General features: G+C 42.4%; 1 protein-coding gene across 1 annotated transcript; it reads left to right on the top strand.

The window, feature by feature from the left end:
- Positions 1-22,964: 22,964 nt before the first annotated feature.
- On the top strand, positions 22,965-52,445 carry EGLN3 (egl-9 family hypoxia inducible factor 3). The gene is made up of 5 exons (XM_061394931.1): positions 22,965-23,642; positions 45,468-45,587; positions 47,458-47,594; positions 49,739-49,812; positions 50,750-52,445. Exons 1-5 carry the CDS (start codon positions 23,286-23,288, stop codon positions 50,779-50,781), a joined length of 720 nt encoding a protein of 239 aa, XP_061250915.1. The 5' UTR covers positions 22,965-23,285; the 3' UTR covers positions 50,782-52,445.
- Positions 52,446-72,089: the final 19,644 nt, after the last annotated feature.

Here is a 72,089-nt window from a genome sequence, read left to right as displayed (position 1 = left end):
AAACTGTGTAGTAATGAAAATGTTGATATTTAAAGCTGCTAAGTGCTAGAATAATTTGTTACACAGAGATAGATAATAGAGCTGGTGGCTCAAAAGGTAAAAGAATCTGCCTGCAATGCAGGAGACCCAGGTTTGATCCCTGGGTCGGGAAGATCGTCTGGAGAAGGGGATGGCAACCCATTCCAATATTCTTGCCTGGAGAATCCCATGGACAGAGGCAGGCTAGAGTCCATGGGGTCACAAAGGATCGGACATGACTGAGTGACTAACACTTTCAAAGACCTGGTGTCATTTGAAAAGGAAGGAAAATTAGGGGCCAATTACTGAGAAGTTAAAGCTAGTAAAGTTGACAATGTGACTATGAAACTGTAACTTTGAAAGTTTGAAGTTATTCATTTACTCACAGATGCACCAAGTAAAGAAAAACTAAAGAAATAAAAATACCAGTAAGTGTTGGTCCAGAGACTAAGATGAATTCTTACCCTTAACGATTCAGAGGACTGTGCTTGGTCTTCCAGAGAATGACTACTGTTTTGGCACAATGTATAGGACTATCTTTTCATGAATTGGGGATAATAGATCTGAAGAAAACATTGTTATATAGACCAAAAATGACTAGTTTCAACCAATTTCCTGATAATTGTGATGACAAAGAAAAGGTACCTTATTTTTATGAGTGTTAGAGAGCCGTGCTGTCTAGTCCTGTATCCACTAGCCACTTGTGATTACTTAAATATAAATTAAGAGTAATTAAGATTAAATACAATTTAAAATATAGTTCCCCACTCTCACTAGCCACATTTCTGGCGCTCAGTAGCCTCAGAGCCAGTGGCCATAGTACTGGGTGGTGCTGGTAAGAACATTTCCAATGTTGCCAAAGCTTCCACTGGGCTGTTGTAAAGTGTTTTCTTAAGTCCTGACACCAATCCTTCTGAAGTTTGTTTCACTGTTGTTCTCTTCATGTGTGGTTAACTAGTATAAAATGTCAAGTGTTCCTGGATATCCCCAAGGGGTCAACCTAAAGGTCTTCTGGACACATTGCAAAGAACCAAAACCCAATGGGGAGAATCCATGTTCCAAAAGTGTTAGAAGGCTAGTACCAAAAAATCAACTACAAAGACCCTGTCTTAAGGTGAACCATGAGAACCACCACTTCTGATGTGGACTCCCAGACATAGCTCCCTTCATCACCCTGGGCTGCAGCTTCCCTATTATCAAATGAGAGCAGAGGGCCAAGCAGTCTTTTTAAGCTCCATCAGGCTCTAGACTCGATGACTCTGTGTATTACTCTGATGAAAAAACTATTGCTTGTCTGAATCATTGACTCATAAATGCAGGATACATGTCCCATGACTGGTTTAAAACCACCCCCCGCAGGGTTTCCTTCAGTATGGGTCTCCTTCCTTCTCCCTAGATGACATCAGTAAGGGGCTAGAGGAAGAGAGGAGGACTGTACCTGGGGACTTCTGCCATCTTCCCCTGAAGACCAGGCCATTCCTGACCCCCAGTTCCCTGGTAGCTCAGTGGATAAAGAATCTGCCTACAATGCAGGAGACCTGAGTTGGATCCCCGGGTTGGGAAGATACCCTGGTAAGGGCATGGCAACCCACTCCAATAGTTCTTGCTTGGAGAAGCCCCATGGACAGAGGAGCCTGACAGGCTACATACAGTTCATGGAGTTGAAAAGAGTCGGACACGACAGAGTGACTAAGCACACACAGTCCTTGTACATCCGTCATGGGTTGTGTGGAACTGTGGGAGTTTCTTCCACACCACACAGCCACTGCAGTGAGTCCAGTTTGGTGGTCTTTCAGAAAGATCTCAACCTAACAGTATTTTGCCACCATTTTCACAACCCTGTGGTTATTTCATGTTATTGTGGGGCTAAGATGCTTGATAACTTCCTGACCTACTATTTTCTGGAGAACACTGGATTCTCCCAAATTTATCTGCTTAACTCCTAGTTCTTTCTATACCCATTGGCTCTTGGATCTGTATGTCTGCCCCTGGGTAGGGTTGGAGGGGACCTCCCACATTCACAGCTGACCTCTTACCCTTTACATCACTTTAACATCTGACCTCCTGACTTCACCACTTCTTTCCTTCCTTTACCTTTTTGTCTAACCCAAAGTGCCTGTCCATCCTATCCTGCCTCTCTACACTGGCTTTTAGCAAACTTTTCCCTCTAATACTTTCAAAAGAGTTCTGAGAAACTTGAACATTTTTAGCTTGATATCTAAATTTCTTTTATTGTAAGTTTGATAATAGCAAAAGATGTAATCTCTGGTGTATTTTACTTACATACTCTAAAATGTACTTTTATGTCAAAACCTTAGAACATTAGATTTTGCTCATTTACTATCTGGAAGACATTCATGGAGAACCTAACTGGCAAAATCAGTTTTTGTTGTCTAGCCAATAAGCCAGATCATCCATACTTTCTGTCAGAACAAGTCTTGATTTTATTTCTCAATTTAAGTCAGTGTTTCAGTATACATCCTCATGGCAACCATATCACTTCTGAATTCTAATACATAGATGCAAATAGATGAGGCAGTGAGCTGTCTGTAACTCTACAGTCTGGATGAAATAAGACTCAGTGACCCTCAGGATTTTACTGTGAATTCACCTGACGCTACTCTCAAAGAACTCTCCTTTGGGGCATGCATTCTCCAACTGTCCAGTCATTTGGTGACCTAGACAGTTTTGCATCCTGAGGCAATAAACTATTTTAGGATTCTAGATGGTGAAAGGTATGATTTTCTTTTGTAAAGGAGGAGAACAATTTGAAAAGGCAGGTTAATCTGCCAATTCTAAAGGCAGGTTCATTTTAGGAAAGAAGTCACTTGGAAGTTGACAGTTCCCAAAACTGTTCCCTTAAAATTCTTCCCTTAGTCTCCATGACTCCCCACTCCAGGGGTGCACCCAGGCCAATGTAAAGACCACAGCTTACCAGTAAAGCTCTGTGCTCAGACCCCCAGCTTTGCTCTTACATGGGTGTTGAAAAAGGAAAGTTTTAGAATTTAGGTAAGATCATTTTTCCTCTTAATAAAACCTGGAATTATCTTGCTGTGCACTTAAGAAGTTTGGTTTGACAGTCTAAGCTGAGTAAGGACTTTGTTCTAGTTGAATATTCAGCCTTTCCCAGAAGTACTCAAACCCATTGATTTCAATGAGTGAGGGGTTGTAGGACAACATCACTTATGAGAAATGAAAATTACTTTGGTTTGATATTTCAAGGGTATTATCTTTCCTTTATTTTTCATTTGGAACACAGATCAAACTGACTCTGCCTTGGTACAGAGTAGGATCAAAGGAATGTGACATACAGGAGCAGATTTTGAGTTCCTAGGAGGCAAAAAGAGAGCTGAAAAATCATGCCTCATGTGACCCAGATGTCTCAGAGGCTCTGCCTGTGGAGTGAGGTTGACTTGTCCTCATCTCTCCATTCCCACCAGGTTCATGTCCCAAGGTGTGCCCAAGAGTTCACTGAGTTCCTTTCTCATGGTTATTGCTGACTCTCTGTGCCTGCTGAGTCAGCAGAACTGAAAGTTCTGCTGTCTGTTTTGCAGCATGTGAATTCAGATGCATAACTCACTCTTTGATTTTCAAAACAAATTAGAGTGAGAGAAGGCAAAACACAAGAGACAAGGAAGGAGCTGTTGACATCACAGGAGAATGACCCAATAAAGGGTCCCGTGGTGTTCTAGGTGCAAGGACCTCCAGTCAGCCCCTCTCAAGGTGGGGGTGGTGGCCCCACCTCTCTCCATCTTGCAAGTGCCCTCTCTCCTCACCTTTCTCTGTGAACTTCTCCCTACTCCTTTTAGGGAGAACTCGTGGTACTCTCCCTGCCTCACATAGAGCACTTTAGCATGAGGATACAGCCATGTTCTTCGAATCTCACCGTACCCTAGTGCCCAAAGGGGTCCATCTTTCTCTAAATTCTATTCCCTTTCTAAACAGAGGAAATGGATCATTGGCTGTTAGAAACCTCCAGAAAAGATCCCAGCACTGGTGGTAGGAGTGGGTACCAGTGAGAGTTAGACTAGGGAAGCCTCTACTGTCCCTTCCACGTCAAACTTCTTTGATTCTACCATTCAGATGTAAAGAGATTTTTCAAAATGAACACTACTACTATTGGTTCTAAATATGAAGATAACATGTATGCATTGTGAAAAACAAGACGAAGTGAGATAATACAAAAGTATAGAAATTCAAATAATTCACCCATCACCCAAAGAAAAGCATTGCCATTTATATTTTGACAATCATCATTTGAATTTTCAGATTCACACAGAATTTATTTATTTTCATACTTATGTTACAAACATGGGATTGACACTTTGTGCCAGAAACTAACACAATATTGTAAATCAACTATACTTCAATTTTTTAAAAAGTGAGATTAGAAAAAAATCTTCCTTTTTTTTCTCTTTCATGTATTTATACAAGTTTAAAATGAGTTCATGGCATCTTCTAAATTTTTGGCCAAGAGTAAAAAAAAATGCATTTAAACTTCAGAACGTGCCTACATAAACAGAAAACTGACTCAAACAATAATTGGGGCAGATGCCTGAGAACCAAAGGGCTTGGAAAGTCAGGAACATCTGAAAGACTCTTCAGCCAATTTATGAACTTGGTGCAGTGGTACCTCCTGGCTGACACATTTACACCAGAGATGTGGTTCCATCTAACTGGCACTTGTCCCTTCTGTTACAATTATAAACCTGCATCATCATTTTTAATAGCTACATAGAATCCTATAACTTAACCAACATCCTGTTTTTGGACATTGAGATTGTTTCCAGTTTGTAGACAATGCTGCAATTAACTATTCTAGCATAGACATCTTGTAACAAATATTTTAAATGTTTCTCATCCCTGAAAATTTTTGAGAGTAACAATTTTACTACACATTTTACACTTATGGAAGTCTGTTTTCCTGCACATTCTTAAGTTTTTTAAGATGTACTGTGTTTTGGAAGAAGGCAATGGCACCCCACTCCAGTACTCTTGCCTGGAAAATCCCATGGATGGAGGAGCCTGGTGGGCTGCAGTCCATGGGGTCGCGACTGAGCAACTTCACTTTCACTTTCCACTTTCATGCATTGGAGAAGGAAATGGCAACCCACTCCAGTGTTCTTGCCTGGAGAATCCCAGGGATGGCAGAGCCTGGTGGGCTGCTGTCTATGGGGTCGCACAGAGTCGGACACGACTGAAGTGACTTAGCAGCAGCAGCAGCATATGTCTACAAGGAAACAGCTGGCCTGTGATCCAAATGACTGTAGTAAAGCTGATATGATATTTAACAATAAAGTTTTCTCAAATCATATTATCTTCAAAAATTCTACCTAGAAAACAAATTTGCAAGTGTCCTGAAATGAGTCCTACAAGATTTCCTCTGTTTGGAAAGGAGAATTCTCTTTGTTAATGCATTTGAGTTGATTAATCTGAGTTCGTGGAATGACCTAGAGGCTGTAACAGCTCTAACGTAACAGCTAGTTATAAATAGCTTTCTTGTTAAAGTATCAGAAATCAGTTCACACTCTGAAGCTAAAATGGGAAATGTGTTATGGGAATACGGAGGTGTCTTGTCAATGGTGTCCTGGGGTTCTTGACACAAAGACCTAGAAAGCTGGGCAACCGCTCTCACTAGGGATGCTCCCTGCTTCTTCTTGAGCATCAGCTCTTTCTTTCCCTGCGTGCTGGTCTCTTGGTCCTCTGCTGTGGGAGAGGCTTGCCCCTACCCTTTTCACCAGCTCTCTGGAGAAGGAAAGTCAATGACTCTTTTGCTGTCTTTCTCCCAATTGTTAGAAAAGGAGATTCTGACTGGCCCAGCATGGGTCAGATGACTGTCATGACCCAACTGACTATGGCCAGAAATCAGGAACACACTCTCAAAATGGGAGCTCAAGGGGCCTCTGTGAGCTGGGAACATGCTCAGAAGAGTTCCTTGTGAGAGTGAAGCTTGAGAGAGGCGAGACTGAGAGACAGAAAGCTGACAGCCATGAGATTCTAGATGCTGATTAGACACGTGGGAATAGATGAGACCAGGCAAGGAGGGAAGGAATTCTGAAGAATGTGACTTGAAGCCTGAGTCAAGGAAGAGGAGCCGTTTCTCTCAAACTGACCCTGACGTGTCAGGGAGAACTCCAGGAATGTGTCAAGAACTGGCAAAGGCAGTTTCTGGCTGCCTTTCCTTTTTGGAATTTATCAGATTTGCTGCTTGTTTCTCTCAAGGGATTTTCTAGATCTTTTGTCTGTTCCCCTTCCCATCTGTGGGCTCTGTGAATTTTTCACCTTGATTGATGATGACTCAGTTACACTTCCTCGTCTGGGGCTCCTCCACACAGGGATGGATCTAGGTATAGATGGAACCTTGAGGTCCACAGAATAGTGGGGACCATCTTTACAAAATCATAAATTTCGTTGGAAGTATGAAGTTATAAATACAAAATAAGTTACAAGAACAAATATTTATTTAGAATGAGAAAAGAATGGACAATTACAATATTTTTAGGTTAACTACCACAGATATCACAAAATCTAGAAGGTCATATAATTTAAAAAATTCTTTTAAATGCCTCTAGAGTACGTTTCCTCTAAATTTTTGATATGATAGGTTTTGATCACTACTGAATATTCATTGGAAGGATTGATGTTGAAGTTGAAACTCCAGTACTTTGGCCACCTGATGCAAAGAACTAACTCACTGGAAAAGATCCTGATGCTGGGAAAGATTGAAGGCAGGAGGAAAAGGGGACGACAGAGGATGAGAAGGTTGGATGGCATCACTGACTCAATGGACATGACTTTGAGTACACTCTGGGAGTTGGTGATGGACAGGGAGGCCTGGCGTGCTGCAGTCTGTGGGATCACAAAGAGTCAGACACGACTGAGTGACTGAACTGAATGTGACAATGTTTTTGTAATAATCATTTTCCATAGAATAAATAGAAAGGTAATTCACTCTTTCCTCTGCTGCTGCTGCTAAGTCGCTTCAGTCATGTCTGACTTTGTGCGACCCCATAGACGGCAGCCAACCAGGCTCCCCCATCCCTAAGATTCTCCAGACAAGAACACTGGAGTGGGTTGCCATTTCCTTCTCCAATGCTTGAAAGTGAAAAGTGAAAGTCAAGTCGCTCAGTCGTGTCCGACTCTTCGTGACCCCATGGACTGCAGCCCACCAGACTCCTCCACTCATGGGATTTTCCAGGCAAGAGTACTGGAGTGGGGTGCCATTGCCTTCTCTACTAGTATAGTTTAAACTTTCAAAAATTGATAGTTCAGAAAGTTTTTTTCCAGCATCACAAACATTACTGATAATGCCATGTAAGTGTTTAAGGTTGATGTTGAACCTAGAGAAACCATCAGATTTCTTTTCTATATGAGCTGTAAATACAGTTCAGCCAGACTAGCTCCTGGCCCTCAGAGTTTCTAACCTGCTTCTCCATTAAACACAGGCATCCGGTGCTGGGCTCTGTAAGATGCCTTCGTCCTGTAGGACAGCTGCTGGCTCAGCTCTTTAGGGTCAGGACCCCTCACATTGGAGATGGGGACATGGGAGATGGTTGGGGAAGGAGAGTGGTCATTTTTGTTGTTGTTGTTTGTGTTGTGCAGCTTGCAGGGTCTTAGTTCCACAACCAGGGATCGAACCTGGACCCCCAGAAATAGACGCACTGAGTCCTAAACCACTGGACCACCAGGGAATTCCCAGGAGGGTGATCTTGACTAGCAATTCACTGGGGTGGGAGAGAGAGAGGTGAAGGTGTGTCTTAAAGTAGGTAAGTCCAAAGAGGAGGTGACAGGAAGTTGAGGGAGTTCCTGCTAATGACTTCAGATTTACCATGAGACAGAGTTGGCTACGAGGAGGAGGAAGAGAATTTGGAATTCCATTTTAATTGGGTATTCTGTATTTTGTCTTACAGTCCTAGGTGGGGCCTTAAGAGAAAAGTGAAGTTCTGAAACAGTCATTGAGAAGATGAGAAAGCTGACCAAAGATTAATACAAGGAAGGTCCAATTGAGATTAGAAATCAGAAAATTCCTGCCAGTGGTGTTGGGGTGTTTCTAATGGGGCTCAGATGTTCAGGTACATTGGTATGCACACAGCCTGTGATTACAGAAACAAGGTTTAAAATATATGGTAAAAGATGGGATTCAGCTAGGTTTCTCTCTCTCTTTTTTAATGCTCACTATTTGTGCTTTCAATAAAACCAAGGCAGCAGAAATTTTAAAAAGAAAGATGTACTGATTATAGATTGGCATCCAAATCACAGAATGTGTTAACATAAGAATATTTTATTCTATGCTTCCCAAACATGCCATAATATATTCACCCGAAGCAATAAATCCAAAGCTGCACAAGCAAATTATAAACAAATGATAGAAGCTGAAGTTTCCTCTCAAAACAGGCTAAAGAACAGATAATTTAGAAAGAACAGATTTTATTGGAACGTCAATAGTTTTCATGACACAGATACTTAAACTACTCGTTTTCAACATACCCATATAAAGAAAATTATAAAAGGATTTTTGTGTGTGTGTGTTTTTTTAAAGTATAATTTGACAGATGGAGTCTTTTTATGGGATCAGTAGAAGTGATAAAATTGAATAAATTACCAAGACTTTATCTCCATTTCTGTAATTCTCCCTAAAGATTTAGAGATGGCAGATTGAATCAACTGGGAAATAAATTTGCATGTTTATAACATGTCTAAAACAGAAATTAAAGACAAAAACTTCTAACTTGTTTTCAACAGTGGTTTGTCTTAAGGAAACCTGCTTGCATGAGATATCACACATTCCTTAACCAAGTATCAAGGCTCATTGAAAGGACCTGTGCCACCAAAGTTCCAAATCCCTGGGTTCAGTGAACTGTCTATTATTAAAATCAGTGTCAAAGGACAGATAATAATAATTGTGAGCTAAAAAAATTGGAGCAACTCAAAAAATGTACTAGATTCTAGGTAATTTTATACATGAGGCAATTGTCTTATGACCAGGCTAAACTAGATTTTATAAAGTAAGTTACTAGTAAATCATATAATTTAGGATGCTTTATGCCAGTGTGCCTAATTGTACTGCAGGGTCTTGGAAGCAGGACCACTCCCATCTCCAACTAAATCCATGTAATAAAAAAGGATTTGGGGGGTTATTTTCCTAGTGGGTGTTCTCCCTCTGTGTAGGATCCCAATTCCAAATTTGCATTGGTTGCTGTGTATGGATGAGAGATGTTTCGCGAAAATGTGACGCCAGGGGAATAAGAAATTGGAAAGAAAGCAGTGACTCTAAACGAAGCATGTTTCTGTCTTCCTTTGAGGAAACACTAAGCTTTATTTGGATTAAACACAGCTCTAGAATGAACATATTGTTGACCTGGTTGTAGAGAGAAGCTGAGAACATGGTGGAAACTGCATTCTTCTTTTCTTTTTGCCGAGAGCAGAGCACATCTGCCAGCCCAGCTTCCCCTGGTGGAGGGCACCTCCTACCCTCACTTGGAGACCTCCTGGACTCTTCTTGGGCTGTCTAGACAATGGCTTGCAGTAGTAGAGGAAACTCACTTCTATTTGGATGGTTTGGAAGGAGTGAGGTCTGGTAATCAAACTGGGCATAAATCCCAGCTCCATCACTCACCAACTGTGTGACTTTGGGGAAGTCACTTTTCTGAACCTCAGTTTCCCCAACTATAAAACAGGAATAATAATTTTTAATTTGCAGAGCTGCTGTGAAATTAAACTAAGCGAAATATGTAAAGGCCTTAGTGGTTTCTGGTCTTCTGAGCGGAGGCACTGGCCTAGTGTAAACGCCTCTGAGCCCTCTTCCTCTATGGCCGCCACGGGGGTGCCTCAGTTCTGGTGCCAGGTTCTGAGAGCAGCCTTCTCCACCCTCTTTTACCTTTATTCCTTCTCATCCCAGTGTTACCTCCTATCCTGGCCTCTCTCCAAATCTGGTGTTATGTGACATCGTCTGCCTAAAACTTTGAAGGTGTTCCTAGGCTAGAAATCTCAGGGGTGTCTTCTCTCTTTTCTTACCCTTCCATACCTTCTGGCATTCTGACTTAGCGATCCCATCCATAATTGTGGCTTTACCTCGTTTATAGGGAAGGCTCTCAAATCTGTTTCATGCCTTGACTTCTCAAGCCTATCTTTGTCCTCCTTGTTCGCAGATCTCAACCATCAGGAGGAAAGTATACAATCTGCACTTAGTCATTTTGCAGACATAGCCTATGAAGGCCTAGTAATATCCCGTTTACTGAGCACTGAGCAGGTCCATGTCTCTGCACAGGAGGGAAAAGATGTGTTTCTTGTCCTCAGGGGCTCCTGGGTCAAAGAGAGTTCCAGTAGGTGCATATGAGGCATAACTGTAAACAGGTGTCACTGGAAATAGAAAGTGATTTGTCAGTGTGGCCTTTAATGCTACCAGTGGAGCCAAGAATAAACCATTGGCAGTACTGTCACCTGGGAGAAGATAATGGAAAGAAAGAAGGGAGGAAGGAAAGGAAGTAGAAGAGAAAGGAAGGAAAGAAGAAAAGGAGAAAGAGAAAGGAAGGAAGAAAGAAAAAGGGAGGAAAGAAGGAAGGAAGGAGGATTTAAGAAAACAGGAAGAGAGAGAAGTCATGAGAAAAGTCAAAAGAAGTCAGAAAGAAAAACACCAATACAGTATATTAACGCATATATATGGAGTTTGGAAAGATGGTAATGATGACCCTATATGCGAGACAGCAAAAGAGACACAGACATAAAGAACAGACTTTTGGACTCCATGGGAGAAGGCGAGGGTGGGATGATTTGAGAGAATAGCACTGAAACATGTATATTACCATATGTGAAACAGATCACCAGTCCAGGTTCAATGTGTAAAACAGGGCACTCAAAGCCCGTGCACTGGGACAACCCAGAGGGATGGGATGGGGAGGGAGGTGGGAGGGGGTTTGGGATGGGGGACCACATATACCCGGGGCTGATTCATGTCAATGTATGACAAAAGCCACTACAATATTGTAAAGAGATTAGCCTCCAATTAAAATAAATAATTAAAAAAAACAAAGCAAGGGTCTATACAATGAATGTCACCTAGTCAAACTCCCATCTAATACTTAAATTTGCTCTATAGTGTTTGCATCTAGGTGTGTTACACTTATGTCTGAAAAATTCCGGGGACAGGAAACTCACCCATAAATATTCCTGGAACCGATTCCACAGTGGACAGTGATAATTATTAGAATGTTCATCTAATAATGTAGAATTTAAAATTGCCTTCCTATCATTTTTTCTATTGGTTTTCCCTTCTGGGCCCTAAAGCTGAGCCACACTTCCTTCCCTGGCCTTCACAGCCATCACTGTCTGGGCCTGTCTTGTTCTTGAACTTCACTGTGTGCTCTTTCCTCCTTCAGTTCAGTTTGCTGGGACTCCTTTCATTGCTAATACACCAAGCACGTTCCTGCCCGAGAGCCTTCTGACCAGGGCTCTGTCTCCTGCTCTCTGCATGAAATTTAGGTTTCAGCTCAAGTGCCACCTTGCTAGAGTAGCCTTCCCTACCAGAATAGCTAAAATAGCTCCCTCTTGGGAGGTTAAATTTGATGACACTGAAAAAAAAGAAAAAACACCTCTGATGACAAAGCACCCATAAGCCAAGTCAAAAGTAGAAGAAAACCTGGGAAAGTATTTGCATATTAGCTATGACATGACTGATTTCCTGAAAATATAAAGGCTTTTCCTAAAAAAATCAACAGGACTATCGGTCTAATGTGAAAAAAAAAAAAAAATGGGCAAAAGATAGGAACAGTTCACCAAGCAAGCCACCCACATGTGTTGCTCAAACATGTAAAAAAGTACTCAAACTCCCCTTTGGTTAAAAAAAAAAAAAGAAGAGTGAAAGAGATACTTTTGTATCTATCAGATTAAACAAAAATAATATTTGCAATTATGTAAACAGTAACCCTCATATCCTGCTGGTAAGAGTGTAAACTGGAACAATTTTTATAGAGGGTAACTTGATAGTATTTATAAAAATTACACGTGTGCAAACCTTTCACCCAGTGATTTTTACTCCTAGTAATTTGCTCCACAGATATGCTCCCGAGTGTGGGAATAGATTTGGGTACAAAGGTACTCATGACAGTGCTGCATGTAATAGCAAGAGGCTGGACATACCTGTGGCTCAATCAGTTGGGAAACGGATAAATCAATTACAGTGCATTCATACAGTGAAATAATACGTGGTTATTAACAAGAAAGAGGCAGGTCTGTGGCACTGGGGCGCATTGAGTGTATTTTGTATTGGCTTGCAGATACTTTTAATTTATTTGTTCTTAAAGAGGACCCCTAAAATTGTATCAGCTTCAGGCCTAACAAAACCAGGGTATTCCCCCCAAAACTCACTGAGGAGACAAGACACACTCCTGCAGTGACAGAGGTTTGCTCCATGGTGATGCGACTGGGAGAGGGATATGGAGGGATTTAGGGTTCGGTGGGGAATCTGTCTGCATTGCAGGAGACCCAGGTTTGATTCCTGGGTCGGGAAGATTGCCTGGAGAAGGGAATGGCTACCCACTCCAGTATTCTTGCCTAGAGAATTCCAGGCTCAGAGGAGCCTGACGGGGTACAGTCCACAGGGGTTGCACAGAGTCAGACATGACTGAGCAACCAACATTAATATGTTTCAATAATATGGGCATGGATCAAGGTTGAGAGTGTGGAAAAGTTCCACAGGTGTCTACTATATAAAAAATAAATAACAAGGATCTACTGTATAGCACAGGGGAAATATATTCAATATTTTGTAATAATGTATAATGCAAAGAATCTGAAAAAGAATAGATATATGTCTGAGTCACTTTGCTGTACACCAACAACTAAAGCAGCATTGTAAATCAAGTATATTTCAATGAACAGAAGTTCCCCAGCGAATTCTGATACGCTCACTCCTTTGAGATTCACTACTACTCTGGGTTCGCCTGCAAGTCCCCAGTGCTATACAACCCTTCCCACATATGCCCGAACTCCTTATGACTTCAGAACCACTCACACCATCAGTTGAAGGCTGATCCCTGCAGCTAATGTCCAGGTGCCTCCATCCATCTCGTCCATTTCCCTGTCCTCGTCAGTCTAGTTACCTCGGCCCTTGAGGCACCCCTCGGATGCTGGGACCAGCCATCCTAACTCCAGAGTTGTTTCCTCTCCCTGGCTCTTCTGGCCTCTGATGTGACATGCCACACAGCTACTATTCACCTCATGTTTAGTGGGAAGATGGCAATATGCCACCAGGAATTCCCGGATCATTCTCGAAGCCTATCAGTGTTCTAGAGGCAAGAAGCCTCTGAACAGTTCTTATCCTCTATAAATTGCCTGCGTATGCACTTTCAGTTTGTCTCCTTTTTGCCAGATGTCAAACACCTGCTGCTGCTGGGGGAGTTTGGAGAAAGTTTAAGGAAGGTGGGGAGTAAACCAGCCTGACAGGAAAGATTCCAATCACATAAATCAAGCAATGAAGTTAGGTTTAAATATATGTGGCTATATATGTATATACATATATTGAGAAAATCAGATTTCCTTGAGTTCTGTGCAGGAATATAGAAACAGTTAAGTATGCAGTGCATTCATTCAGGGTATGGTGAACATCTGACTTGTGTCAGGCATTGTTTTTGGCACTTAGAGTTGCTGTGGTGAATCCATTCCTGCCCTCAGACTCCTGGGAGGAATAGAGTAAAACAGATTCAAACCAAAAAAAGTCTAGTTTTGATAGGCACCAAAAAGGAAATAAACAGGAAGCTGCGATGGGCGATACCTCCTCTTGTTTGGGTGATAAAGAAGGCCTTTTGGAAGAAATAACATGGAGGAAGTGATGAGAAGCTTCCTTTCTGGAGGGTAGGGAAAAGTGTATTCCAAGGTGAAGATACTGCATATGCAGCATTACTAAGGTAGAAAAGAGAGCTTGGCTTGTTTCAAGAACAGCAAAAAAAGTTGTGTGACTGGATCACGGTGGGTGAAGATGAGGAACAATGAACTGGTTCCTGGGCCACGTTAATGAGTTTGGATTTTAAGTGCAGAGATTTTACAAAGCAGAGTGATGCCACCTTATTTAGGAAGGAAAATTGCTCCAGCTTCTGTGGAGAGGATGGATTGATGTGGGGCAAGTGGAAGCCCCAAGAGAAGGCTGTTGCAGTAATCCAGTTGGGAAATGATGGCAGTCTGGAGCAGTTGTGGCGGTTTTTTTTTTTTTGGAGTTACAACTTGGCAGTCAAATTAAGAGGCGTGGTTGTGAATCCAGTGTGGGAACTGAGATTACACGTATCGGTCAATGTCCAGCTGGGAAAACAGAAACCATTCTAGGTATTTCATGTGGAGGGAATTTAACCTAAGGAATGAGTTACAAAAGTGTGGAAAGGTTGGAGCAACCAAAAGGGGAAGATGTGATAACCTAGAGATAAGCATCTGAGAGAAGTCTTGGACCACTCCAAAGGCTGAAGATGAAGCAGAGAGATGGCAATGTTTTCAGAGCCCAGGAGTATCTGGCATCTAACACTGCAGAAAGCTGCTGATGCTGTTGGCACTGGCCACTGTCCCAGCCAGGGATGCTATTGCTGGAACTACTGAAGGCCACTGCCAGCCACTGTCAGAAGCGTTTTTAAAAATGGAGGGTCTCTCCTTCCCTCATTTCATCTGTTTTCCCACCAGTGTTTCCCACTGGCAGCATTTAACTGGGCCAGCTGGCAAGGGAGTGTGGGAGATGCAATTCACAGGATCCCAGCCACCTCCAACTGACCAGCACACAGGATGGCAGGGACTGTACTTAACACCAACAAGACAATGACCAGCACATGGAAGAACTAAAGATTTAAGTAGGAAAAACAATATATTTTTAAAAAATATATATATATTTTAGGACTTCCCTGGTGGTCCAGTGGCTAAGACTTAGCGCTCTCAACACTCCTAACACAGGGGGCCCAGGTTCAATCCCTGGTCAGGGAACTAGTACATTCGATCCCAGCTCTGGGAAGATCCTACATGCCACAGAACAACTAAGCCTGTGTGCCGCAACGGCTGAGTCTGTGCTCTATACCCCAGGAGCTGCAACTGCTGAAGCTGGAGTGCCATAGAGCCCATGCTCTGCAATGAGAAGCCCACACACTGCAGCTAGAGAGTAGCCTCTGCTCAGCGCCACTAGACAAAAGCCCATCCAACAATGAAGACCTAGCACCTAAATTAAGTAAAAAAAAAAAAAAAAGTGTGCACTATTTATTATGGCTACTGGTGACCATTTCTCTGGTGGTATCTTTTTGACAGCGAGTAGCTGAAAACCATGACATTAAGTTGGCTTTAGAAATGAGGAAATGCATTATCTCAAATAACTGGAAGTCCAGAGGTAGGACAGACTCCCAGAATAGTAAGATAAACTGCTCTGGGATGTCACCAAGGTCCCAGGTTCTTTCCACACTGTATTCTGCCTTCCCCTGTGTTGGCTTCCTCCTGAGCCTGGCTCCCTTCATGGTGACGAGACGGCTGTCAGAGGCCACAGAGCTGCCTGTTTCCTTTCCCATGTTCAGCAAGAAAATGAGATCCCTCCCTTCATATTCTCTGAAAGGAATATGAATTGCTTTCAAGCAGATCAGTGGTTCTCAGTACTGCTGCAAGTTAAAATCACCAAGAGTGCTGTGTCACTTATTTATTAATTGATGATGATATATTATTTATTTGCTATTTTATTGTTGAAACTGCAATACCTAGGCCTTTTCACTAGAAATGTTTATTAGTCGGGGGTGGGGCCCAGCTGGAGGTCATTTTTGGAAGCTCCCAGCTGATTCTAATGGACAGCCAGAGCAGAGAACCACTGGGTTAGGTCACCTGCCCAGCCCTAGACTAGCAGTCACCAGGGTAATGCCAAGAACTTAGGAATGCCATGGCTTAGGAAAGGGCCTCAAAGTGTGACGCATACACTCTCACCCCGACCAACTGGCAGAAACAGCTCCTGGGACCTGTCAGAGACACAGATTCTTGGGCCTCACTCATGCCTACTGAATTTGAAACTCTAGAGGGCCAAAAGTTTGTGTTTTAACAAGTTTGTTGCTGGTTCTGGTGGATTACTTATGTCTGAGACCTGCCTTAGATCAATCAGGCTTGCCTCTGAAGCTGGGGAGGGTAAATATGTTTTACCAGTGAACCCCAGGACACTGAGCCTTTTAATGCTCCCTCCTCCCACTGCCAGGTCAGAACAGGGCAGGGGATTAGCCTCCTGAACCCCCAGTTCAGGGATTAGCCCCCTGAACTCCCTCTGTACAGGGAGGTCTCCCGATTGTGCCACCAAACCTCAGCCACTGCAACGGGCTTGACAGTGGGCCAACCCAAGATGGGAGGAATGCATCTTCTGTAGGTGCCCATTCCTTCCTACCCTGGGGAAACTGGAAGTTTCTGCAGGTGCTAAAGAACTGAGAAGACAAATCTGGCATATATACTTTCCTGAAATCACTCTGAACTAGTTTCAACTACTGTATAATTTCAGCAGCATCCTGGAAAAGAAAAAGGCCATGTGGTAAAAACAGAAGAAATCTGAACATGATAAGTATTTTGGTTAATAACAATGTCTCAATATAGATTCATAAATTGTGACAAATGTACCATATTACTATCTGATGTCAGTGGGGAAACTGGGTGTGAGCCTATGGGAACTGTGTAAATCTTCACAACTTGCCTGTGAATCTAAAACTATTCTCTATGTGGCCCCATGGACTGTAGCCCGCCAGGCTCTTCTGTCCATGAAATCCTTCAGGCAAGAATACTGGAGTGGGTTGCCCTTCCCTTCTCCAAGGATCTTCCTGACAGAGGAATCGAACACATGTCTCTTGCATTGGTAGGCAGATCTTTACCTCTGAGCCACCAGGGAAGCCCATTCTAAAATAAGTTTATTTTAAATACAACATATTAAGATGTGAAATTCTAATGAATGGAAGAACCTTTGGAAAAGCTTTATAAAACTAAGTAAAGTTAAATTCTTTAAAATATTCCATGCTAATATAAATTTCACACTGCTGTATTGATGCCATGTTTTTAACCAGAGCAAATGCTTTTTAGACATTTTTAACTTAAACAAAAGTTGAATTGGAAAATACTAATGAATATTCCAAATACATTGTACTTCCCAGAATCTGCACACAGCAGAATTATCAAAGAGCAAATGAGAGAGGCTTAAACTTGTCCATATGCTTAAAAATTATTAAGAAGCAATATAGAAAGTTGCTTTCTTTGCCATCCCCTTAGACCTGGAAAGGAGTAGGATGGCTGGACTCCACAGGGAATGGGACATAATCAGATGCACCTCTTTCTCAACCCAGTTCATAGCAGTGAGTTCAAGCACATGTTCTCTTCAGGCGCTCTCTTCTTATTTCACCAGCTCCATTTAAATGAAATGTACATCCTGTGTCCTGAGGGTCGAGTCACACAACCCAGTGGACTGAGGTGTGGCTCATTTCCCACGACTACTCTCAGCAGACTGTACATCACTGAATTTGTATGGGATTCTTGGAAACACTGGGCTATAATTGGAATGGAACAAGGGCTTCCCAAGTGGTGCTAGTTGGAAAGAACCCACCTGCCAACGCAGGTTAGATGTAAGAGACATAGGTTCGATCCCTGGGTCGGGAAGATCCCCTGGAGGAGGGCAAGGCAACCGACTCCATCATTCTTATCTGGAGAATCCCATGGACAGAGGAGCCTGGCAGGCTACAGTCCATAGGGTTGCACAGAGTTGGACATGACTAAAGTGACTTAGCACTCATGCAAGGAGCAAATCCTAATTTGTAGCTTGGAAGATTCCTCTCAATTGTAGTCGGCTAAATAATTCATGGTAAGATTTTTGCTTATCTTCCTCTACACCAAGTATCCGTAAGGAAACCAAGAGTTAAATTTGTCATTGCAGGTGAAAATGCTATAATTAAGACTTACAACAAAAAAGTACTTATAGAAGAGCCTGGCATGCTACAGTCCAAGGGGTCATGAAAGAGTTGGACATGACCTAGCAACTGAATAACAAAGGACAAAAGCATTGCTATGTCAAGCGAGTGGCTCAAAATAACCACCCCCCACCCCACCCCTGATCTTATCACACTTGGAATCACTTAGGTTTTGTCTGGCATTATTATATATCTCATTGTGTGGTCTTGGACAAGCTCCTTAGCCTCTCTATGCCTCATTTTTGTCATCTTCACAGTGGCAAAAATAATAATTCCTTGGCAGTGTTAGAAGAATTGATAGAAATAATATTTGTAACACTTTTAGTACAGTGCCTGGAGTATGGTGTTAAAAAAGTGTTTGTTTGATAAATCAATAAATAAAATCATCCTTGACCACATTAAATCCATTCAGTTTAATCAAGATAAACCTCTTGATGATATGGCATGGCAAAACGTGGAAAGGAATATTCAGATATCATCTTGGAGGGAGGGAAACTCTGGCACAGGAAGACATCGAAGGAGTGAAAGAAATGTAGATGGTTTTCATCAGAAATAAAAAAGGATGTGATGGAACCCTCCCAAATTATCAGCAGAAATGTAAAATGGCACAGCTGCTGTGAAAAACAGTATGGCAGTTCCACAAAACAGTTAAATGTAGAATTATCATGAAATTGGGGGAAAAAAAGTGTTAGTCGCTCAGTCATATCCAATTCTTTGCCACCCCTTGAACTGTAGCCCGCCAGACTCCTCTGTCCATGGGATTCTCCTGGCAAGAATACTAGAATGGGTAACCATTCCCTTCTCCAGGAAATCTTCCCGACTCAGGGATAGAACCCAGGTCTTCTGCATTGCAGGCAGATTCTTTCCTGTCCCGGAAAGCCCCGTATGACCCAGCAATTCCACTCCTAGGTGTATGCCCCCAAAAATTGAAAGCAAGTACTCAGATACTTACACACACATGTTTATAACAGCATTGCTCACAATAACCAAAAGGTGAAAACAACCCCAATGCCCATCAGTTTATGATAGATAACTATTATATATTCAAACAATGGAACGATCCATGGTACAACGTAGACGGATTTGGAAAACATATTAAGTGAAAGCAGCCAGACATACAAGGCCACATATCTTGTGATTCCACTTGTAGGGAATAGCCAGAAAAGGTGAATTTATAGAAATTCTAAAAGCAGATTGGTGGTTGTCAGGCACTAGGGAATCAGGGAGTAATTGCTTAATGGATACAAGGTTTTCTTTTGCAGTGCTGAAAGTTTTGGAATTAGAGAGGTGGTGATTGCATAATATTGTGAATATACTAAATGCCAATGAATTGTACACTATTTTTGGTGAATTTTACCTAATCCCCTCTCCTCTGCAAAAAAACTAATCCCACATACATACATAAATAGAATAAGAGAGAGTGCTCTCTTGTAGTTGAGAACACAGAAACAGTCGAGGCTTCCTCTTCCACTGACCAGAGATTCCTTCCTTAGGAGAGTCCCTTAATGTCCAGGCACTCTGGACCCTGGTTTCTACTTTGATTGGAAAATGAAGTTGGACCACTCGGAAGTTCAAATTCCAAAGCCAAGAAATTCAACTTCCTTCTTTTACCCTCTCTCATCTACATGCTTGAAAAATACCTGCCTCTTTACTGCAAATATATACTGGAAGACCACGTTGTTGAAATTAAATTACAGGGAAATTAATTTGTTTTAGTTATTAATAGGAAAAGTATTTTAATATTTATGATGATAATGACACAGATTAATGGGCGAATAAGTAAAACGAATGCACTTTAGCCATTATCTTGGTGTTTGCCACTCTGATGTTCAGACTCCTCTGAGCTCACGCATGGCTCCAGTCTGTCTGCACCCCTCGTTGTAATCACACACTTGCTTTTTGTCAGTCACAGTATCTCAGGCTCCTCTGCCAAATGCAGTGCCGGCAGCCCCAAGTTGATTAGGAGGCCTTTGATTGATTGATAGGTGCCCTTGCCAAGTAGGAATGGGGGCAAGGGATTGAGTACCTTTCTAAACTGCCTATGGTTTGCAACCAAAGTGATCTAGAACAACTTAAAGATTTTAGTCACTAGAACTTGCTCATGGGCTGTTTTGGTTACAGCTGGACTAGTTACAAATTTATTCTAACTTTGAATTTGGTTTGAATAGTGAGCTGAACTTAACCAGTGCCAGGATTTAAAGCCCCGGGTCAACAAGTTGATTCTGGGAGGTACGGATGTATTTTTCTGTATTTCACTGACCACCATGTCCTCTACCTTCTACTGCTGATTTCTGGTCCTCTGTAAATTCCATAATTATTCCTATAAGTGTCAGGTATATCTTCAAAGAAATTTCAGGTAGCAAATTTTCAGCCAGCTACCAGATCTGTCATTCCCCTCCCCTCCCCCCCCACCCCCATTCTTCAAATTCAGATATACCTACTTCTGAGGCTACAACAATCCCCAAAGCTGCAAAAAACTTCCAGCCACTGCTTACCAGGGCCCATGTTCGGACAGCCTCAGACCACTCTTGATCACTTGTTATCCATAATGCCCCTGAAGGAGCTCACTGGAGGGCCCCAGGTATCCTGGTTAGGCAGGGTTTAAGCACACTGGAGGAAAGGGCCTTCCTCTCTTTTGGTATTGCATCTTCATGTTAGTCACTGCTGCAAATGAGTAGCCCCAGGTTTCTCTTTAGGTCTCCTGCTCCCAGAACTGAACGTCCTCCATGGCTGGATAGAGAGGTGAAGCCAGGAGACAGGTATCCTGCAGAATGCCTAACTGCCCTTCACTGGGCCCCTGGGGTTTTGCTCTGGGCCAGGCTGCTCTGCCTGATACTCTCCTAGTGATTTCTCTCTGGGGAGGCATCTCTGTTCTTCATGCAAATAGGGCCATTTTCCAACCAGCCCAGACTTGCCCAAACCCCACGTGGAGGTTGCCATGGCTCAGGGTGAGACACCAGTTTCCCAATACCTAATTGTTAGGCCCCTACTATGTGCTAGGTGCTGGAGGTCCAAGAATGATGGGCTCATGATTCAGGACGGGCTCGTCATCCAGGAACTGCTCCTTGAGGCTGGCCAATCAAGCCATTACCTTAGTTGGTGCACCTCCTGCTGGAAGATCATACCAACAGTGCCAACTTAGTGCTGCCCTGGCAGAGATCCTCCTCCCTGTATAAGTAGGAGTTTCACTGGGGTTCTCACTGACCGCTCCTCTTGAACATTCTTCAGTTCTTACTTGACCATGTATTTCTGTCTGTTGCTTTCCATCAGTAGCAGCAGCATCCCTTTCCTATTCTGCTCTTTATTCCTGGCCCAGACTTCGCTCCATTTCTCCTCTCAGATGAAGAAAAGAGAGGGCTGTGGGCAAGAGAATAAAAGTGTAAAATCTATATGAGATTGTATACAAAATAAACAATACCTGTAAAACCTGTATACTCTTTTTTCTTTTCACAAATGTTAATTGTACTTTATTTTTATGAGTGAACTGTTTTTTTCTTTTTCAGTTTAAATAAACTGAATAAAAGATAAAAATGCAGTTAACGTTTGTGGAAAGAAAAAAGAGAGAGAGAGAGAAGAACGTACAGGTTTTACAGGTATTGTAGGACTTCCCTGGTGGCTCAGTGGTAAGGGAGGGTGGGGTGGTGCTCAATTCCTAGATTGGGAAGATGCCCTGGAGAAAGAAATGGCAATCCACTCCAGTGTTCTTGCCTGGGAAATCCCATGGACAGAAGAGCCTGGTGGGCTACAGTCCACGGGGTTGCAGAGTCGGATGTGACTTAGTGACTAAACAACAACAAATTTATTGTAACTTGCAACTTAATGTGAGAACTGTACATTCTTTTGTTCAATTTAAATGAAGAACCCAAGTGCAAACTGATGTAAAATTTAAAATATAGAAATGGCTTTGCATGCAATTTATGAATCTTATCTTGAGTCTGTTCTCTGATGTTCAGTAGGAAAGAGAATTTTCTATTAAGTAATTAGCTTGCTGCTGCTGCTAAGTCGCTTCAGTCATGTCCGACTCTGTGCGGCCCCATAGACGGCCTCCTACCAGGCTCCCCCATCCCTGGGATTCTCCAGGCAAGAACACTGGAGTGGGTTGCCATTTCCTTCTCCAATGCATGAAAGTGAAAAGTGAAAGTGAAGTCTCTCAGTTGTGTCTGACTCTTAGCGACCTCATGGACTGCAGCCTACCAGGTTCCTCTGTCCATGGGATTTTCCAGGCAAGAGTACTGGAGTGGGGTGTGATTGACTTCTCCGAAGTAATCAGCTTACCTTTGGATAACTAAAAAGTCTTAAAGGACATACCTATGTTGGCTGTTACATGAATGAGCATGTGGTGAATTCTGAAGGCAGACTTCCAAAACATCATATTTTAGTAAGAAGCTTGAAAGATACATTGATCAAAACATTCAGCAAAGCAAAATACATTATTTTCGGTATAAAATATGATCCAGTATTTCTTCATTGTTCACACCCTCCTTTCATTGAGCGCCTGGGCCTTGAACATAGTAGCAGTCTGGGAGATGCTTGTTAATTTTAATTAAAATTGGATTCCTCCCAGTCTCTTAAAGTCTTGAACCTCCCGGCCTGGGTCAAACAGCTGAGGAAAGGAGAATAAAGTACCAAGAAAAGCTAGAACAAGATCATTGCTAAAATATTTGTTTCTGGGTTTATTATTTTATTCAAAAGTCTAGGAAGTGACCGGTCTAGAATGTGGCAGCAAACTGCTGTTAATCCCATTTACATTTTCAGAGTTGGGATCCAGGTTTTCAGGTTTGTTATGGGACTTTATGCAAAACTGGGCAAATCGATAGCATTCTAAAAATGCCGTCTGTTCTCCAGCTCCCCTCCTGGTCACAAACAAGCGAGGCTGGCGCTGGGCTCGCCCGGCTCCTAGAGCGAGGGGTAAACCCGGCCGGGTGAGGGACTGGGGAGAAGGGCTGTCCCGGGGGCGGTCCCGGGGCGGAGCCTGGGCGGGGCCCGTGACGCGTGGAGTCGGCCGGCTCAGGGGCTGGACCTCAGCTTCTCCCCGCCTGGGGCCGCCGCCGCCGCACCAGTGGTGGCTCCACATTTCCAAAAGGGGCCCTCCGACTCTTCACTGGGCCAGTCTGGCGCTGAGTCGCGGAGCTCCACACAACTTCCGCTGGTCTCTAAACGGGATCCCTTCTCCCCAGAGTTGCGGGCAACTTTCCCCTCTCCCTGGTGCCGCGGTGGCTTGGGGACCGTGGCCGCCGCAGGTAGCTGAACTCCGGGCCACGCTCCCCGCGTCTCGGCTGAGCGCACACGCAGGTCGCTCTCTGCACGCTGGGGGTCCCCAAGCTCGGCTTTGCGGGCGGGATGCCCCTAGGACATATCATGAGGCTGGATCTAGAGAAAATCGCCCTGGAGTACATCGTGCCCTGTCTGCACGAGGTCGGCTTCTGCTACCTGGATAACTTCCTGGGCGAGGTGGTGGGCGACTGCGTCCTGGAGCGCGTGAAGCAGCTGCACTGCAACGGGGCCCTGCGGGACGGCCAGCTGGCCGGGCCCCGCGCCGGCGTCTCCAAGCGGCACCTGCGGGGTGATCAGATCACGTGGATCGGGGGCAACGAGGAAGGCTGTGAGGCCATCAATTACCTCCTGTCCCTCATCGATAGTCTGGTCTTGTACTGCGGGAGCCGGCTGGGCAAATACTACGTCAAGGAAAGGTCCAAGGTAGGACGCGCGCGGGCGCCCAGCCGCTGTTGCAGCCCGCGGAGACGGGGGACGTTCGGAGTCCGTTGTGTGTCGCCTTGGCAGGGCTGCAATCGAACTTTAGTTTTTAAACAAGAAGCAAGAAGTCCGCCTGCCCCCTACCTCCGCCCCTCACGTTTCCATAGGTTATTAGAAACGTTATGTATGATTTGAGACACACTGGAACTCATGATCTTAAATGTCTGCTTTCAAGTCACTTATTTAATAGTGCCCTTCAGACCTTCATTGTGTTCAGAGGGGATTACAACAGAAGCGCTTTTAGAGAATTCTAGAGACAGTGTGATTTCACAGTGTGGCATTTGGTTTGTGGAGTCTGGCAGATGTGAGGAGAATTTGATCTGTAAAAGAGTAAGGCTCATCCTCACTTTTGAGTGCTGCCCTTGGCTTGTTGCATCCAGGACATTGTTTGATCATCCAGTTGATGTGAAAATTCTCTCCTGGTTTTGAGCCCCAGCCACCACTTACCTTTCCTGTCAATTACTGGGGAAATCCACTCAGAACAACCAGTTGAGTGATCAGGAGAGGGTGGTCAAGTACCTCTGGAAAGAAACCATGTTTTGTTCACATCCCAGCAGTCACTCCTTAGGTGGTAATTTTTCTTGGAAACGTTTACAGGTAGATTGGCAGAACTATGGGAACGTGGAGTACCATAATGTCGGTGCATGTACATTATGCTGGGATAGTCCAGCTACTCAAGTGTTCCCTACAAATGATAATCCAGCCAGTTTTCCAGAGTAGTTCTGAGTGATTTATACTCCTTTTATTGTAGACCCCGTCAAGGGGCACTTACAGCTGTAGAGAAGTTTTACTTTAACACAGTGAGGCAAAAATACTAGTGTGAGAAGGAAGGTGAGCATTCACCTATGTACCACTCTGTGACACTGCGTGTAGTATTCTTCAATTTAAGATTGCTCCTGCGATATTAATAAAACACACCATTGTTGTCTCATTTGTCCCATAAGCTGAAAGGAACAATTTTTATAAAGGACAAATGGTGGAGACTGGAAGTGCATAGAAAGGAAGGGGTTGGATTGATCAAGTACAACAGGGGAGAGATTGCAGTTACCTTTCCAGCCAGGAGGACATGGTTAGACTATCTGAAAACACTGTTTTTAATAGAATGCAAATAAAGTAAATCTTAGAAGGAAATGCTGCTTCCTAACATTTGATTGAGGGAAAGCTCAGTTAGCTGGTCTCTGTAGAATATTTATGGTAAAGTGTCTCTTTACTCCTGTCCCATCATTTTGGTGCTGGGCTAGAGAACCGTTTGTCTTGATTAGTTTTGTTTCTGCACTTGTTTTGTGAATGACTGGGCCTTTCGGATGGGGGAGGGGTCTGGCTAGCCTCAGGGCTGTAGAGGTGCTTGTGGCTTCAACCTGAAACAGCAGATGGCTTCTCTTCAGTTTTTCAAAGTTTCTTTCAAATGTTGTTATGAAATTCACTCCCAGCATTATAGAAATGGAATTTGCTCAGCAAGAGATCAGAATTAATTGATAGAAAGAGGCCACTAACATATTTAAAAGTTAATTTTTTTGTTTTTGTTTTTATTTTTATTGTAGATTTGACTTAACAGACAGTTGTAGGGTTTTAAGCTAGAATTTAACTCCACAAATTGAATGAAAAGCATTGTGTACCTCTGAGTAAAGGGGAAAAAAAAAAAGATCTCTACATATGATTCTTCAATTATGGATTATCATCTGGGTATAACAAAACTTCAGTTAACCCTTTCAGAAGGTGACTGAATTGTAAAGAGAAAATTCATCTTTTGGCCAATGAAGAGACCTCTATCCATACTTTGATTTTCAGCTTTCCTTTAGCTGTTTGGCACAAAGCTCTTTATTTCTGCTCTTTAGATAATCACCTGTAAACTGGGATATTCCCTGGCCAGCTAGAACCAAATGTAGACCAAGCTTGAGCAAACCATTATTATACTAAAAAAAAAAAAAAAGTTTGGTTGGTTTGTATAAAAAAGTCTCCTTAGTAATGTCTTGTGGCCCCTCAGTCTCTTACTTGAAGTTCATTATTGAAGCATTATAGAAACACATTTCATTTTTACATGATTTATAATAGTTCTACCTTAATTTAACCTTATTTACTTCTCTTCCCTCAACTGAATGCCTTACTCTACTGCTTCCCAGGGAGTGATACCGACCCAGTTTCTGCTCCATCCTCAAAGCAGGTTTTCAGTAAAAACTAAGTTTTTTAAAGGAAGAATTTGTACATTTATTTTAAACATTTATTTGTAACTTTTTTTACAGAAATTTTCAAACATATGTGTGTAGAGAGGCTAGTGTAATGAGCTCCCATCATCCATTTTCAACAATTGCCAACAGATACATTTATGTATTTTAGACCAGTTGTTTTTTAGGTACTTGGAATTTATTTGTGTTAGGCTTAATCAATCCTGATTAAGCACTTTTCCCCCTGAACTTTTAAAGGTCATTGAACAGTGTAATAATGCTTTTTATCTCGATGAAAGAATTACTAGAGGCATTGGGAATAGAATAGGAATATATACTAGTCCTAAAATTGAAATTGTAGAAGCGTATGGAAAGAAATATTAAAGGGTTCCTTCCCCTCCCTGCGACAAAAGTTGTTACTGATCAAAATTTATCTACCTCCGCTTTGTTAGAAAAAAATCCAGGGGTGCTGAAGACTCTCCAGGGAGGACGATTCCATGATACACAGCAGTATGGTGCCCCCTAACTTCAAGTACTATCATTGCTCTCAGGCTATGAAAAGATTTCTTATCTGTTACTCCCTTTTGGGTAATTTTGAGCATATCCAAGATAAATATTGGTTCTACTTTGCTTCTCTTGCTTTAGCTGCCTAGATGTTGGAAGTGGCTGTCTTCCAGAGGACCTGTAGTTTATAGAACCCAGAGTCCTTCTGTTTGAAGTATCTCACTGTAGACTCACTAGTTAATAACTCTAATAATAATAGCTACCTTTTAATGAGCAGTTGGTTCCATCTGGCACTGTGCTAAGCACTCTTCAGACACTATCTGTCTGACTTAGTCTTCAGAACCATAATCTTTGGCAAACTGAGTGATTAAATCATCTGCCCAAGGTGATGAAGTCAGCAGTGAATGCAGTTGGTCACAGGGGTTAGGGATTTGGACTTAACCTTGACTAACCTTGTAGCCGTAGGTAAGTTTCAGTTTTCACCAAGTGCAAAGTGAAAGATACTACCTTACAGTTTGAGGGGTGGGGGGATTGGTGAAGAAGCATGAAATAAGATAATGAACATAAAATTCTTATCAGAATTCTGAGCCTTCATAAATGTTAAAAGAGGAGATTTGGGATTCTGACCCGGTTCTGTTTGAGCCTAGAGTTTGCTTTTGACTCTTAGGCTCCTAAGAGTCTACATTCCCTCCTTTCATTCCCTCAGCATGGGGAATTTTGCTGGGGTAGGGAGACAAAGAGCTTACACTCACTTGTACTTTTGAGTTGTAGGACCCTCTGGCTTACACTTGATCAATTCTCCAGTTTAAAAAAAAAACAAACCCCAAATATTGAAGTGGGTCTGTTAAGTACATTTGAAGAAGAGAATGGAATGCTGTGCTAATGTTTTCCTACTGTTATTTGCAGGAAACGCATTTATTAACAAAGTTGGTTGTTAGGGTCCCCAACTGGAGTAGCTCTGGATGATGGGGTTATGGGATTTGTATTGTGAATCAACAGGTCAGTCCTCCCCTGGAAACTGTACAGAGAAATGATGAAACAACCATAAGTTGTGGATAACAAAAAATATATCACAAATGGTGGGTTTGTTCCTTCACTGCTAGAGCAGTGACAGTTTTGGCTCTTCCTTCTGTGATGTCAGGAATATTCATGACTTGATGGAGCTCATCGTGGTTGCAAACTGCCTTAAGCAAACCTGGGATAATGAATTTCAAAGAATAGAATCTCTCTCAGGACCCAAGTGCAGGAAATGCGGTTGGGGTTCACAGAAGCCTGGAGCCATGAACTGTGAACCAGAAAGTCCTTAATGTACCGGAAAGCAGGTGTATTAGTTCTTGTTTCTGGCACTCTATGGCCTTCCTATTTGCTTCTTTGCTTGCACGCTATTTCTTGCCATCTCTGATTTCCTATGCAGTTGGCTCAAGATGGCTGCCTTAGAATGCTCATTTCAGCCTCAGTTTGATTTCAACAGAGACCTGACTAACATTCTAGGAACCCTTTTTCATTTCCTGAGAGAAAGTATTATGGGCTCACTGTGGCTCAGAGGATCCATCAGCCTTGGGTGGGGATGGTTGAGGGGGGCATGTGGAATCATACATAACAAATACAGGTTACCAGGGCCTGTAAGAGGTGCAGTTCTTAGAGTACAGGGTTTGGGGCCTAGACATCATACTTGGTGTCTCTGCAACTAAAATCTTAAAAATTTATCTGTCAATGAGGTATTTCAGGGGAAGGAGGCAGTAAATTTTAAAGCATGGGAACATCTTTCTATAAGGATGTGAGGATTCTTATAAAAGGTTTTCTATTTGAAAGTCACTTAGCTCTTGGAGGAAGAAAATAATTTACAGAATACAACCTTAGTGAAGCAAGTTTCTCCACAGGGTGAGTTTTCATAGAGTTCTTTGTGTATTTCATTGAATGACACTTAGGAACACAGAAAAGGTGTGTGTGTATGTTTCCTTTATCATTTCTATTGTTCAATTTTGGGCCACTGGCCACTGCAGCCTTGTCTGCTTGCAGTGAAGCGGGAAATCAGGAGGTATCAATTTAATTTATTCATTCACAAATCATTAAATATCTTACACTGCAGTCCATCTGTATGTGGATGGGAGAAAGGAGATGGAAAGGGATGATAAAAGCACCTAAAGAAGTAAGCTGAAAGTGGAGTGGCATAAAATAGTTGTTACCAACTTTGCTGTCTCTTTTTCTGGTTTAACAGGCCACTTTTACACTGATGGGTCATTTTAGTTTCTCTTCTTTGACCTTTCTCCAGTTTCTCTATTTACTAAACGTGAAGTGACTAAAACTATTAGGATTTTAATGATAAAGTTTTTTGCACCTAGGGAGGTATCAGAAGGAGCCCAGCTGGCTCAGTGGTAAAGAACCGACCTGCCAATGCAGAAGATACGGGTTTTATTCCTGATCTGGGAAGATCCCCTGGAGGAGGAAATGGCAATCCACTCCAGTATTCTTGCCTGGGAAATTTCATGCACAGAGGAGCCTGGTGGACTACAGTCCATGGGGTTGCAAAGAGTTGGACATGACTGAGCGAATAACAGTTAGGTGGGAATTACGTAGCCTGTCTGTGCATTCAACTTTTGGATGTCATGAACTATTTCCCTTTCTGACCTTACTCAGCTCAAGCAAAATTTGTAAATTCTTTCCTGATTCTGGGCTTCCCTGGTAGCTCAGACGGTAAAGAATCTGCCTGCAGTGCGGGAGACCCAGGTTCAATCCTTAGGTCAGGAACATCCCCTGGTGAAGGAAATGGCAACCCACTCCAGGATTCTTGCCTGCAAAATCCCATGGACAGAGGAAGCTGACAGACTACAGTCCATGGGGTCACAAAGAGTCGGACACGACTGAGTGACTTAACTTCCTTCCTGATTCTAGACTCTGGCTAGAAGAATTTCAGATATTATTCAGATGCATATTATTACAACTCTATCCTGAAAATGCTCCATGTCTGGGAGACTTCTCTGATGAGCTTAAAACTGGGGATGGAGTTTAACCCATAAGGAGCAGAGCACATTGGAGAAGCATCTCCAAGCACCCCAGCATCCTGGCATTGGAGGTTAAAGGTCAGAGAACACCTCACCTGTGGCCCATGTTTGCTCAGTTTGGCAAGACCTCTGCTTTTGACTCACCTTTGTGGCCTCCAATAAATTAAATGACAGTTTGACCTGTGTCTATTGAACACCAAGGAGCAGCTTGCAGGTTAGCACAACACAGAAGGTTATTAATTCTTCATTAATTATAGGTCTAGACTTGATAATTCCTTTATAGCAGTACGTTGTGCTGCTGCTGCTAAGTCGCTTCAGTCGTGTCCGACTCTGTGCAACCCCATAGACGGCAGCCCACCAGGCTCCCCCGTCCCTGGGATTCTCCAGGCAAGAACACTGGAGTGGGTTGTCATTTCCTTCTCCAATGCATGAAAATGAAAAGTGAAAGTGAAGTCACTCAGTCATGTCCGACTCTTCACGACCCCATGGACTGCAGCCTTCCAGGCTCCTCCATCCATGAGATTTTCCAGGCAGGAGTACTGGAGTGGGGTGCCATTGTACTTTGTGGCTGTTAACTAATATTGCTCTAAGAAACGAATGTCATTTTTCTCTAGTGTTTGTCAAATGTGCATGTTCTGACAGTAATGATAGTTCAGATGTATTCTGCTGGACAACTGCCGGGGGTGCCCAGTGGGTAGCTGAATCCAGAGACACTAGAATTGTAAATTCGACAGACAAATCATTTTATGATGCCAGACTAACGAATTCAACTTTGGTAGATTGCCAGGAGCCGTTATTTTGGCTCAGATTCAGAGCTATGTGTCTGTTTGCCAAGCAAGATTAGTTAGCTTGGTTCATTATACATAGAATTTGTACCTTCTTTCCCTTGATTATTTTGATCTTAAACCAATGTGGCTCTTAGCTCAATTTGTATCATCTTTTGATATTGATTTGTGAGCAAGTTCCTATTCTTGTTTTTGGTGAACTGGTAGTGATGGAGTGTCATATTTTTTACCCCCTGCCCCACCCAACCCCAGCCTTACAGATACATGAGTTTGCAGTTGTTGATTGCAAGCTTTCAGATCTTGTTCTGGATTCATTTTGTTCCTACTTACTGAGTGTCCTCCAGGTTCAGAACAATGTTAATACCTCCTTAAGTCAAACCAATTTAATTTTAACTTTTTATCTTTATAAGATTTTTAAAGGTTACTTTCCATTTACAGTTACTACAAAATATTGGCTACATTCCCTTTGTTGTACAATACATCCTTGAGCCTGTCTTACAACCAGTAGCTTGTAGCTCCCACTCTCTCACCTGGATGTTGTCTCCCCCTCCTCCTCACTAGTGACCACTAGTGAGTTTTGGTCTCACGAGCAGTTTGGGCTCGTAAATCTACTTCTTTTTTGTTATATTTCTTCATTTGTTGTACTTTTCAGATCCCACATACAAGCGATATCATACAGTGTTTGTCTTTTTCCATCTGATTTATCTCACTTAGCACAATGCCCTCCAAGTCCGTCCATGTTGCTGCAAGTGGTAGAATTTCATTCTGTTTTATTGCTGAGTGGTATTCCGTTGTATATACGTACCGCATCTTCTTTATCCATTTGTCCATAGACACTTGGGTTGCTTCCATATTTTGGCTGTTGTAAATAATGCTGCTATACACATTGAGGTTAATGTATCTTTTTAAATTAGCGTTTTCATTTTCTTTGGACATATACCCAGGATGGGAATTGCTGGGTCATCAGTTCAGTTCAGTTCAGTCGCTCAGTCGTGTCCGACTCTTTGCGACCCCATGAACTGCAGCACACCAGGCCTCCCTGTCCATCACCAGCTCCCGGAGTTCACCCAAACTCACGTCCATCGAGTCGGTGATGCCATCCAGCCATCTCATCCTCTGTCGTCCCCTTCTCCTCCTGCCCCCAATCCCTCCCAGCATCAGAGTCTTTTCCAATGAGTCAACTCTTCGCATGAGGTGGCCAAAGTACTGGAGTTTCAGCTTTAGCATCATTCCTTCCAAAGAACACCCAGGGACTGATCTCCTTTAGAATGGACTGGTTGGATCTCCTTGCAGTCCAAGGGACTCATACGGTAGTTTTATTTTTCGTCAAATCAATTTTTCATTCTTTAGAGGATGCAATGATCACAGTTTCTCAAATTCTGGAGTAAATGTACCTATCTCATTTCAACTCTTATTTTTGTTTCCAAAATGAAACTCAAATGCTATTACCATATAGGAATAATCCCCAGATACAAAGATTCAAGGGATATGAGAGCAGTCTTGATTATTTGCCAGTGGGAAGAAGACAAATTGAAAAATTTGATTCCAGGTGTCAGTGACATTTATTTTTAGTTTTTTTAGGGCAAATTGAAATTGTTTTGAAGTATTCAAGATAATACTCTTCTTTTTGAGCATTGCTTGGAAATAGTAAAGATACACTGTACTGTTTGAAACAGTCTGGACATTTTCGGGGAGCTTGCTTGTGTTCTCAAGACACAGAGAACATTCTTACCTTGCCCCTCCCTCCACGTTCCCTCCATGTCCCCTCCCAGTTCTACTCATCTGTCTAGTCAAACCTGAGGGACTATTACTCAGAAATCTCAATACCCAACACAAAGTTGGCAGTCTTTTTTTTTTTTTTTGGATGACTTTCCTATTGATATTGTTTTGCTGGTTAATTTGATTGTTTTGGAGTAGATAAAACTGTTTTAAACATTGAAGGTTCAGTAAGGAACATGTAGTAGTCTTGGTTAAAATCTGGCTATTTTGTGCTGTTTTAGCTTTTGAAGGCTCACGGTGGATACTTAAGTTTTGTCTTTAAAAAAAAAAAACAAAAAACTAAATTTTGTCTTGCGTAGTATTGTAGAAATCCTTGAGGAGGGAAGTCTTTTAAAGATACGAAATCACCTGCCTTTGGTTCTTGTCCTCCTTGTGATCCATTTTAAAGTGTTTTGCTAGAGTGTTAAGTAATGTACAACTGAACGCTAATCATGCAGTCTCCATGCTCAACAAAAAAAAATCAAAAAACCCAAGAGTGCTTTCTCCCCATTGTCTACCCTTTATGCTGTGAACTTAGCGTGCTATTTAAGTTTCTCCGCTTCTGACCCCATCTGACCTTTCTACATTTAATCTCCCACTGACAGCCTTCCTTCCCTCCGGATCCCTGAAGTGCTAGAATCTGATTTGCCAGGCAAACCAGGCGTCCCCATTGTCTTGTCCTCAAAATCCATCTTAGTGCCTTTCCATGAAGTTCCCTCCTGCTCCCTAGAACTCTGTGGGTGGCTCAACCTGGGCCGCCCCAGTAGGCTTATTTCTTTGGCTGCTTACCCTGCCCCTCATTTACTTATAAATTCTTTGACGGCAGAGACTTTTAAGCTTGATATATGCTTTTAGTGCCTCCCCACAGTCCTCTACTGTTGACTTAATTTCATCTTTAAAAGGAATTTTGATTTTAAGGATGTCAGAGTATCAAAAAGAAAAGTTATAAATATTTTGTTAGGCCAAAAAGAAAGATTTTCAACTTGGCCCCTAATTTGATACTAAAGGGTTTAACTATTTTATTACATTAACAGGCTGTGAGGGACCAGCTGATAGGAGAGACTTTGGCTTTGTAAGTTTTTTTTCTCAGTTTTGAAAGTCTATGCTTTGCCCTAGAAAGTACCAAGTCGCCCTCAGATTCTGGCAGCTTGTACTTAGTGGTCAGACTCAGAGAAGCCTGGGACCACGAGACGAGGACCCCAGTTTCTGGTCCTCACTCGGTCCCTTACAAGTAGCATCTCAGGACCTCAATTTCCACTTCTCTAGGAAGGAAGTCAATTTTTATTTTTATATTTGAACTTTAGTCAGCACCTTACTAAGCACTGGGATGGACATTTTATATTTTATTTTGTCTCACTGTGTTCAGTTCTCTGAGCCTCACTTTCCTCATCTATAACACGGGTACAATAATAAATATCTACATCCAGATGATAAGGAATTAAATGAAAACTGAGACTAAGATTTCATTTGAGAGAGCAGATAAGTATTTTCAGTGCCTCTGATTACATTTCTGGAAAAGAGATCTGACTCTATCAGCAGTCATACCTCAATGCTGACGTGACAGTAATCCTCAGCAATGCTACAGAGTTGCAGTTGGAATGTTTCCTGCTAATTTCAAGAATCATGCTGCAAAGCCTGTGCCAGAAGCTGCCCTGTAGAAATTCCTCTGACTTCCTGCTCTACCCATCACCTCCTGTTCTCTGAGTTAACTAATTGTTGTTTATTGTTCAGCTAAGTTGTGTCCCACTCTTTGCAACCCCATGAACTGCAGCACGCCTGGCTTCCCTGTCCTTTACTATCTCCCTGAGTTTGCTCACACTCATGTCCACTGAGTCAATGAAGCCATCCGACCATCTCATTCTCTGTCACTCCCTTCTCCTCTCCCAGCATCAGGGTCTTTTCCAATGAGTCAGCTCTTCACATCAGGTGGCCAAAGTAATGGAGCTTCAGCTTCAGCATCAGTCCTTCCAATGAATATTCAGGGCTGATGTCCTTTAGGATTGACTAGTTTGATCTCCTTTCAGTCCAAGGGACTCTCAAGAGTCTTCTCCAACACCACAGTTCGAAAGCATCAATTCTTTGGTGCTCAGTCTTCTTTATGGTCCAACTCTCACATCCATACATGACTACTGGAAAAACCATAGCTTTGACTATATAGACCTTTCTTGGTAAAGTGATGTCTCTGCTTTTTAAATACAGTGTCTAGATTTGGCATAGCTTTTCTTCCAAGGAGCAAGCGTCTTTTAATCACTGTCCACGGTGATTTTGGAGCCCAAGAAAATGAAATCTGACACTATTTCTACTTTTCCCCCATCTATTTGCCGTGAAGTGATGGGACTGGATACCATAATCTTAGTTTTTTGAATGTTAAGTTTTAAGCCAGCTTTTCCACTCTCCTCTTTTACCTTCATCAAGAGCCTCTTTAGTTCCTCTTCACTTTCTGCCCTTAGAGTGGTATCATCAGCATATCTGAGGTTGTTCATATTTCTCCCAACAATCTTGATTCCAGCTTGTGAGTTAACTAGTGCAGATGACTAATTCTAATTCCCCTTGACTTTTTATCATTTAGGCTGAGGCATTGCACAGAAACTTTTGGTTTGTCACAAAATAGCCATGATTTCTCAAAGTGTGGTGGTTGGAGCAGGAGCAGCAGCAGCAGCAGCAGTTTCCCAGAAACCTATTGGAAATGCATAGTCTTGAGCTTCTCCCCAAACCTAGTGAACCAGAAACTCACAATCCTCCAGGCATTTCTCTTACAGGCTGAAGCTGGAGAACCACTGAGTGAAAAAATATGAGGAGGCTAAATGGGGATGTTATTCTATTTTTCTGTAGTTTCTCCATCGGTGAAAAAATCAGTTCCATCAGTTGATTCAATCTGAACTTATTCACAGTGAAAACTAAAAAGTACAAGTGTTTTTGGTTCATTTGGGAAATTTTTGAGAAGAGCACTTTAACATGTTAAGTACACACACACACACACACACACACACACACACACACCTCCATGATTTATCTGTTATTTGTTCCAATAAAGTTAAGTTTTCAAAACTTAACTTTCAAAACACAGAAGCCTAAGGTCTGACCGTCTGACCCTCTGGGGTAAGATGGCTGAGGTGTGGGATTCTAAGGGAGGGGAAACCTGAAAAGGGATCCAACTTGATCAGAATCAAAGGTCTGACTCATTAGAAATCTGAGAGTAGCTGGCACTTGCCTTTTTTGCATGCAGGACTTTGAGTTCTCAGTAATGCAGTGTGAGCCCATATTTGGTAAGTCACGAGTATCCTCTGAGAATCCTTTGTTGTGTTATCTTGGAATTGAAGGAAGACAATTTCACTCATGGTCACTCTGGAAATAATTGCACATGTTTTCAGTGATCAGCCTTTTCCTGATATTTCTGAAGCACGGTTTAGTGGTGGAAAGACCATGTTTGGTTCTATAATGTCCCGCAAGTTGCTTTTTGCCTCTCTCAGTTTCCACATTTGTGAAATGGAGCTTTTTTTTGAAGCCCCATCTTGAAGGGACATTGCTGCTGCTGTTCAGCTGCTAAGTCGTGTCTGACTCTTGGCGACCCCATAGACTACAGCATGTGAATGGACTTGGGGACAATTAAATTAACCATCACTGCCCCCTAGACTCAGAGTCAGGCATTCCTTTATTTCTAGTCCCCTTGCTGCTCACCAGGGTACTTTATACATTTCTCTCAGAAGAGCCTTTTATTTTCCACCCATCTGAGTGGTCCTCTGGATCTCACCCCTGTTGAAAGCCACAGTGGGTCTATATCCAGTGTGTTCTAATTAATATGATATTAAAAAGTTCTGTACTTGGTGAATTCTAATTAATTGTGTAGTGGTAGTCAAGCCTCTCCTGAATAAGCTTTACACCCCAGGAAGGAAATTTTGTCTCATCCCTTGGATTCCTGGGAATTGACTAAGTGTTGCCCTTTGTCTTCCCAAGGGAAATACACTTTGTATTTCCTTTAAAGTTTTTTCTTGATTGGTCATTTACCTTCTGACTTTGAAATAGTCTGAAGACCTTAGCTGGTGTTGACCTGAGCTAAAAAAAAAAACAAGATCCTGGAGAGGCTGACTTCCTCCCGCAGACCTTGGGGTGGGACCTGGGGATGAGACTGATGATTGACCACCTGCATCCCAAGCAGATATGGGGCCACAGTTTAGAGCGGGATTGAGCTCTGCAGTGTGAATAACCCATCAAAGACCACTACTGTTTTGCTTCAGGATTGAGTGTTTCCTTTGCTCTTTGCTTTTGTTGAAATACAGCCCCCCCACCCCCACCCCAAAATCCCCAGCCCCGGCTTTCTCACCTCTGCCCTGGAGCTTTTAGTTCACAGACTCAACACTGAGCACACTCCTTTTTCTTTTTTTCGCATTTTATGATTTTCTATCATTAGGCAAAGGGTGACAGGCAAGGGTGAGAGTAAGTAGACACCTCAAGAAGAACTGAAGATCTTAGTTCTCTCAAAAAGGAGGTGAATTGGTTAATATCAGACATTAGATAAGCTGCGCTGGTAAAGCATGACGTCATTCTCTAACTGGGTTCTGAAAAGCCGGTTACTTAAACTCCTTGTGCCTCAGTTCCTGATCTGTAAAACGGAGGTGATAATGGTCCCCACCTTATGGAGTTATTATGAATAGCGAATGAGGTAGTATTTGTGAAGCACATAGAACAGTGTCAGGCACGTACAAATGTTTGCTCAGTAAATAAATGTGCCTCCTGAGTTACATGAATTCTGGTTCTGACTTGCTGAGTGCCATTCCTTTCATTCAGCAGATCTATTTCCAAGTGCTGAAATTCAAATGTGAATATAAGATCTGGTTTCCTAGAAAGTTCTTTAACTTTACTTTTTCCAACATAGTTACACTGTCCCAAGTCTCTTCAAATTCACTGGGAATTGCAAATAAAGTGTTTCCTGTTTTTCTTAAGAACATTGCTTCAAGGCATTTTTCTTGACATGTTTTGATTGGTAACTATATATTTTTGTATATTACTCAATAAAATCTTGTTTTACCAACTGTATTTAAGTTATCATGGATTCCCTCAAGTGTTTTAGGATTCATTCCAGATGAAAAGTTAAAGCCAACCATACTTAATTCTCTGACAATCCTGTGGTCATAAACATTCTTTTTTTTTTTTTCCTCTTCAGCTCAAAGTCTTTAGAAAGCCACATGTAAAGTTTTATTTACTGATAAGTCTGTTTCTCACATCAAAGGAAGTTAAATGGGGGAGTTCCTACACCCATACTGCCTTAAGGATTACTCATGAATTTGTTTTTCTGTAGGACTGGGATAACTTCTAGATCGCTATGATAGCTTCCAGGGTTAACAACTTCTACTGAAAACTTGTGGGCAGGGTGACTCAGGACAGATGGCCACTAGTTCACCTTCCCCTTAACCTGGAGATTAAATGAGAGAATGTATGTAAATTGCCACGCTCAAGTGCTCCTTGGCTACATGGGTCTTCAGGAAATAACAGTTGTTAGGATTTTGGGGAAAGGTCTCAGAATGGAGAGGGTTAAATGGCCTTAACCCAGGGCCTGGCTGACTTTCGGGGATTTCATAATTGCAAGGAAGCCCTTACTGAGAACATTTCTCTGGTGACTCGGGTGGGGATGGGGGAGGGCGCTCCCGTGCCGGTTATGTGCTCGGGTGTGGGCTGGCTGCCACCCTCACGCAGCGCACGTAGCCCTGTCACTCAGCCGTCACCCTGCTGGCCCGGAGCCAGGCTCCGCGGGAAGGGCTGCCTTCCCAAACCCAAACAGCCTGTATTGCTGTGCCGATGTTCCCGGGCCTGTTTACTGTGCTTAATTGCAGGACTCTGCTTGAATCCCCTCCAAGGAGAGGAATTAAGCACAATTCAAAATGGAGTGACAATAGTCTCTTAAATTCCTGGCCTCTGAGAGTTTCAGTGGCTTCTGGGGGAAGGGTGATTACCTCAAGTTCAGGGTGATTCACTCAGGTTCATGCACGAAGTGCAGGATCCCCTCAAGAGAATTTTGATCTAGTTCAGTCAGACCTTACAGGCCTGTGACTCCTCTGTAATCTTAGGCATGCTTCTGTGTGTGTGTATATATATGCATATTTCTGAGGGTGGGGTGGGAGCCAGCTCTTGAATGTAAGAATCTGAAGGAGCTATTATCACTGAGCTAAGACAACTGAGTAGAAGGTTTCAGAGTCTTGATAGTTGCTGATGATTTGTTGAATCATCCCAAAGTTAGGACCAAGTTCGTAATAAAGAGGGATGCTGATGAAAAAGGTCTACCTGAGAACAGGTTTTCAAGTGAATATGGTAAATTCCCTGCCTTTCTAGGCAGACTGCTCTTGCCTGATAGGAAGGAACCAGCAGGCCCTCTTCACCAGAGCCACTGAGAGTGGCTTATAACTTCTGATTTTTCATTTTCAGAATTACTGAAGCTCCTGCATTTCAACAAAATTTAGGTATGGGGCATAGCAATTATTGTTCTAAATTGGAGGTAACGTTATATGTAGCAGAATTCTGCGTATGTGGGTTCAGGGAGAACATTTTTTAGTGCAGATTTAGGGCATGTGAGGAAGGCAGAAGTTCTCAGCGTAGAAATAGAATTAGTAGAAGGTATTTGCGTGAATAACTTGGGGCTTGTTAGAAGGATTACTTGCCTCTTGGATATTGACTGCCTGATGTTCTGAATCTTCTGAACCGTATGGTCAGATGCTGAAACTCTGGGAAGGGGAACGTGGTAGCTGGATCCAGCTCTTGTTGTTGCCCACCAAGAGCATATTCCCCATTTCTTCTTCATTCCCTTACATCAGTCTTTAACGTGAGCAGTAGGAGGAAGGAAATAGCTAGACTTGCTCTTAACTAACCAGATAGGTAAAGAGCAAGATGCCAAGATAACTAGTGACGGTTTGTATACTTTTTTCTGAAGTTAGAATGAATATAAAGACTCTAAAGCACTTTTTCTGCTTCTGAGCTGTTCAGCAACACATTGAGAGCTGACTTTTTTCTAAAACTGGCAGCAATGTGAACTGTTTAGTGACATTTTCTTGAAACTCTTGCAGAAGACTTTGTGTAGTTGCAATTATTTTGTAAACATGCCTTTTGAATATTGTATAAATTTTAAGTGATTTAGGTAATATATGTGTTTTAATGTTCTTTAAATATAGTTAATTTACAATATCGTGTGAATTTTGGGTGTGCAGCAGCGTGATTCAGTTATATATGCATGTCTACACACACACATATATTCTTTTTAAGATTCTTTTCCATTAGAGTTTCTTACAAGATATCGAGTAGAGTTTCCTGTGCTATGAAGTAGGTCCTTGTTGGTTATCTATTTTATATGTAGTACTGTGTATATTTTAATCCCAAACTGCTAATTTATCCCCCTCCCTTCCCTTTTGGTAATGATAAGTTTGTTTTCTGGGTCTGTGAGTTCTGTCTAGTAAATAAATTCATTTGTATCATTTATTTTTAAGATTCCATGTATAAGTGATACGATATTTTTCTGATTTAGGTAATATACAATGGACCCATTTCTGGCCAGTAAACTTCATCTATTACATTCTCCACTCTGATTGCTTGGCTGTTTTTCCAAGCTGAACAAGGCTCATGGTCTTGTGTATTTTTTCTCAAGTCTTTACTCTTCTAACATCCTGTGTGGTTGGTGTCTTATGGTATAGTGAGGAAGGATCCTGGGCCCCCTTTGCTGTGTCCGGAGCAGATGTGGGGGAAGAACTTGAGGGGAGAGAGGTTTGGTGAAGGCCTGTGCAGTGTGGATGGCAGTGAAGGATATAGCTGAGCCTGGTAAAGAGAGACAGGGAAAGGACCCCTGTGTAGCTCAGGAAGTGTCACAGACAGTTCCTGGGCTATAGACAGTGATCTCAAAATCCAGCCTGATGTTTTGTTTTGTTTCATTTTTTGTGGCTCTGATTTAACAATTAGGGTTAAAAATATTCAGGAGAGTTTATATACAAATCTGGTTCAGTTACCTGCTACTGTCCTAAAACCTGAAGATTTTTAATGTCTGCCCCTCATTGCCAAGGATAGAAAATTTCCTAGTTGTAGGTAGCATAGCTCACATTCCAGAGTTCTGACACATATATACCTGATCGGCTTCAATATCTTAACTAAGTGAAAGTCGCTCAGTCGTGTCTTGACTCTTTGTGACCCCATGAATATAGCCTGCCAGGCTCCTCTGTCCATAGGATTCTCCAGGCAAGAAGACTAGAGTGGGTCGCCATGCCCTCCTCCAGAGGATCTTCCCATCCCAGGGATCAAACCCAGGTCTGTCACATTGCAGGCAGATTCTTTACCATCTAAGCTACCAGGAAAGCCCAAGAATACTGGAGTGGGTAGCCTATCCCTTCTCCAGGGTATCTTCCTGACTCAGGAGTCGAACTGGGGTCTCCTGCATTGCAGTCAAACTCTTTACCAGCTGAGCTACCAGGGAACCCCTCAATATTTTGTTACTCACAAATGCCACAGGCTATGTGAGTTTCTCAGCCCTGCTTTTGAAGCTGCAAAACACTTAGGTAGGATCAGATCCCCTAAGCGGAGACATTCTGAAGCCCTAGTTGAGGGGAACACAAACATGCACATCGTCAGTGCATATTTTAAAAATAGCTGACATTAAGCAGTGACGGACTTTATTTTCTTGGTCTTCAAAATTACGTGGATGGTGACTGCAGCCATGAAATTAAAAGATGCTTGCTCCTTGGAAGAAAAGCAATGACAAACCTAGACAGAGTATTAAAAAAAACAGAGACATTTCTTTGCCTACAAAGGTCCGTATAGTCAAAGCTATGGTTTTTCCAGTAGTCACACATGGATGTGAGAGCTGGACAGTAAAAAAAAAAAAAAAAAAAAAGGCTGAGTGCCAAAGAATCGATGCTTTTAAACTGTGGTGCTGAAGAAGACTCTTGAGAGTCCCTTGGACAATAAGGAGATCAAGCCAGTCAATCCTAAAGAAAATCAACCCTGAATATTCATTGGAAGGACTGATGCTGAAGCTGAAGCTCCATTACTTTGGCCACCTGATACGACTCATTGGAAAAGACCCTGATGTTGGAAAAGACTGAAGGCAGAAGGATAAGGCGATGACAGGGGATGAGATGGTTGGATGGTATCACCGACTCAATGGACATGAGTATGAGCGAACTCCGGGAGATGGTGAAGGACAGGGAAGCCTGGCATGCTGCAGTCCATGGGGTCACAAAGAGCTGGACACGACAGCAACAAAGCAGTGTTTGGTATGTGCCAGGCCTCACACTGAGTGCTTTACCTGGACTATCACCTTCAATCCTCATAAGCCCATTTTATAGGTGAGAAAACTGAGATGTGAACAGGTTAAATACAGGTTATTCTGTATTTAGGTTGCATTTTATTAAAGGTATGTTCTGCTTAGGGACCTTCCGTAATTCAAAACAAATCTTTACCAAGATTGGCTGGTATTTCTGTTTCACAGTTGGAGGGGCTTAGTATTGGGCAGTGGACCAAAATACCAGTTTAAAGTTACTCAAACTAGCAGCTTCAAAGTTATGCTCTTTTTAGCAAATTTATATTTATTATAAATTTGGAAAATAAAATGAGATGATTATTGTTTTAATGTGCTAAGTTAAAATTTCTATGAAACACCACTCTCTACCTTAAGATCAAGTCATACTAGTGACTGATGCTGAAGTCATGATGAACAGTACATTTCTGTAGAAATTCTATGTTGCTGACTGTTTTTAACCAAGTGGTGAGTCTCAGTGGAGGGGGGGATGGGACAGATGTATCCTTTTCCCACCTGTGGATCTAAAATGATCCTCATTGCTGGATGGACAGTGGAGGTTGCCAACACCAGTTTTTTGAAGTGGTGTATACATGTGATTGAGCTGTGGTTGGTTTCAATTAAGAGCATTCTGTTTAGGCGCTGGGATGGAAATCCTGAGCTTTCCTTTTTCAACTTTACTTTTGGGATGGATGAGATGGCTTTTCACAAAGCCGACTTAGTAAGAACTCTTAACAGAAACCCTGTTTTCTTTTCCATCTGCAGCATTTGGGGAGCATATTTTGTTACTTGGGTTTGGCTGTTAAAGTTCTATGTCTGTGTACATTTTCAAAGCATCCTTACACATTTCCTGCCAGAATGTGGCCGCCTAGGTATCCAGAGCACCTATCTCTGGTCTGGAGCCAGTCTGGAAGCCTGGGAGGGGTTCACCCCTCTCCACTCATTTTCTTCTGTTTAAAGTTATAGAGAGGCTTCTGGGGATGGAATGGGGATAGGGAGCAGGTGGAGGAGTCCACAATGGGGCCAGAGGAAGGGATGGTGAATGCATAAGGAGACATGTGGATTTATTGGCACATCCAAGGCTAGAACTATAGGACTACATTGTATGTGTAGTGGTCACACTAACACCTTATTAAACTTTTATAAATTTCAAGTATTAATCTAGTCCGGAAGTTTCGATGAGTAAAAAGTCAGCGGTAAGTGAGACTTCCTGCTGATGGGTTTCAGTGTTAACTGCACAGCACATTGTTACTTGATCCTGAAATACTCTGGTGATGTTCTTATTGTTCTGGAGCATTCTCCTCTGTACAGTCTAAAGCCCTTCCCTGCTTGATGAGGTTTGGATAGCAACTCCGTTGACCTGATCAGTTTCCGGGGTTTGTTTCTGCCCCGTGCACGATTTGGCACAGAAACGTGTGACTTGTTAATTGAAGTGAGCCTTGCTTCTCAATGCATCCTTAGCCTCCGTGGTTTTGGACTGTGTCAAAACCCAACAAATATTGGGAATGTGCCCAAGCCAAGACCCATCTCGTGTGGCTCTTGTCCAGAAAACACTGATAAAACTGGCTTGTGTAGTTTCAACAGGGCCACTGAGGCTCACAATGATTTCCTTCTATTGTTTTGAAGTTGATGCTATGGTTTCAGGAACCAAAAGAGAAGGTGAACATTCACTCTGGCCAGAAAAATTCTGTTTCTCTCCCTTAATCAATCAGATACTTTGCTGACATTAGGAGTTTTGTTCGAAAAATAAAGCCCCAGAAATGTGCCAGCTCCTTCACTCTGGGTGTGTTTTATAGATGCAGCAATTCATAAAGGAGGTACTTTTGTGGGTTTGTATCTTTTTTTTTTTTTTCAGTTTTTAAGCTGAGTCCTGAGGCAGATAAGCACTTCCTAACGTCCCAAAAAACTCTGTTGCTGCTTATAGGGGTGATGCCTAGATAGAGTGCTAGACCTTCTTGGACCATAGAGGCCAGGTAACCTAAGCCCTTTAAAGGAAAGACACCAAGCCTGGAATCACATAATTAGTTGCAGGGTGAATTAGATGGCAGGCATCCAGACCACTGACATTTTCCTTAGAGTGGAGCTGTTTAAGAACATAAGATTATGTAGCATTGATGGAGTACTTTTTCTTCTTTTCAGAGCTTCACAGTGGGGAGAGGCTGAGTTGGTAAGGAATCCAGCCTCTAATTATTTGTGGCTTAAGTGACGTTCATTATTGGCTCAGTGGTGGCTCTTATAATCCTAATAGCTGCTTCCAGGGATGGGTAATTCCCTAGTCATTATAGTCAACTTCATTCATCTCTTCTTCCCTAGCTAGGCCCATCATTTCTATCTGCTACCAATCACCTTTCCCCAAGCCATCCTTTGCTTGGTGGTATCATTTGTTAAATCTCAATTGCGGTAACCTCAGAATTCCATCTCTGAAAGATGTTCAAGCTAACAGCTTAACTTTAGCTTTAAGATGGCACTGCATTGACATTCAAAGACAGGATATGGGGATTGCTAGCTGCATGGGGATATAGAGTTTGAGAGATATGGTAATTTAAGCCTTCAGATCATTGTAAAACTGAGCTACTCTTCAGCCTTACTCTTGTTCTAGTATGCAGTATGTATGAGGCCTTTCAGGTACATGCCTAGTTCACATCTTCCTGTCACCACTGGGAGTGACTTGGCACTCACGGCACTGAAGCTAATTCTTGAGCCACTAGTGCATTAGTGTGGGCTCTACTTGACTGGTTATTTCACCAAAGAAACAGTCTTTCCATTTGTGAAGGAAATTGTGAACCGAATTGCTACATGTATGTTTGAAGATGTGCTTTTAAAATGACAAAACCCCTACTGATCTAGGTAGAAAATAAACTTACTCTTTAGCGCAAAGACCTGCCTGCTAATCATTCATTTACTTATCAAATTTTAAAACAAAAGCAAAACAGAAAAAGGGAATTCTCTGATGGTCCAGTGGTTAGGATTCTGAGCTGTCACTGCCGAGGGTACAGGTTTAACCCCTGGTCAGGGAACTAAGACCCTATAAGCACTGTGGTGTGCGTCCTGCCCTCCAAAGTAAAATTTAAACAGATATGTTCCATGTTTTAGGAACTGTTCTAGGTACTTAAGAATACATCAGCAAACAAAAAGGAAAAATATCCCTTTTCTCATCTTGTGTTACCAATATCTTCCCTGCAAGTATCTCATCCCTATAAAGATATTTTAAAAACAAGGCAATGTCCTGTGAAAATAACTGGCTTTTTACACTTCGTCTATTTTTTCCTATCCCTTCCTATAAATTTTCCAGGGAACATTTAATGGTTTGTTACTTTCTTTGTAGTAATTCCCTAATACTAATTTTTAGTAGGATTTTTAGTTTGGCTTCTTTCTCTATTTCTCCACTTGAATGATACAGGTAGTGTTTTGACAAAAGGAAGAGAATCATTTAATTTGATAATTGTCAATAGGAAAAAGACAAGCTTTGAAAAATGCATTAAGATGTCTGTGGGTTTTTTTCTCTGAACTGGATTTGACTGTCATTTATGCTTCTCTGATGGCTCAGATGGTAAAGCGTCTGCCTGCAATGTGAGAGACCCGGGTTTGATCCCTGCTTCGGGAAGATCCCCTGGAGAAGGAAATGGCAACCCACTCCAGTACTCTTGGCTGAAAAATTTCGTGGACTGAGGAGCCTGGTAGGCTACAGTCCATGTGGTCACAGAGTCGGACACGACTGAGCAACTTCACTTCACTTCACATGCTGGCAAGTTGGGCCACAGTTTCCACTGACCCGTCCCTCTTTTTTCTTGTCCTAAGCATTTTATTGAGCAAGCCTAACCTTTAACTCCTTCGTGATTAGTTCCCGTGTCTTTGTAAATGCAAGTATCTTAGCCATTGGTCTAAGATAGTGGTTGATTCGGTGATTCTGGGGCATTGGCTAGTAAGGCATAATCTCTAAACCTAGTGATTCTGATCTTGTGTGTCTAGGGTGGAACCCAGAGCCTGCCTTTTCAAAAAGAAAGATTTAAGAGGGGTGGGACATTCTAATGACAACATAGATGCTATCTAAAATGTTCTAGAATTGTGCGATTATTGTTGAACTGCTTTCCACTGGGCTGAGCCGTAAGATATAACTTGGTTGTTAATGTTATATGCTGAAGAGTCCAAATTTATGCACTGTACATAAACCGAAGAGGCCAGCAGATACCTGTGTCCCATAGCGGCTGAGGAGACTATGTTATTCAGCTGTTCACTGGCGGGAGATGCTTGGCTCAGCTTTGTTAACCAGCTTCCTTTGGCTTTCTCTATAGGCGATGGTGGCTTGCTACCCAGGAAATGGAACAGGTTATGTTCGACATGTGGACAACCCCAACGGTGACGGCCGCTGCATCACCTGCATCTACTATCTGAACAAGAACTGGGATGCCAAGGTACTTGGAAAAATGCGAGTAGAGGGAGGGGTTAGAAACCATAGGAAAAGAATTCAGATGACTTAGAGGAGAGTTTCAGAGAAGGCAATGGCAACCCACTCCAGTACTCTTGCCTGGAAACTCCCATGGACAGAGGAGCCTGGTGGGCTGCAGTCCATGGGGTCGCTAAGAGTTGGACATGACTGAGCGACTTCACTTTCACTTTTTACTTTCATGCATTGGAGAAGGAAATGGCAACCCACTCCAGTGTTCTTGCCTGGAGAATCCCAGGGACAGGGGAGCCTGGTGGGCTGCCGTCTATGAGGTCACACAGAGTCGGACACAACTGAAGCGACTTAGTAGCAGCAGCAGCAGCAGCAGAGGAGAGTTTGGAGTTCATAATTCCCACTGATGAATCTTTTCTATTTCGTATTATCCTTTTTTCCTGCTATGGTTTTAGTACTAAAGTTGATGAGATGAAAATAATAGATGCAAAGTTAATTTGATGGAGGTGGGTGAGTAGGGCCATTATTAGGTTATACGATTGATGAGGAGAAGGTACTTTATTATTTTAAAAATGGGGATCAGTGTTTTTAGTCTAATCCAGAGCTGATAGGATTCTTGATTCTCATTGTGGAATAAGACATATACTTTTCCCTGCCAGGAGCAACACTGAGAGAATTTCACAAAAATAGAACCGTAGGATGTTAAAACATCCCCAAGTGACGTTTCCCACACAGTCTTCTCTCTGGGTGAAATGTCTCCTTGGTGGCCTCTTGCCATGGTTTACTATGATTGTGAATGCCAAAGGTTTTGTAGCTTATTTTCGTATTTTTGAACATATATATAGATAGAGATATGAAGTCTGGTGCCATGCTCACAGACATTTGTCTGGAATTTGATGTTTTTTAAAAGTTAAGGATGATTTAGGAGTCTGAGAAGTTGGAGAACTTTTCAAGCTTATCTGGCTTTTGAACCTTCTGCATCTCCATTTCCTATTCATTAGGCCAGATGCTAGCTGTCATAAAGCAAGGATATTTTATCTGGGGTCAGAAAAAGTAAACCTGGGAAACCAGTGAATTAGTGACAAGGTTTGTGTCAGTTCCCTATTTGATAACATGACTGAAATATATTCCTTAGTTATCCTTTAAAATCTTGAAAGGTAATGTTACAGGCAAGAGAGTCAAGTTGTCAGATCAGTGATGATAAATCACAAAGTTTGAAATCATTCAAAAAATTTTTGAGTGCCTGCTAGTGCCAGGCATCATGCTGTGGGGAACCATCAACATATAAGTCCAGAATTCTACCTTGACAAGATCATTCTAGTAGGACAGATTGGATGTACATGTAAAAAAATGTAGGGGGAGAATGAGTGATATATGTCATGAGAGATACAGATAAGGTGGTCTGAGCATTCAGAAAAAAAAAAAAAGCATGTAACTTCCAACTGATGAAATCAGATAGGAGATAGGGGAACTCAAAAGAAAACTGTAAATTCTAATTGAAGGGGAGGTTATATGTGGTCACGGCCCTCTGGAGCTGTTAATATTAGACTGAATTACATGAAATGGCTGGGGTGGGGAGGAGGTTATGGGTCAAACAGTCAGATATTGGCAAGTCTGTATAACTGACCTAGTAGAATGCCACTTTGTATCCATGGGGTTTGATATTGTGGGGGTGAGAAGACTTCGTTCAGTATGACTTCGGTATGTCTAGTCAAGTTTAAGATAACATTTAATACAAAGGATGGCACTGGAGTTAAAATTTGGGAATAATATATGCTTGCGGTGGCAGTTGGAAGATAGCCTTGTTTCTAGATGAGACTGAAGTATCATTGTTAATGAACTGTGTGTGAGGCTAGGAAGTAATCTACCTTCTTTGTGGCCCTCAGCGACATGGTGGGGTCCTGCGGATATTTCCAGAAGGGAAATCATTCATAGCGGACGTGGAGCCCATTTTTGACAGACTGTTGTTCTTCTGGTCGGACCGCAGGAACCCACATGAAGTCCAGCCCTCCTATGCGACCAGGTAACAGCCAGGGCCACGACTGCTCTTGAGAAGCTTCTTGGACAAACCCCACTTCCTAGAGAATTCTCAAATGTGTGTTGTTTACGGACAAGGGACCAACCATCCCCCTAAGCAGAGAGCAAACCTGTTTGAAGTTGATAAAAATTAAAGGAGAAACTGTGGCTTCTTTAACGTATAAAGTCTAATGTTGGTTTCAACTATTAACAAGTCATTTTCCATTAAGTGAGAGTCTCAGATTCCAAATTTCCCAGAGCACTTTTTTCTCTTCTCTCCTTTCTTGCTCACCACCCTCCCTTTAAAAAAAAGCCTAAAGTTGAACTATGCCTAGAGAATGTTGGCTGCCACATGTCAGAAATCCTATCTGGTTAACTCTGGATGAGTTTACAAGCTGCCAGTTGCAAGCAGAGAAAAAACCTTGAGAATCGAAAGAGGAATTTGTAACACAACATTGTAAATCAGCTGTACTCTAATAAAATTTAAAAGGAGGTTCAAAAGGGAAGGGATGTATTTATCCCTATGGCTGATTCATGTTGAGGTTTGATAGAAAACAACAGAATTCTGTAAAGCAGTTATCCTTCAATTAAAAAATAAATTAATTTTTAAAAAAAGAAAGAGGAATTTGTTCTGACTTCTTTTCCTTTTCCCCCTTTTCTTAGCTTAAAATTGGATTGGGTTTGCTGTACCCAACATGTCCCAACAATTGGATTTTTCAGATTCCTTTCTTTAGATCATGCATGGGAAGATTTTTCAGAGTAATGGAACAATTTAGTATTGTTTACTATTAATATAGAAATTCTTGTGTGTGCGTGCTTAGTCATTTATGTCCAACTATGTCCAACTCATTTATGTCCAACTATGCCACCTCATGGACTGTAGCCCTCCAGGATCCTCTGTCCATGGAATTTTCCAGGCAAAAGTACTGGAGTAGGTTGCCATTTCCTCTTCCAGGAGATCCTCCCGACCCAGGGATTGAACCTGCATCTCTTACATCTCCTGCACTGGCAGGCGGATTCTTTACTGCTATGCCACCCGGGATGCCCAGAAACTCTTGATATAATCTTAATTTCAGATTCTATCTCATTTGCACCTGTTTTATGGCCAAAGCTGTAATCCATGTGGTATTGGAGTGCTGTGGGGTGCAGCTTGAATTGGGAATAACAGTTGGGGCAGGGAGGAGAGAGGTTGGGTAGAAAAGATAATGAGTAAACCTTAACAAGACTAATTAAATTAAAATCACAGGTGTTAAGTGCTTAAGGTTTATGTGCCCCCTCCAGAAGTGACAGATCTGGGCCCCACACAGAGTTGCCTATGAAATGTCAAATTGGGTGTGCCCTAGGTGAGCAGATAACTACTTCTCCCACCAAAGCCTGTTTGTGGCTTATTAATGGGGTACAGCAATCGGTCCTGGTCATTTGTGCAGAATTTCCTCGCTCTTCCCCAGTTCCTTAACACCGCATGTTGACGGAAAGCCTTTGGAAAAATTCAAGTCCTATAGAAATTCCAGTAACTACTACTAATAATGAAACAAAACTTTTTGGAAACTCATGCATAAAATTATTCCTGTATAGTCTAGCCCATAAATGGGACATAGTCGAAAACTTGATGGTACCAATATCCCATGGCTTCTTTGCCTCAGTGTCCAAAACTAAAGACAAAAGTCAAGAATTTTAACGTCCTGTTGTTCGATAAATTATTCTTCAGAGCTTCACTCCTCATCTCTGTGTTCTCCCCACCAGCTTAGGTCCCTCAGGCTTTAGCTGAATGACTCGCTGAATGATTCGCTTCTAGCCCTTTCTTGTGTGGTTCATCTGGACCTGTTATATTATTTGTTCAATTGCCTTTCCCCTCCCTGCTAGAGCCTGAGCTCCTTGAGAAAGAGGCTGCTGTATTCACAGGACAGTTTGAATTCCCACCGCCCAGGATAATGGGTGGTGCATACTTGGAATTCCTTACATGTTTTATTACATTTAAATAGACTTGAAACCAGAGACGTTTATTTTAAATTAAAATTGGGATGGACTTTTGATAATAGGAAAATTTTTAAATGTTGGCTTTACAAATGTCTGTTATGTGAAATTTATAGTATTTTTATTTTTTGGTCATATTTTTAAACCTCTTTTCTAATATCTGCTTATCTTTCACAGATATGCCATGACTGTTTGGTACTTTGATGCTGAAGAAAGGGCAGAAGCCAAAAAGAAATTCAGGAATTTAACTAGTATGTGTTTGATAATTTTCTGTGACTTTTGCTCAAGTCAATCCATGATTTTTATTTAAGTTTTTAATGTATATGCTAATGTACTCTGTTCAGTCTCAGCTATCTGTCTATCTGTACACACACACACACATATATTGACATCATGACTGACTTAGTTCTGAAACGCTGGCCTTAGCTCTGCTGAAAAAAAACAGAAAAAAATGCAAAGAACGTCCCTTGTGAATGCCCATTGACTGTGGGACAGTTTGTAATAGATGGGATATAGTTAACTTTTGATCATTAATATTCACCCATCAAATATAACATGAAATTTTGCCCATGGTTTTGGCACATTACAAAGGAAATGCAATGGAACCCAACTACCATGGTTTATTATTATATTGGTATGCGAATGTGACTCTCAGTATAAAAACCAGGCTCATGTAATATAAACTGAATATGACTTAATGTCTTTCCTGTCCCCTCCAACCAGCATTATAAGGTATATTTTCCCAAAATACATTATATTGAAAGACATGTTATGAATAGTTTGTGAGAAGGTAAATTGCTGGTCCCCAAATGTGGGAATTGTTACATACAGTATCTCTTTCTTGAAGAGTCACTGTGTTTACGGGCATATTAATCAAGAAAAATTAACTTAAGAAATCCTACAGTAAACATGTGTGTAACATGTATGTATCATGTAATGTTACATGACCTATTGCATGTAACATCATGTAATAGATCATGTAACATTATGACCTATTTGAACAGTCTCCCTAGCAAATACCGAAGAAAATACATTGTTCTAAGCCCCATCAGGAGGTGCTTTGTTCAGCTTTGTTCTATGAGATGGGAAGCATTTGCTGGAGGTTTTAGGGGTGATGTTTGTGACATGAAGTTCATCAGATCTGGCTCCTTAACCAGATCTTTGTTTTCTTTTCTGTTCCCAACCCAGGGAAGACTGAACCTGCCCTTACTGAGGACTGACCCTGCTCTGAAATCCGCTGGCCTCATTCACTTTTAGTAACAGTTTCTGAATTTGCTTTAAGAGTTGAGATCCAAAGAAGGCCTCTTCTTCAGTGACTCGGTGACAAGGACCGCCCCCTCCCCCGCCCCCGCCCCCCCGCCCCCCCCCCGCATCACTCAGATCCCTGTCTCATGTATGGTACTTTGTGTTTTCCTGCCAAGACTGCACCTACCTTCAGACACTCTTTTTGCCAGATGAACTCATTTGCTAACTCCAGAAATACCTGCAGACAACCTAGTTGGCCAGCGGTTTAATTGCTAGATTTGGTAATCCTGGCTATCAAAGCAAGAACCTGAAAGCACGGTCGAGGGACTGAATCTTACCTGCACTTTATGTACACTTTCTAATTTGAAAGGAGGAGGTTTGCAAAGAAAGAAAATGGTGACAGGTGCCACGGAGAGGCATCACTGAAGCCTTCACACAGGAAACAAATGTGTGTCATCTGAACAATTCCTAGATGTTCCTAATCCTGGGCTATTGGGGTTTCTGGAGAATTATCACAACCCAATGACATTATTACCTCTAGAACAGGCTGCTGTTATAGTAATCAATTTCTAAGTATCCTGTGGTGGACACTCCCTTTTCCTGGTCCTGTAACCTGGACTTGCTGCCTCTGCCCCATCTTGCTGAAATACAACTTTCTGATCAAAGATGACACCATTTATTTTCTATTTTCACTTCTTACATAGAGAACCTAATTCATTAATTATTGTGGTTGCTTTGTTGAAATGAAATTTGAATTTAAAGGGGAAAAAAAATCTTCCTGGTAGTTCAGAGCCAACAACCTCTGATAACAGTGTCAAAAAACCTGGGTCTGCTGATATACAATAAACGTGTGCATTTTAAACAATTTGAGATTGGAAATGGAGTTGGAAATGTAGGCATTCCTGTTTTTCACTTTTCCTTTTTAGTGAGCTCACTCTAACGAAACAAGAAAATCACAAAAACTAGGCTGTATTCTAAAAAAGGTAATGGAAAATAAAACAAAAAATCCTGGAAAGCTACTTGAGTTCTTCCACATTTTCTGACCCTGGTAGCCTCTTCGACACTTGAGTCTCCAGATCTACTGTGGTTGGCAGTGTGAGAGACCAGAATCATGGAATTTGCTAGAATTGTGGGAACTTCTCCAGCAGTAAACACAGATTCCAATGCCTCACAAATTCTGTATGGAGCTCCTCTTTTATGAAAGTTACTCTGCTTAGTTTTCAATTCCACTTTCATATTTTTAAAACCCCTGTAATTTCTTGCTTGAAAATCCCATGAACATTAAGGGGCCAGAAATATTTTCTTTTTTCACTGACAGGCACGTAGACTTTCCAAGAAAGAAGCATATTTTTGTGTGTGTCCGGTTTAGGAAATGTTCCAAATAAGACTTGTCTTCCTTCTCACAATTGCTCTATTTTTTTTTTTTTTTCCCCTGTAGTACTCATTACCTTCTAACTTACTATGTAAATTATTTATTATGTTCATTGTTTGGTATCCTTCCTCCAGAGTGTAAGCACAATGAAGACAGGGATTTTGTATTTTTTAATCAATGGAATGTATTCCTAGCACATAAAATAGTGCTTGGCATATAGTAAGGGCTCAGTAAATACTTGTTGAATAAACTCATTCTCCTGCCTTAGCGTTTTAATGGTTTGATTCATTTCCTCCATCTTGGGCAGGAAGGGCTCACTAGCATTTTTGTGCACACATACCTTTCTCTTGTTGTTGACGTGTAAATTTAGGCTAAAGGTTATAGAAAGCTTTGGTCATAGTGTCCTTTCTTATCTGTGAAAGTGAATCTGAAGACTGAGGAGGATTCTGCCCTTCTGTGTCCAGGGACCATGGGAGTAATGTAAGAACAGCTTTAGACAGGCCAGACTACATTCCTCCTTCAGAACAGTTTTGAAAACCTTCAGCAAGAGAGAAAGAAACAAAGTTGTTTATTAGGAATTTTATGTTCCCTATAATGGTAGGTAAGTTTTCTTTCATGATTATTAATGTCATGAGAATGATAATGATGATATTCTGAAGGAATATCATATCATTCCAATACTATGTCTTATAGCTTTCATTTTAGTTAATATTTTTACTTGCAAAACGATCAGACCTCGTAGGCCTTGCTTATTCCTTCCAGACAAAGGTCCTATAACCTAATAATCTATATACCAAATCAGTTTTTAGTGCACTGATTTTTTTCATGGCTGAATTGGAGTCCTGGAAGATCCAACTAATACTGACTGCTTTTTGCTCCTCTCTTTGACAGCCCACTTAGAGGAGGACTTAGCCCTGATGAAGAAACATTATTTAGCAAATAATCGGATCAATTTCTTTATATTCCTGGCAATGACATGTTACGTCACCTACGTAGTACAGAGTCCTTGGCAGGAGATTAAATTTTGGACCAAAGATCCAATTTCATGGAAATAAAAAGTCTTACCTAAGTGCATTAAATAGATCTTCAGTAGAGTAGTTAATACCAATTAGCTGCTGGGCTGTCTGAATCAGGAATTATCTACTCAGATATGATTTTGTTTTTCTTCTTTACATAACTCAGGATTTTTAGAGGCTGGGTCATCCTAATTGCTTTTGGTCCCTCGGTCTTGAAATTTCCTGTGATTTAGGAAGCAGTGATGGGAAGTGCCATGCTGAGCCAGCGGTTTGTATAAAATAGGGGTTGGGACACAACAGGTACTTTTATATTTGATCAACTGTGAGGACAAGTCCAAGGAATGCTCTTGGTAAAGTTATTTTAAATAAAAATAATACAAAATTGACTTAGCTTCAGTCTTGAATCTTTTGAAAGGCATGAAAAGAGTACTGGTTAGTGAGGTGGAAAAGGAAATGGCAACCCACTCCAGTGTTCTTGCCTGGAAAATCCCAGGGACGGGGAGCCTGGTGGGCTGCCGTCTATGGGGTCACACAGAGCCAGACATGACTGAAGCGACTTAGCAGCAGCAGCAGCAGCATTAGCAGTGAGGTGGTTGGAAACTATTGTCAAAACAGTGGAAATAGCTCTTTTCATGATGAAGCTGGTTATAGTTGAACTCTTGAGTGATATATGCTAGTGTATATTTAAGACCCAATCTGCTTTCAGATCAGTCTATTCCTGTCCAAAAGTGATTTTTAATATATTGCTATCTCTGTGTTGATAGGTTAGGTCCTTTGAGATCCTGGACCTACTATGGCTTATCTTTCTTACATTTGCGAGGCCAGGGTCAAAGAGGTCCAAGTCACGATGTAGTGCAGCTGGTAAATGTCTCTACATATGCCAGTAACTCTGTTCCAGGCCTGTGCTCCGTGCTCTCTCACGTTTATTCTCTGCAGCCTCTGTCAGCTCTTCCTCTTTTCAGATGAGGAAACGGTCTCAGAGCAGTTGGGTGGTTTGTCAGGGGCTGCAGTCCAGGGTTGCAAAGAGTAGGACACGACTGAGCAACTAACACATGATATGACGTGACATGGGGTGAAGGAGTACTGCATCCAAAGCTTCCAGCTCCTCAGGATCTGCTGTCTTTGGTGTCTCCTTCCTGCAGAGGAGATGCCAGACAAAAGAGCAGGAATGAGTGGAGTCGGGAGAGAGGAAGCTTTAAATGTTTGCTGCTTGCTAGCTTCACATGAGGCTCAGGTTATCAACAAGGTTCTCATGCCCAGCATCCTAAACGAATGTCAGTTATTCAGAAGAAACCACATGAGCAGAAAACATCAATGGCATAGATGAATTGTCCCTTGTCTTTGCAATGGGATCTTCACTGCACACCTCCCAGGATCATGAAGGAAGTTGGGAATATGGGCAACATTGGTCTCTCGGGCTAACCCTGGGTATGAGCTGTGTGGGGCATACCATCCCCCACAGAGCAGAGTTAAGCAGTGTGGACTCTCTGGAAGAGAAAACAGACTGATACTTCCCGGGTACAATTTGGGAGCCTCCCAGCAGGGCATGGGGGGCATGTAGGGCATGGGGGCATTTGGACAATGTCCAGGCTGCTCTCCTCATGTCCCTAGGTTGATGCCCTCTGAGGGGAGGAAAGTAAACCTTTTTTTTAAATACGCCTAACTTTCCAGTTTAGGCTTAAGACTGAGATGTCAGCATGGTTCTGTTACTGGCAGTTCTCTATGTGATACCTAGAAATCTAGAGAGGAAGCTAGGCTAGGCTCTGTCATTGTAGTCAATTCTCAACATCCCCTCTAAGGGACACTGAGTGGAAATTCAGAAACATTTGTAATTCTCCGAAGCTCTTGGATAGTCTCTTAGCTAATCTTTTTGAGGTGCTTGTAGAAGGATGTCATTTTCATTTCTTTAAAACACAGCTCTTTTGCCTATTTAAATACCCTGAAAGACTATGAGTGTTGAAAAAAGCACCAGATTTCTGTTTGAATCCTGTTTGTTTGACCTTTGGTAAACTTAGTATTGTACTTAGAAAAGCTTTCCTTGAAGTAGGTTGCTGCTTGTGCTCCTGAGTGCTGAGATTTTTCAGAAATTTTATAAAGACCATTTTGTGATTCTTTTTTTTAAAGTTAGAGGAACATCTCAGATAGGGAATGGCTGTTGTGCTTTATTGTCACAGTTTTGCATGGAGATTTTAAGAGCAGCTGCGGAATGAAATTCATTATTTGCACTAGGTTATTAAAAATTAATTTCACAGGTAGTCTTTGTTTTGTGCCTATTTCTTGAGCGAGAACGATACATCCCTTATGATGAATGCCTGGCGGACGCAGAGGTAGAAGATTCGGGACTTCATGTATTATTTGTAATGGGACTTCAGTGGGTGTGTGGTAGGCCGGTTTTGAAAAGAGCTGTGGAGCAGCCCAATTTCGTGGCAAATCTCAGAAAAGCTGTTGAAGATGGGGGGTGGGGTGGGGGGTGAAGGGTTGGGGGCGGCATGGTGGGGTGGGTTCCTAGCAGCCAAAGCCTGGCTGCTTGCTGCCAGCTTCCTTCATCCTCACCTAGTTTAAGCATTTACTACCTAGATTTTGAAAAATTCACTGAGGACAGAGTTACCAGCCATAAAAATGCTGAGAAGTAGAAATTGCCCTAGAGTGTTTTCCAAACACCGATATTTTTCTGAAAAGGTAACGAATGCATCAGCCCCTTGGCCAGTTTCTTCTGTATCCCTGGAGGGTGACTGCCTCTCCTGGAAGGTCAGCACCTCCTGGAAAGCCCTCCCGCAGGACTGGCACGTTTGCTGGCTCATTTCCTCATATTTTTATGCTTATTCATCCTGTGGCCTGTGTTCTCCTTAACATGCAGTTTTTTTCTCCATCCTCCTGGGGGAAGAGATAACATTCTCAGGACCTAATTCTCATCTGATAAGTTTTATTTTTAACCAACTTCTACATCCTTTCTTACTATTATTTTCATGGGCCCCGTGCACTTCTCGGCCTTTTCTGGCTTTCTCAGAAGGGGACAGCAGAACATTGGGGTACCATGTAAGGCACCAGGGTTTCTCCCATCCCATCCTGGAGCTGCCACTTGGGGCTGGGCACCTGGCTTATTTTCTAATAGCAGGGAGGCTTCCCTCTGCACCAGGTCCTGTTCTCACTCTTACCTCCTTCTGGGCTGTCTGTAGATTTCCCTCTGTCAGTAAATTAATGTGATCTTGAGGAAGGAAACACGTTTTAGAAAACTAGACAGCTGTGACTTGCAGCGATTAACATGGACTGAGTCGCCAATCAGCGGTGACCTTGCAGCCACTTAAGGCTCCCACAGTGTGACAAAGTCATGACTTGACAGGATGATTCTTGGATTGAGATGAATGAAAGCAGCCAGGATCCACCCAACCGAAGGGAAAGGTTTTATTTGGCTTGGTTTGTTTTTCTGTCCTGAGCCCTCTGGCCCAGGCTTTCCCAGACAAGTATGTTAGCAGTAAATGTGACCTTAGCTACGTAAGCATATATACATTCTTTTTCTTCTTTTTGACTTTTGACCCGACCCCTCCCCAGATATGACTAAATATGGTTATGGCTAAAAGTTTTCCAACTAACACTAGGGGGAAGTGGAAGTTTTGAACCTGGGGAGGGCGATGGAGTTTGTGTTCCCCAGAGAGGTTTGTGCATGGGAATGCTGTCCCAGGCTTGAACTTCATGGCCTCCAACTGCAGTTTGTTCTCCATGGACCGGTTGTCTCTCAAGCATCTCTTGGCTCTGCTGTGCATTGCGTATACAGTCCCTATGCCTTTCTTATAACCCTGTAATAGGCGCTTAGAAACAAATCTTTAAAAAAAAAAAAAAAAGGTCTGTGATGTAGCTTCACAGGGTAGAAGACTGTTATCAGAGGATTTAAGAAACAATGAATAAAATACTACCACTTAATCATGGAGTACCAACCAGGGTCCCAGGAGGAAATGGATGACACTTACAAATTAGGGTAATTGTAGGAGAGTTAAATAAAAAGACTTTTCACCAAGGTGGGGAGCAAGTAAGGAAACCATAAGAGAGAGTCCAGTACCCAACCTTCCAAAGCAGGTGGTACCACTCCAGACTCCAAGACTTGTAGGCGGGAAAGGGGAGGAATAGAGGGGCTTCCTGACAGGAGCTAGGACCTTCGCTGAGGGAACCCAGCCAGCCCATGGGGCCTTGCAAGAAGGGAGCAGGGTAGTTAACACCCCACCTCTGGCTTTTCCCTCATCAGAGTTGCTGAAATGCACCCTGGGCTACGCACATCTATAAGTCACCAGTCAACTGCCCACTGATAGAAGGCCACAGGTCTGGTCAGGCTTCTGTGGCTCAAAAGAGGGGCATAACCTGGAGAGTGTGGAGGGGTGAGACAGAGAGATCAACACGACAGCATCCAGAGTTCTCCACGGTCCAGCCCCATCTCCCCTCGTAGCCTATCTCTCACGACACCAGGACTTTTCTGTTTGTCAAACAAGTCAAGTCTGCCTCTGCCGCAGGGCCTTTGCACTTGTTCCTTCTGCCTAGAGTGGTCTGCTCCTACCGATCTGCCTGGATAATGATGGGTCATTCAGATCCTGGCTCCCTAAAGAGGATCCCCACTCCTAGTGTTCCCCCACCTCACCTTCCAGTCATGCTATTTCACAGTCTAGTTTTATTGTTACATTGAAGAGAGTAATGGAACAGTTTTAACTTAAAATGTCAATATTTACTGGAAGTTTTACTCTTTGCAATGATTTAAGCTTAAGATGAAAACCAGATATCAACTTTCAAATATGTAGGGGGTACTTATTTTTACAAAAGTTGCCTGAAGGTGTGGGAAAATGTTTGGATATCACTGAGAGAGCCTGAATGCTGAAGGAGGGAGCGGTTCTCTTCCTCTACTGGAGGCTGTAGTACCACAGCTACCACACTGTATGTGTGAGTTGCTAAGTTGAATCCTACTCTTTGAGACCCCATGGACTGTAGCTTGCCAGGCTCTTCTGTCCATGGAATTCTCCAGCCAAGAGTACTGGAGTGGGTTGCCATTCCCTTCTCCAGGGGAATCTTCCTGACCTAGGGCTTGAATTCCAGTCTCCTGCATTACAATCAGACTCTACCTTCTGAACCACCACGGAGAGAACGTGAATTGCCCAAGTCAGGAGGTAGCCACCAGCACCGTATTTCTTTATTTACAGGGACCTACAGAATCTCCCCCAAGAGCTTCAGAGAGAGATTTTCTTCCTTCTCTGCTGGCTACATCCTGACTCATGCTAACTCAAGTTGATGCAGAGCAACCCAAATTTGAAGAGACTACTTTAGCTCCACCTACGGACTTGGTTTTCATGCCAGACCAGGGGCGATTCCCTTGTCTTTCTGAAGGGCCACACCCAACTTTTCTCGGGCCCCATCAAGCAGGGAGTGAGGCTTGCAGAGCCAAGTCTGGATGGGAGCAATTTTAAAACTATGCCAGCCTAATAATTTATAGTGAGCTTTGAAGGCATCATTTCACTTAGGGAAGGGCGTGAAGCCATTCTCCATGGCCTTCCTCCAACTGCCACAACTGCCCTGACTTAAGCTGGTAACCAGCCCATGCCTGCTGGCGTCTGATGGGGCAGACCTCCCTTTTGACGAGTGGGGCCTCAGCCACATAACTGTCAAGAATTTTCAGGACCACCCGTGCTTTTGAGGATAGATCTGTCAGTTTTGGTCTGGAGGCTGGGATTTTGTTCCAAGGTCTGCTGCTGATTGAGGGCCCACATGCTCATCCTCCAGGTAGCGCTCTGGTGGGGTCTGAGTTCCAGAGGAGATGTCATGGGTGTCCAAGAGCAGGCCACGAATGGTGCAGGCTCACTGGACTAGCATAGAAGCCTTGGGAGCAGCCAGGAGTGAGGAAACTCTCTCTCTCCTGCTCTTTCTCTCAGCTAAAGAGCTCCTTGATGCCCTAGCTATACAGCTTTCCTGCTATATGACTTCCCACCTATGGAACCTTCCAGCTGCTTTCAGTTTTCCAGTTCCCAAGGAGGGAATATGATTTGCAAAGCTCATCTTGAGGGGCCAGACCAGCAATCTGGATTGATTGCTCTGGGGGCAGGCGTTTACTAGCATTGCTGATGGTTGGGGGAGCCAGGGTGGAATCCTTCGGTTCCTACAGGCTGCTTCCAGCTGTTCTTCTCAGAAGGGCATGTGGACAGGGCAGGCCCCTCCAGATCACATAGCAGTCATATGGGCCCTTTTGGGTTCTGTGAAAGACAAATGAAGTAATTCCAATTGACACTAAAAGGTGAAAGCTCTGTTCTTTAAAAAATATACCAATTGTGGTAGGCTGTTGACTGGCTTCTTCCATGTGCCCCGACTTGTGAATCAGATTCATCGGGCTCTGAAAGCAGGGGCTGGAAGAACTAAGATCAGTTGGGGGAAACCACAGGAGAAAGAGGCGAGGCCAGGCTCCAGGAGCTTGGAGGAGGCGTGTAGAAGCAGCATGGGCAGCTGAAGGTACTTCTCATTTTACCACGTTCCCAGAGGTGAGCCAAGTTCCCAGCTCACTTGACTCATCAGTAAGAGGGAAGCAGGGATGAGTAAGGGCTGACCCTGTCCTAGCACATAGAGCTGGACAATCAGATCATGTCTCTAAACTCACAAAGGAGCCTGGTCTTGGAGGTGACCTAGACAAAGGAAAGTCATATTATAATGAAATTTCAGTCTCAAGGAGAAGAGCCACAGCACGATCATTTCTTTTCCTATTAGATCCTGCTTCTTAAACAAACAAACCACTTCGCCTTTACCGTGGGTCCCAGCCATGTGTTTCTCCTGCTCCCATTAGCTTGCACTGCCGGGAGGGCATCATCAACAGGTCTTCGGAGGCTGTGTTAGCCACGCCCACCATCTCTAGAAAGAGTGGCATGAATAACCCCTAACCACCTGTAAGCCCTGAGTCCTTCACAGCTGTTGCTCCTTTTCTGAACAAACAGCTGAACTCGGGCTTGGAGGCGTCCTGAAAGGTCAGCGGATCCTCTCTGAGAAGCTCAGATTTCTCCCCACTCGTCACCAGTTCTGCCTTTTTCTCCCCTGCAAAACCATCATCACCACAACTGAGTCAGACTCAGTAGTGTCTGCTACCCACAGGATAGGAAGTGTGGTCGTCTAACTGCCCAAGGTCAGGACCCATTTCTGGTCCTTGCTGTAGTGTTTCCATTCTCGGAAACACACTGCTCTGAGATCAGAGGAGAGTCTAGCTCCTAAGGTGAGCCTCTTGGTTTTGACATTCTTGGGGAAATGGGTCTGCTTTTTGGGTGATAAAACAGCACAAATGGGCAGCAAGTACTGTAAGTGCCCCAGCTTAACCATGGGCCTTGTGTGTCTGTGAGTTGAAGGTGACTCAGGAGCCGAGAGCACCGGTGGGTTGGGGTCTGCCCGTGTATTCATCCCCAGTGTTTCCCCGTAGCCTGGCAGACAGCCGGGGGCAATATGGTGTGGTGAAAACTGCATGGACGTGGGAGTCAGGCCTGGTGTGGAGTCCCAGCTCGGCTGTTTCTACCTGTACAACCTCAGTAAGTTATCCACTCTCCGTGTGCCTCAGTTTCCTCCTCTGTACCCCCACCTCCACTCCTTCTAACTTACTTCCACAGTGCTTTCTGTCCCTGTGGAGCTGGGCTCTTCCTGTCAGAGAGGTTTCTGTGCCCAGAGGACAAATGCTTCCTTCAGGAGGCACAGGGAAATTTCTGTTGAATTTGGATGTTGAGAGAGCCACCAGGAGGCACTCCTTCAGGAGTAACTACCAGGGAAATGGGCCACAAAAATGAACCACAGCACAACCCAGAGTGGACTCGAGTGGTTGACACACTCTCAAGGGAGGGTTAGGGTCAACGCCGCAGGAGGAGGTTTCAGAGGCAGGTGCATGGCGGATGTCTGGGCCTTCCCCTGGGCTGTGTCCTTGGTTTCCTGTGCCCATAATGAAGATGGACAGACAACTCCTGCAGCAGATCCCAGGCAGCACGACCGGGACTCAGCCCCATTGAGAATGAGGGTTCAGGGCCAGGTAAAGGGCCCCTGCAGCTGTGGCACTGGCTGAAGGGAAAGGGGGTGCGGTGGACAGCGAGTAAGTTAGACAGTGACTTACTAACTGCTGTGTTCCATCCTGCCCTTCATTGCCTTGATGATGGAGCCAGACTCCTTGCCGTCTGGAACAATGCTAAATTTGTCAGTAGAGGTGCTGGAGGAAAGGGTTGCCTGCCAGTTTGCAGGGTGCCCCATGGTGGCCAGCGTTAAGTGGAAGACACTCAGCCAGTGGCATTGCCAGCGCCTGGCCCATGTGCTCTGCCTTCGATACCTGACCACCAGCCTCAGCTCACCCACCGTGGACCAGGTCTGCTCCCGGTCATCTCGAGCTTCTCTGCCACCCAGTGGGCTGCAGTCTTGTCCTCTGGAAGGAGATCTGAATTTCAGCCTGGGAAAGTTTGTTCTATGCTTGGCTATTCTTCCTCAGCCCTAGGGTATTCTTTCTTTTTTAGTGTGTACTCCCTGTAAATAGTTCTTCGTGTTAAGCATCTATATATGGTTTCAAATGTTCAAATTCCCATGTAGTTTCTGTCTCTGCCTGGAGTATGACTATGATAGAATTGATACCGGGAGCGGTCCCAGTAGACAGATGTCCCCATCCCCTCTTCACTAGGGGTTTCCCTAGTAGTTCAGACGGTAAAGCGTCTGTCTGCAATGCAGGAGACACGGGTTCGATCCCTGGGTTGGGAAGATCCCCTGGAGAAGGAAATGGCAGCCCACTCCAGTATTCTTGCCTGGAAAATCCCATGGATCGCAGAGCCTGGTAGGCTACCGTCCATGGGGTCACAAAGAGTCAGACACCACTGAGCGACTTCACTCGCTTTCACTCGCCTCTCCAGCCATACACACAAATGGTATTTGGGGATTTGTCTGGGCTTGAGTGCAGTGCTCAGCTCCTTGCCCATGGGAAATGGGATGCTGGTAATTTAGTGGCATCGCAGTTAATTAAGCTCTCATCGGTGGTTAACTGTGATGCAATGTCATTGGAAGCAAATGCCTTGGAATCTCAAACAACTGCTGGACTGTTCATGGCAGTCATGATCACGATGAGGATTGTGACTTGGGGTGGATTGCGCTGAGGGTACTAGAGTGTTTACAGAGAGAAAATGACAGGCTCAGCTCCTTCAACTCTTAAGTCATGGCCTGACTACAGAATGTCAAGAGCTTCTATTAAGCCCTTACAAGAATTATTTCTTGTTGCCAGAGGGCTGATATCACTGAAAGATTATACAAAATTTAATTGTGTGGGTGGTTGAATTATGATTGCTAAACTCACAGTGATGCCAAGTATCTTATGTTACAGATTAGGGCATTGACTGGGAAAGAGTGGGATTCTGGAACTTGGAATAGGAACAGCTGGTTATATTCTGGTAAAACTAACACTCTTGAAATTGCAAGTCACTCCAATTCCTTTGCCAGTAGAAGTACCTTGCCCTCTGTATCTGAAGAAAAGAGCTTTCTTTTGCTGGAAAACTCCATGCTCACCTCATCTGGGGCAGATGTCTTGAAAGAGGATGCTCCTTTTCAAGACCCGCCACAACCAGGCCTTGTTACTATTAGCCTGGGCCTGCCAAGTTGCTTCAGTCGTGTCCGACTTTTTGCGAACCTATGGACTGCGGCCTGCCAGGCTCCTCTGTCCATGAGATTCTCCAGGCAAGAATATTGGAGAGGATTGCCATGCCCTCCTTCAGGAGATCTTCCCGACCCAGCAATTGAACCTGCATCTCCTGTATTGGCAGGCGGATTCTTTACCACTAACACCTCCTGGGAAGCCCACTATTAGCCTGTAACTAGGGTCAATTCTCTGCTCGTTCCAGGGACAGGATATACTAACATCTGGGAAGACCGAACTTACACACTAAAAAGACTGTAAGACTTTGCTAATCTATCAGGAGAAACCTGCAGAATATCTAGGAGTGGATTTTAAGGGTGTTAAACGTAATGTGGTTATGGATTTTCCTCTAATATTTTACAAGGATTTTTTGCTTTATGTATTTTGAAATTCTGGGGATAATGGACAACTGTGACTCTTGGGATTTCTGTGGATTGTAATTTTTTAAAAAATAAGAACATCCCTCATTGTTTTCTCTTAGTGATTGTACACTATTTTGTCAGAGATTAATATTATCCTACCCATCTTCTTTTAGTTAGCATTTTCTGATGTTTTTTCCATCCTTTTATGTCCATTTTTTTTTTTGCTGTTGTTCTGGGAGTGTCTCTTGTAAATAGCTCGTAGCTTTGCTTCCCCTCACACAAGCCATCTGTTACTGTCACGTGTTGGATTGACATGTTATGTTTTACCATGCTTCTTGTTTTCTTGTTTGTTCCTTTCCTGTTTTTGATCAATTTCCTGCGTGTTTGCTTTTGTTCTTGTTTTTTACTCTAGTGGTTCAGAAACAAACTGTTTTTCTACTAGATAACCTTAAATTTTTGATGTGTATCTAAATATTCTATGCTCTAGCCAGAATCTGTCACTTCCTCTTGTACAAAATAATGTTTGCCTGCTTTCACCCCCTCCTTCCTAATCTCAGGTATTATTTCTAGGATTATTATTTTTCCCTGTAATAAAGACCTTTTAGAGATTTTTTTCTTTTTTGTTTTTTAATTGCTTTCTTGATTGCCATTGTTTTTTTGTACTCTGTCTCTCTTTTGGATTCTTTTTTTTTTTCTTTAGTAAGAGTTATCCTTTAGTATTTTAGGAGATGTTTGTGGCTGCTAAACTTTGGGTCCTTGAATATCTCAATTTCTTCCTCCTCTCATTTGAATGTTATTTTGGCTGCTTGGTCTATCAATAACAGAGATATAGGTTAAAATCTTTCACTATGAATATAGATTTTTCTATATCTTCTTGTAGTTGTATCAGTTTTGGTTTATATATTGAAGCCCTCTTATTTCACATAAACATTTTGAGTATTTTTTAATCTCATCTTTGTAAATTGAACTTTTTGAAAAATTATTGAGACAACTCTTCTTTCTGCTAATGCTTCATGTTTAAAATTGGTCATGTCTGATGGAGCCATCTGAGCTTTCTTTTTTTAATCTTCTTTATTTTCAATCTTTTAATATCCTTTGGTTTAAAGGTAGCTTTCATGCACTGCATATCTATCTGGATTTTCTCCCTTTACCTAGTATACCAATATTTGTCTTTTCAATGAATAAACCTTACTTAAAATTTCCCCAATCTTTTATTTTTCAAAACTTTAAGTCAGCAGAACATTCACAAGAGTAATAAACATCAATTTGATTCACCAGTTATTAACACTTTGCTGCACTCTGTGAATATGTGTAATACAAATGAATATGTATATCATTTTTATGTGTATTTATTTATATATATTCAGTTCCGTCGCCCAGTCGTGTCTGACTCTTTGCGACCCCATGAACTGCAGCACACCAGGCCTCCCTGTCCATCACCAACTCCTGAAGTTCACTCAAACTCAAGTCCGTCAAGTTGGTAATACCATCCAACCATCTCATCCTCTGTCGTCCCCTTCTCCTCCTGCCCCCAATCCCTCCCAGCATCAGAGTCTTTTCCAATGAGTCAACTCTTCGTATGAGGTGGCCAAAGTATTGGAGTTTCAGCTTTAGCATCAGTCTTTCCAAAGAACACCCAGGACTGATCTCCTTTGGGATGGACTGGTTGGATCTCCTTGCAGTCCAAGGAACTCTCAAGAGTCTTCTCCAACACCCACAGTTCAAAAGCACCAATTCTTCGGGGCTCAGCTTTCTTCACGGTCCAACTCTCACATCCATACATGACCACTGGAAAAACCATGGCCTTGACTAGATGAACCTTTGTTGGCAAAGTCATGTCTCTGCTTTTTAATATCCTGTCTAGGTTGGTCATAACTTTCCTTCCAAGGAGTCATGGCTGCAGTCACCATCTGCAGTGATTTTGGAGCCCCCCAAAATAAAGTCTGACACTGTTTCCACTGTTTCCCCATCTATTTCCCATGAAGTGATGGGACCAGATGCCATGATCTTAGTTTTCTGAATGTTGAGCTTTAAGCCAACTTTTTCACTCTCCTCTTTCACTTTCATCAAGAGTATAAATGTTAAAGTTTTAGAGGATAATTATCTTATGGTAGGACAATGTTCATATTCTTATACAGACACATATGTGCTTCTTTGAAGTGGATGAGAACTGAGCCTTTATCTCTTAAGAATATGGACATTGTCCTACCATAAGATAATTATCCTCTAAAACTTTAACATTTATACAATATTATCATTTAATATACAGTCCTGGTTTGGGAAGATCCCCTGGAGAAGGAAATGGCAACCCACTCCAGTGTTCTTGCCTGGAGAGAGAATCCCAGGGACGGGAAGCCTGGTGGGCTACCGTCTATGGGTTGCACAGAGTTGGACACGACTGAAGCGACTTAGCAGCAGCAGCATTCAGATACGCCCAGTTGTCCCAATAAAGTCTTCAGAAGTTTTTCTCCCATCCAGGACCGAATTAAGGATCAAGAACCACGTTTAGTTTCCTCTATAGGTAGAGCAGTTCCCCAGCCTTTTGCTGCTGTTGTTTTTCTTTTTTCTTTTCCCTCTCTCTTTTTTTCCTTTTCCCTTTTCCTCTCTCTTTTCTCCTTTTTAAAGGGTCTACCTCACTTATTTTGCAGGACATCCCTCTGTATATTTGCGTTTGTCTGACTCGATGTTCATGATCAGGGCCAGGTAAACATTTTTGTCAGAGGTGTTCCCTGCGGTGTTCCCCTAAGTGTGATGTGGGAGGGGGTGCACAGTGCAGTTTGTCCCATTATTACTGATGCTAAGTAGGTTAAGGTGGATGTCTGTCAATTTCTCCACATTCTGCCCCCCAACTATCTCTTACCCCATATTTTATCATTCATTGGTGATTCTACTCATGTAAAATAATGATTTTTCTATTTCTGTCATTCTTCCTACACCTGTTCGTTGGCACCTACTCTATGGAAAACTTCCCTTCCACTCCTCTTTGCCCCATCTAAAATTTTAAAGGCAATTTTAGAATCAGTGGATTTATGAATTATTTTGTTTATTCAGAGGTATAATCTAGTCCTGTCACTAATGGTTTTGAAGTTTAGATTCTCCCAGATTTGATCATAGTGACCTCCTTTAAGACCCTGGATTCCATCAGTTTTGAGCACTTGTAAGTTCTTTGGTACCAGAAAAGTTTCCGGGCTTCCTTTTCACTTTCCTGAGAGCAGGCATTTCTCTGAGCCAGCCTGCTGTTCCTCTGTAGTGGGGAATAGTATTCAAAATGAAGATCCGACAGCTAGGTGTGCTCCTTGCTGGAGAGATGCGATTGCTTCCAGGCCCTTCCTGTGGAAAGAGCTAAGAAGTCTCCAGTTTCTACTGACAGTGCCTCCAACTTCATCCTAACTCCATGGGGGTGTTTTCTGTTCTGCCTACATTGGCTATTTGTACCTCTTTGCTCCCTCAATGAGAACTTGGGTTTCCAACAGTATGTTTGTTCAGTCCTGCAGGAAACTAAAAATATTTCATAATTACTTCATCAACAGAAAACTTACTTTGGCTAGTTTAAGATTTGTTTTTGTCCTAAGACCGAACTTTTCCTTTGAGGGTGTACTGTTAGTGTACTGCGTTCAGAATTTTTTTTTTTCTTCTTCTGGGTAATTATATATTAATGTGATATATGGTTTTGTTTGTGTCTGAATTCAGTGTTAAAGTTTTCCCCATTCTTGTTTCAATCTATTTTTTGAATGTATAAAAAATAGACATGGTTCAAGGCAAAATTCTATTAAAAGTCTGCTTAAGTCTCATTCCCTTCTCTATCCCTTCCATCCTGCGGATACCAGGCTTGCCACCCTGTAGGCCATTGATTTTAGTTCTTTTTGATTAATTTTGCAAAAATAAGTATGTATATTCCTTTTTTCCTTCTCACACAAAAAGTGACATATAATTTTTGCATCTTGCTTTTTCATTTAAGAATTATATCCTGAAAATCACCCTATATCAGCTCACAGGGGATTTATTTATTCTTTTATACATGTTTCAGTTCAGTTAAATATGAATTTAATTGTTTTATTTGGGCTTAACTCTGACATCTTATTTTGTGCTTGTACTTACCCTGTTTTGTTGCACCCTTTTCCTCCATGTATATCTTAAATTATTTTAGAATTCCATTTTTCCTCTACTAGCTTAGACATTATACATTCTTTTTCTATTCCTTTTAGATGTTATCCTAAAAATTGCAACATGTTAATTGGTAACTACCCTCCTTCTGGAAAATGCAATGACCTTTCTATATTTAAAACCTGCAAGATCTAGTTTATGCTTTCAGTGTTTATTTAGATGAATTCATAAATCCTTCTCACATCTCTGATCTTTAGTTTGGGTCATATTTGCTACCCAAACAGTATGTTAGATTTTCTTTTATTTGGATGATAAATTCTGTTTTTGTTTTCTAAAATTACCTTTATTTCACCTTCATTCTAGAAATCTTTTCACTGGAAATGGAATTCTAGGTTAATAGCAATCTTCAACATACGAAAAGAAAAATAATTTCTGATGTTTTTAGTCTTGTTACTGTTAATTCGACACTCCTTTTAGGAAAGTCTGTTGGAGCATCAGTGTCATCATCTGCTCTCTATTGGATTTTTCTGTGCTTCAGATAATCCTGCTGCTGCTAAGTCACTTCAATCGTGTCCGACTCATCTTATTTATTCTACACAGAAAACCTGTAAAATAAGCACTCCATCCATTTTGTAAATGGTAATCCTGACTTTCCAAGGGCTTGGGTTACTTCATTAAGGAAATGCAAATCAAAACCACAATGAGACACCACTTCACATCTACTAGAATGACTGTGATTTAAAATTATTTAATTAAAAACAGAAAAGAAAAAATAATCTGGTTTTTCTTAAACTTCTTTGATGAGTAGCTCCTTTGTCTTTGACTATCAGCAGTTTTACAATGATGTGTCTAAGTGTGGACATATTTTTATTCATTCTGACTGGAATTCATAGAACTTCTTGAAGCATCTACGTCTGCTTTATTGACTACGTGAAAGCCTTTGACTGTGTGAATCACAACAAACTGTGGAAAATTCTTCAAGAGATGGGAATACCAGACACCTCACCTGCTTCCTGAGAAATCTGTATGCAGGTCAAGAAGCAACAGTTAGGACTGGACATGGAACAATAGATTGGTTCCAAACAGGAAAAGGAACACATCAAGGATGTATATCATCACCCTGTTTATTTAACTTATATGCAGAGTACATCATGTGAAATGCCAGGCTGGTTGAAACACAAGCTGGAATCAAGATTGCCAGGAGAAATATCAATAACTTCAGATATGCAGATGACACCACCCCTGTGGCAGAAAGCAAAGAAAAACTAAAGAGCTTCTTGATAAAAGTGAAAGAGAAGAATAAAAAGCTGGCATAAACTCAACTTTCAAAAAACGAAGATCATGGCATCTGGTCCCATCACTTCATGGCAAATAGATGGGGAAACAATGGAAACAGTGAGAGACTTTATTTTCTTGGGCTCCAAAATCACTGCAGGTGGTGACTGCAGTCATGAAATTAAAAGATGCTTACTCCTTGAAAGAAAAGCTATGACCAACCTAGACAGCATTTTTAAAAAGCAGAGACATGACTTTGCCAACAAAGGTCCATCTAGTCAAAGCTATGTTTTTTCCAGTAGTCCTGTATGGATGTGAGAGTTGGACTATAAAGAAAGCTGAGTGCTGAAGAATTGATGTTTTTAAACTGTGGTGTTAGAGAAGGCTCTTGAGAGTCCCTTGGACAGCAAGAAGATCCACCCAGTCCATTCTAAAGTAAATTAACCCTGAATATTCATTGGAAGGACTGATGCTGAAGCTGAAACTCCAATACTTTGGCCACCTGATGCAAAGAACTGACATTTTTGAAAAGACCCTGATACTGGGAAAGATTGAAGGAAGGAGAAGGGGACAACAGAGGATGAGAGGTTGGATGGCATCACTGACTTGATGGACATGAGCTTGAGTAAGCTCCAGGAATTGGTGATGGACAGGGAAGCCTGGTGTGCTACAGTCCATGGGGTCGCAAAGAGTCGGACACGACTGAGCAACTGAACTGAACTGAACTTGAATCAATTGATTTGAAAAATCCTCAGCCGTTATCTCTTCAAATGTATTCTCTTTCCCACCCTCTTCTTCCTTGGGGATCCCAACTGAATGCCCTTGACCTCACTTCTGTACCTCCTGTTCCTTACCAGTTTTTTTACATTTGCTGTTTGTCTCTTCAGGCTACATTCTGGATAACTTCTTTTGGTTTTTATCCCTATTCATGAATGTCCTCAATCTGCTATTAACTTATCCACTGAGTTCATAACTTTGGTTATCATATTTTTTAAATTCTGTAAGTTATGTTTGGTTCTCTTTCTCATTTGGTAAAAGTCTCCTATTCCCTGTAGATGGAGCATATCTTGCATTTCACTAAACATAATAAACGACATGCTTTTTATCCCTTGTGGATCTGTGTGTGTCAGTGTGCACATGACCACACATGCTTTTCTTCTTCATGGTAACAACTTTGGTGTCCACTTTCATCATTAATTCTGGACTACTGTACTTGGAACTATCTCTAGAAAAAAGTGGAGAACTAGAACACAGCTACAGTCTTGCAGGAAGCACTTGAGTTTGCTTCTGCATGGCACAGGCAGGCAGTTCTAATCCAAGACTACCCTACTCTTGTTGCAGAGGAGAAGCCAATTCTGACTCCATGTTGGAACTGTTTCTTTGACTTGCTTTTCATTGCTTTTGTTATTATAATCATACAGAATGGCTTGCCTCAGAGAATGCTGTCCCTCCCCCTAACTGTTAAAGTGCTCTTTTCCAGAACCCTGTCCACCTATAGATGGCAGGAAGGAAGAAATTAACACAGCCCCTGTCTGATGTTTGCCATTCTGGGAGACGTTTGCAAGATTAATGGCTTTTTCACTTTGCCTCCTCACCTCCCCACCATCTCTGATCTATAAAAGAACCTGGCATCCAGACCATGATAAGATGGTTATTTTGAGGCACTAGCCTGCCATCTTCTTGGTCAGCTGCTTTCAGAATAAAGTAATTTTCCTTGCCTCAACAACACCTGGTCTCTTGGATTCGTTGGCCTGTCGTGCAGCGAGAAGAGTGAGCTTGGACACTTGGCAACACTCTTAGTTCAAGGCTTGAGGTCTGGGTCCATTTAGAATGCAAGATCTTATAGAAGACCTGGATTCCTTTAGTTCACCCTCACCTTTGGGCCTCAGGCTTGTTGAGGGGAGAATCTCCCTCTAGACATCCACCTGGTGTGAGTCTGAGCTTTGACTTGTGTCCCATTTGCAGCCAAAAGTCATTCACATGCAAGTTCTAGTCTAGTGGGAGCAAGAGCCCTCAGGACAAAAATGGCTTCTCTGCTTATTTATCTCTGGAGTTCCTTTGGTCCTGGTTATTTCTAACTATGGTGTTAGCTCCTCTGACTTTTAAGAAAGATATCTGCTTTTTGTTTATTTTTAACACTTACCCAGAAATTTTAGTGTTTTTGGTTTGTGTGTGTGTTTGGCTCTGCTGTGCAACTGATGGGATCCTAGTCCCCCAGCCAGGGATGGAAATCCATCAGTAAAAGTGCCAAGTCCTCTAGGGAATTCTAGGGCCCTCTAGGGAATTCCTTTATAGTGTTATTGTGCGTGTTTTGTTTTCAAGAGGGCTTTTCCTAATATCCAAATCCATTATTACAAAGAACGTGACGTCTTACAATTTCTTCTGATAAGGTACTTCTGCCTACTTTAACTTTTGAGAGCTGAGTGTCAGTTTTTGGTCTGCAAATAACGATCTTCTTATTTTCCTGTGCTGTGTGCATAGAACACATATAAAATGAAAGAACAAAGCTATTCTGTAATGGTAGAATCTGTGGTGGCTATGGTTTTCCCACTTTATATAAGAGGAAAATGAGGTTAAATAACTACATCAAGATCATAAAACTATCTAGTGGCCAAGCTGTAGCCTCAAGTTGAGATCTGACACCACAGTGTGGACTCTTAAACACTTTTTCCTAGAGGCCCCCATTTATAGCAATTTAGCAAGCTACTGTAATCAAAGTCATTAGAGACGTAATCACTTAGAACCCAATTTTGACTCTATATGCACAAACCTAATTTTAACTCAATATGCACAGATGCTCTAATATTTGCAGCATTGCTAGTCAGATCCATGATTCACACCAATCCTTACCTTGTGTTGATGTATATACAAGGGGGACTTCCCAGGGGGTCTAGTGGCTAAGATTCCACGCTCCCGATGTAGGGGGCCTGGACCCAATCCCTGATTAGGGAACTAGATCCCACGTGCCACAGCTAAAGATCCTATGTGTCACAACTAGACCCAGTGCAGCCACATAAATCAATAAAATAAATATATTTAAAAATATGTACATGAGTCTACTTGTCTTACCTAATATCATCCACATAGACCCTGGTAATCCTTGGCCAGGGTAATGCCATTTCTTTTATTTTTTTCCCTTCTGCCCACTCCCTGCCCGTTTTTAGTGCGGAAGGAGGGAACAGGCTCATTTACTGAAGTCTGCTGCCATGTTGCCGTCTTGTGTTAACTAGCCTATTTTGTTTTAATATAAAAAGATATTAAGGCTATGGATTTTCCTGTTTATGGTATTGGCCATTCTCATGGGTTTTTATATGAAATTACACAGTGTAGTGGTTAAGGATGTATGCCTTAGAACCAGGCTATGTGCTAAGTCGTTTCAATCGTGTCTGACTTTTTGCAACCCTATGGACTGTAGCCCGCCAGGCTCCTCTGTCCATGGGATTCTCCAGGGAAGAATATTGGAGTGGGTTGCCATGTCCTTCTCCAGGGGATCTTCCCGACTCAG

Source organism: Bos javanicus, chromosome 21 (genome assembly GCF_032452875.1).
Source record: "Bos javanicus breed banteng chromosome 21, ARS-OSU_banteng_1.0, whole genome shotgun sequence".
NCBI lineage: Eukaryota > Metazoa > Chordata > Mammalia > Artiodactyla > Bovidae > Bos > Bos javanicus.
This window is presented reverse-complemented; position numbering and strand designations above follow the sequence as displayed.

What these genes read in the sequence shown, in the direction of transcription:
- EGLN3 (XM_061394931.1), top strand. Translation starts at nt 23,286, where the DNA reads ATGCCCCTAGGACATATCATGAGGCTGGATCTAGAGAAAATCGCCCTG. An exon ending in ACGTCAAGGAAAGGTCCAAG is followed by an intron (nt 23,643 to 45,467) that starts GTAGGACGCGCG and finishes CTTTCTCTATAG; the next exon opens with GCGATGGTGGCTTGCTACCC. An exon ending in GAAATTCAGGAATTTAACTA is followed by an intron (nt 49,813 to 50,749) that starts GTATGTGTTTGA and finishes TTCCCAACCCAG; the next exon opens with GGAAGACTGAACCTGCCCTT.